This window comes from Primulina tabacum, chromosome 5 (assembly GCF_025594145.1).
Source record: "Primulina tabacum isolate GXHZ01 chromosome 5, ASM2559414v2, whole genome shotgun sequence".
NCBI classification, from domain to species: Eukaryota; Viridiplantae; Streptophyta; class Magnoliopsida; order Lamiales; family Gesneriaceae; genus Primulina; species Primulina tabacum.
In genome coordinates this window covers 1,852,275-1,922,150 of record NC_134554.1, presented here as the reverse complement: position 1 = coordinate 1,922,150, position 69,876 = coordinate 1,852,275, and the positions used below count along the sequence as shown (strand labels likewise).

General features: G+C 35.0%; 9 protein-coding genes across 11 annotated transcripts in view; 3 read left to right on the top strand and 6 right to left on the bottom strand.

The window, feature by feature from the left end:
- LOC142545351 (protein HAPLESS 2) overlaps nt 1-3,894 on the bottom strand; it is a 9,320-nt gene extending 5,426 nt beyond the window's left edge. For both annotated transcript variants that reach the window (XM_075652494.1, XM_075652495.1), the window contains exons 1-7: nt 3,610-3,894; nt 3,332-3,475; nt 2,662-2,750; nt 1,788-1,827; nt 1,411-1,468; nt 1,256-1,316; nt 856-934 (exon numbers count right to left, since the gene is read on the bottom strand). In XM_075652494.1, coding sequence (XP_075508609.1) covers nt 856-934; nt 1,256-1,316; nt 1,411-1,468; nt 1,788-1,827; nt 2,662-2,750; nt 3,332-3,475; nt 3,610-3,780 — 642 coding nt within the window. In that variant the 5' untranslated portion in view covers nt 3,781-3,894. The remainder of the gene's footprint in view (nt 1-855; nt 935-1,255; nt 1,317-1,410; nt 1,469-1,787; nt 1,828-2,661; nt 2,751-3,331; nt 3,476-3,609) is intronic.
- Nucleotides 3,895-7,626: 3,732 nt separating this feature from the next.
- Nucleotides 7,627-20,534, bottom strand: LOC142545099 (putative NOT transcription complex subunit VIP2). The gene is made up of 12 exons (XM_075652072.1): nt 20,411-20,534; nt 20,141-20,316; nt 19,976-20,024; nt 19,711-19,893; nt 19,191-19,403; nt 18,520-18,602; nt 18,278-18,427; nt 17,783-18,100; nt 17,644-17,696; nt 17,521-17,562; nt 7,827-7,971; nt 7,627-7,683 (listed from the first exon to the last, which is right to left on the bottom strand). Exons 1-12 carry the CDS (start codon nt 20,532-20,534, stop codon nt 7,627-7,629), a joined length of 1,593 nt encoding a protein of 530 aa, XP_075508187.1.
- Nucleotides 20,535-26,216: 5,682 nt separating this feature from the next.
- Nucleotides 26,217-30,380, bottom strand: LOC142544546 (putative NOT transcription complex subunit VIP2). Its single transcript, XM_075651587.1, has 11 exons — nt 30,240-30,380; nt 29,693-30,146; nt 29,443-29,604; nt 28,974-29,063; nt 28,205-28,287; nt 27,969-28,115; nt 27,487-27,804; nt 27,347-27,399; nt 27,222-27,263; nt 26,484-26,628; nt 26,217-26,340 (listed from the first exon to the last, which is right to left on the bottom strand). The coding sequence occupies exons 2-11, from the start codon at nt 29,745-29,747 to the stop codon at nt 26,284-26,286; spliced, it is 1,152 nt and encodes a 383-aa protein (XP_075507702.1). The 5' UTR covers nt 29,748-30,146; nt 30,240-30,380; the 3' UTR covers nt 26,217-26,283.
- Nucleotides 30,381-40,049: 9,669 nt separating this feature from the next.
- LOC142545350 (protein IQ-DOMAIN 22-like) lies at nt 40,050-44,139 on the top strand. Its single transcript, XM_075652493.1, has 4 exons — nt 40,050-40,557; nt 42,472-42,672; nt 43,145-43,222; nt 43,305-44,139. Exons 1-4 carry the CDS (start codon nt 40,141-40,143, stop codon nt 44,073-44,075), a joined length of 1,467 nt encoding a protein of 488 aa, XP_075508608.1. The 5' UTR covers nt 40,050-40,140; the 3' UTR covers nt 44,076-44,139.
- Nucleotides 44,140-44,535: 396 nt separating this feature from the next.
- On the bottom strand, nt 44,536-46,488 carry LOC142545349 (large ribosomal subunit protein eL24y). Its single transcript, XM_075652492.1, has 5 exons — nt 46,333-46,488; nt 45,368-45,443; nt 45,185-45,286; nt 44,937-45,085; nt 44,536-44,851 (listed from the first exon to the last, which is right to left on the bottom strand). Exons 1-5 carry the CDS (start codon nt 46,341-46,343, stop codon nt 44,698-44,700), a joined length of 492 nt encoding a protein of 163 aa, XP_075508607.1. The 5' UTR covers nt 46,344-46,488; the 3' UTR covers nt 44,536-44,697.
- A 1,468-nt stretch (nt 46,489-47,956) lies between these two features.
- Nucleotides 47,957-50,894, bottom strand: LOC142545347 (bifunctional UDP-glucose 4-epimerase and UDP-xylose 4-epimerase 1-like). The gene is made up of 9 exons (XM_075652489.1): nt 50,505-50,894; nt 50,161-50,210; nt 49,938-50,073; nt 49,722-49,826; nt 49,378-49,605; nt 49,154-49,235; nt 48,944-49,026; nt 48,608-48,699; nt 47,957-48,184 (listed from the first exon to the last, which is right to left on the bottom strand). The coding sequence occupies exons 1-9, from the start codon at nt 50,700-50,702 to the stop codon at nt 48,100-48,102; spliced, it is 1,059 nt and encodes a 352-aa protein (XP_075508604.1). The 5' UTR covers nt 50,703-50,894; the 3' UTR covers nt 47,957-48,099.
- Nucleotides 50,895-50,989: 95 nt separating this feature from the next.
- LOC142545346 (putative helicase MAGATAMA 3) lies at nt 50,990-60,929 on the top strand. 2 transcript variants are annotated; one of them, XR_012820251.1, is made up of 21 exons: nt 50,990-51,242; nt 51,508-51,667; nt 51,955-52,082; nt 52,252-52,449; nt 52,760-52,951; nt 53,430-53,465; nt 53,766-53,854; nt 53,978-54,028; nt 54,506-54,617; nt 54,700-54,805; nt 55,574-55,671; nt 55,775-55,888; nt 55,976-56,068; nt 57,471-57,524; nt 57,820-57,878; nt 58,015-58,099; nt 58,731-59,099; nt 59,204-59,326; nt 59,412-59,498; nt 60,330-60,685; nt 60,745-60,929. XR_012820251.1 is itself a non-coding variant. In XM_075652488.1 (20 exons), exons 1-20 carry the CDS (start codon nt 51,141-51,143, stop codon nt 60,546-60,548), a joined length of 2,475 nt encoding a protein of 824 aa, XP_075508603.1. In that variant the 5' UTR covers nt 50,990-51,140; the 3' UTR covers nt 60,549-60,929. The 2 variants fall into 2 exon arrangements, 1 of the variants encoding a protein (XP_075508603.1); XM_075652488.1 differs by having other exon boundaries at nt 60,330-60,929.
- Nucleotides 60,930-64,042: 3,113 nt separating this feature from the next.
- Nucleotides 64,043-64,935, top strand: LOC142545348 (protein P21-like). The gene has a single exon (XM_075652490.1). It carries the CDS (start codon nt 64,101-64,103, stop codon nt 64,767-64,769), a length of 669 nt encoding a protein of 222 aa, XP_075508605.1. The 5' UTR covers nt 64,043-64,100; the 3' UTR covers nt 64,770-64,935.
- Nucleotides 64,936-68,364: 3,429 nt separating this feature from the next.
- Nucleotides 68,365-69,243, bottom strand: LOC142544545 (thaumatin-like protein). Its single transcript, XM_075651586.1, has one exon. The coding sequence runs from the start codon at nt 69,166-69,168 to the stop codon at nt 68,509-68,511; it is 660 nt and encodes a 219-aa protein (XP_075507701.1). The 5' UTR covers nt 69,169-69,243; the 3' UTR covers nt 68,365-68,508.
- Between the last annotated feature and the right edge of the window lie 633 nt (nt 69,244-69,876).

Sequence of the window (69,876 nt, the reverse complement as noted above, 5' to 3'; positions counted from 1 at the left end):
GAAGATGGTGGGGTGCAGTTCACATTTTGCAGGTCCGAAGATCAATTAGAAGACATCGTTACAAACCATTTCCCAAGGATAAGTTTCTGAAGATAAGATAACTTCTTGGAGTAGTAGATCGGTACATTAAGGGGAGAAATTTTGCAATTAATGTACTGAAAGTTTGATGTGATTTACTATATAACAGTGGACGGACATTATTACTAATTAATAGGCTTATATACGCTACAACATTGTAACGTTCTAATGTTCCATCTTCCTCTATTATTAAATGAAAAATGTTTCATAGCACAATTCTTGTTTCCATCTTTTTTTTTGAACCTAAAAATATAACACTATTTGAGTGAATAATATGAACACCTGACTACCAAACAAGGGCGGTAGCCCGGGTGGTCCAATTTTTTTTTTATTTTTTATACATTAAATTAATACAATTTATCAATAGCCCCGTGACCCAATTTTAATGATAAAAAGATACCAACTCAATCCAAAAAAGAAAAAGAAAAATAAAAAGAGGGCTTAGAAAATTCTAGCCCGGATAGAAATAAAAAACTGGTTCGGCCTACCAGATGTCATTTTTAAGACCAAGATCCTCTAGATTATATGGCATCATCAACTAGAGGTTAAGCACACAAGAGATACTGAATATTTCCCGCATTCTCATAAGCTTAGCTTTTTATGAAATGGATTTTCATCTTTAACTATCATAACATATGAGCAATAGGGTGAGTATGCCAATGCCAAAACAAAACTAGGGAAAATAATTTTAAGGAATAATAGGAGATGCCAAAAAACAATGACAATTATGCAACACATAGACCTTAAAGTCATAGTTCTGGTAGGAAAAGGTTGTACCGATGTCTTTGATCTTGTCTTGACTTCAATTCGAACACTGAAACCGACTGAACGCTGTCCAATTCCAAACACGTGGAACCTAGCATCACTCAAAAAGTGAAACAAAAGACATAAATGAAAAGGCACGAACTCCTTACCATGCTGTTAATGAAAATCTAGTTCAGCACATGATAAGAAGGCTTCAGCTTTCGAGTTTATTTTTCAAGCACCACCATGTCCAAAATCTATAACACTTGCAACTCATAAAGACTTATGCAATGATTAAAAAAGCAAGATTGTGTAACTCTTTGTTTCTTTTAACTCAATAGTTAGAAAGGTAAACTAATTAATATATTGAGTTTTGGTATCTGACAGGAACTTAGATTAAAACAATGAAGTAAAAAAGAAATGGATACCTTACCAATCATCTGTAAATCGAAGGCAATGAGCTGTATTTGCTTTTCCATTGATCACTTTGTCAACTAAATAACAAAAATTGTAAACCTCAAACTACATTGTCAGTATCAATTAACATGCATTGCGAAAAGATTAGTTCCAACCGGCTTCCTAACTTACAAAAGTTTCCACAGGATGATGGAACCCTGCGCTGTTCTCCACAAGGGCAACAAGTTGGCTGTATGAGAATAAAAGAAAGGCTGTATGAGATTAAAAGAACGTGAGACTAAACTAAGAGGTTTAAAATATGTTCAAGCTTAAACCAGCTGCCAGCTTAAAAAACCTGATATTTATGAAATCAAAACTTTTATGTCAGCAAGGTTTATCAAGTACTTTGTTTACAAACATTCACAAAACAAAACAATTTGTGTCAAAACAGTTGAACTTTGAAGCTTCACAAAGAAAAGTCACTCGTTTTCCTTAACCAGTGAGATGGATGATGACAGCAAAAATGGATTATCATTCTGAACACAGATCAGAAACCTTCTAAATGTTACCTGAGTATTCTCAATAACATGACCATTTTCATCCCGCAACCTATACAACAAATTTTAGCAGAAGTAAACCCAACATGAGAGATGTTTCTGAAGTCAATACACTCTGTACATGATATATTCATAGAGAAGAGAATAAATAAACAAATTTGAATAACAATAATATACGTTTATAGAATCTAAGGACAGAGAGGTTAATTGCAAATTGTATATTTTATTACCAAAAGTACATCAAGTCCAAAAGCACAAGCTCAAAAGAATTTTATGAAAGTGTGGGTCAAACTTACATGAAGGAAACAAGTAAATGAAAACAAAGTCAAACGTTTTCTTACAAAGGTTACAAGATTAACCAAATAAGAGCAAATTGATATCATATCATATAGTTAAAAATCATGCAGGCAAAAAAGGTTTAGACAAAACCTAGTATAAATAGAGAAAAGTTGTCGTTTCTCTAAGGTTTCTGTAAACACAGTGCCTTCAGAGGCTTAAAAAGTTATTTTTCAACAGTAAACATATAAAGTCCATCTATGAAATATAAGAAGTAAAATAAACTGGCAAAGAATGTCCAAATATTTTGGCTACATAAAATCCTGAACCTAGAAACTTCGTCAATTACTGGTTCACATAGAATTAGGATTTCCAGAGGAATCTTTAAATGGTACGTGAATCTAATTTTTTTCCTAAAACACTTCAAAGTTATCAAAATAAATGTGATTTATGTGCCTGGTATACACTAAATGACCAAAGACGATCACACTTAATATGTACATGGATTCACAAATACCTTTATCAGTTAAAAACAAGAAAAAAAATCAGTAAGAGAAAGATTAAGAATAATGATAATTGGAGAGCAAAGCTCATCACAATGTGCACTTGCCTCTCACACATTTGGACAACATGTGATCCAGCATCAGGCTCACATTTTCGTGTTTGAACATGTAACTCTTGGGGCTTGTAAGCAACATCCTACAAGAGAAATTTATCGCGTGAGTTTCCCATAAATTTATCAATTATTGCCCAAATAAATTATCTTCAAAATCCTGGGTCCACATAAGCCCCCCAAAAACTGGAGAATCATTAAGTCAGGTTTGAGACATTTTATCATTAAATACCATACATGCTTATTTCTCAGGCAGCACTAATCATATTATCAATTACTTTCAATAAAAATAATATTTTTTTATTAATAACTTAAACTATATTAATTACAATAAGTGGATTAGTGATCCACCGGATAAAAATAACAATTTGCTGGGCAAACTTGTGAATTTCATCAATTTCAAGCATCAAACAAAGCAATTACACAGTTTGTAAATTTTCTTTTCATCAATTAGCAATATAATTATGTTATTTCTACATCATTCAATAAAAAAAGAACACTACAAACAAAAAAGAATATTCCGGGTATGTTCTTGAACCCCCAAATCTACGCGGAACATGCATCAAACTCACGGCTAATACTGTATCAACCCTTTCTCCAAAACTAAAAATTATAAAAGAACAGCAAGATATGGAAGGAAAAAACTTAGCATATGATTTTTACATACCTGTATGTACGTCAATTCATACAGCGCATAAGCTGCAGACTTGTTAATAGTTATCATTGGTGGGACTCGGAGCGTACGCATGTGGTTGGTTGAATTCTCCTCCGCTTCCACTATCTCCGCCACCAACGATGCTTCCCTTCCACTCTACGTACACCCACACATAAAACATGTTTTATTCAACTAAAAACGTGATGAATAGACACATGAGGGTTAGCACACCCTATAGGGCAAAACAGCAGGCGCAGATACTAATTTTCAGAGAGAAAGAGATAAAGCACCGATTCACTTGGAACTGATAAATCGAGAACAATCTTGGAAGTGCAGTTGAGCCCGTCCGATTCAGAGATCTTTTCGCATTTTTGGATTGTTGATTTGGAGAGGATTTGAGTAGCATGCGCATACTTGGATAGTGAAAAGATGGCAATCGCTGTAAGGACGAATAATTTCATGGCATTGTTCGTCGGATTTTCGGAAATTTGCGACGAATGATGATGATTCTGATTAGGGTTATGGAATTGGGAAGTTGGGGTAACGGCTATAAATCAAATTGGTGGGGAGGCAGAGTAACTGCCTTTTAAGGATCGCGTGGAGATTTTTTCCATAGAAGTCCCTAATTTTGTATATATTGACAAAAAATGCCATTTCTTTAAAAATTATGAATTCATATATTTTTATTCTAATAATAAACTATAAAATTTGTATTGGGATAAATAAATTTGAATAACAAACTGTAAAATTTGTATTGGGATATATAAATTTGAGTGAAATTATCTGGTTTATAATAGATTTCAACTGAAATATATTTTATATGAATTTGAAATTCATAATAATTGTTAGTAAAAATATCTAAATTAATTGAGAGTGGATTTAAAATTAGCCTAGATTTAAATTATTCAAACTAGTCAAATGAATTTGAAATCATCTAAGTTATTTTTCAACTTACGAAATTATATAATTATTTAAGGATCATAACTAAATTTTACCTGTTATGTCTATGTATTTATCTTTCAATTTATTATTTATCACTTCATCTTCGTAGTTCTACTAACATTGGGAGCTATAATATTGGTATTATATAATGTGAGGACAAAAACTTGTGTGGAACGGTCTCACGGGTTCTATTTTGTGAGACGGATCTCTTATTTGAGTCATCCATGAAAAAATATTACTTTTTATGATAAGAGTATTACTTTTTTATTGTGAATATCGGTAGGATTATTGACTCATTTCACTATAAAAATTCGCGAAACCGTCTCACAAAAGACCTACTCTAATGTGAGTTTTCATTAGTTTGTTTTGCCACCAAAAATGGCTTTTGTCCATTTATAAAACCAAGAGTGTCATAGATCAGTTCAATTTTACATAATTTATTTTGGTTTTTTTGATTTTCGACTTTAAAAATATATAATCTGATATTCGAATTATTTTCTTTTGATTCATTTCTTACCAAAATAGTTCGGTTATTTTGTTTGTTTTATTTGATTTGATAATTATTTATGTTACTAATAATATTATCTGTTGGAACAAGAATTTTTATGTTTTTGTGTTAACAAATAAATAAAGCAAAAATAATTTAAGCTAAACTGATCTAGTGGAGCAAAACTGACTATTTCTTATCACCAGATCAATTTACACCATATCGGTTTACACCAAAAGACCAAATTGATGATTGAATAGAGTTTTTCCGTACAAAACCGATCGCAACAGTGTTCGATTGTCACAAAATGTTGACATGGACAAAAGACAAACCAACGAATACTTCCTTTTTGAAACGGATCTATTTTAAACATCTATATATAAATGATTCAATTTTGTAAGGTTAAGACTTTTACTTAAAATCAATCATTTAAAATTAAATCACTTGAACATACTTTACAAAGAATTGTATTTGATCATCAATGATCAATTAAGTGCTAGGATATAACAGTATTATAAATCATTGTATTTAAATAACAGTTTGTATAATGTCTATCTTCAATTGAGGTGTACTAGAAGTTTCAGTTTGACAGTATTTAAGTCAAAACTGAACTGAGATTTTACAAACTACTTGTACTATCCAAAGTTTTCTAGTGGATCATTCCCAAAAGGAAAAATTGGGTGATGTAGGAACTTGAATTATCTGAACATCGAAAAATAAACTTGTGTTCTGCATTTTCAATGTATCTTTCAGTCTGTCTTGTCTAACATGTTTTGTTGATTTGTTCTAATCTTTCAATTTATCTTCCTTCTGCACACTTGTTAGCCAACTGACATTGACAATCAAGAATATATACAATTCAGTTGTCAAACCAACTAAATTAAATTTTAAAAAGTAGATTATGTCCAGTGTTTATTAAATCTCTCGTTCTAAATACTACAATTGTCCTATCATTATCTTTATTGTTAATTTTTTAATAAAAATTTTGAATATAAAATCTAAATAAATTTAATAAATAACAATAAATTAAAAATTAATAAAGGTGTTGTTAATGCTCTAAATTTCACCTTAAATATATAATCCAAATACAAATGAAATAAAATTATTAATATAATTAAATTTCAATTTTTCGGTCGGTTCTAAAGGTGTGTAACATTTGGTTTAATTTAGTTTTGTCAAATTTTGGTTCGGTTTTTCGAGTGCTAAATCCAAAAATTAAAACATTTAACTTCGGTTCGGTTTTCTTGTATTATGGCTCGGTTATTCGGTTTGTTAGTATCGTTTAATTAATAAAATTAAATTGAATGTTTTGAATAAACTGTTAGTAAAAATTTGAATATTCTTTTAAAATATCAAAGATTTGATAAATAATAAACCTAAGAATTTAAAATAATATAATTACATAATTAAATATAATAAAATGATTTAAAAAACACCAATTTAATATTTTGTATTAAATTCTATTGCCTTTGAATGGAGATATATTACCTTTTATCTGATTTAACATATTATATATAAAAATTTTAACTTTTTAAATATATATTATATGTAAAACAGTCGATCAATTTTTCTGGTTTTAAAATTATAAAAATCGAAAACCAGATAAAAAATCTAATTGCCAGAATTCAAAATCGAAACTGATTGAAAAGCGGTTTAAACTTAACCAAATAAACCGAAATTTATGGTCCGATTGATTTTTCGATTTTAACTGTTTAATGAATACTTGAAATCGATCGATTTGGTTTTGATATCTATAATTCGAAACCTAACCATATAAACTTTGGCTTTAAAATTTATATCCAAATAAAATAATCCGATTTTCGGTTTGGTTCGATTTGGGTTTATGATTTTTTCGGTTTAAACCGAAGTTTAATAACCCTACCAAAAAAAAAAAAAAACAAAATAGCCATCGTATAGATCTATCAGATCAGTTCTTTCTTTGGATTCGCAAAGTTCAGTTGTAGCCTTCAAATATTTAATTTGAGTAATTTGCATTTATCCAATAATTAGGTTTGATTAGTATAGTTTGTAATTACCAAAACTTAAGTTCAAAATTATATATTAACATATATTTTTTCCTTTTGAAATGACATATATTATGTTTTTAATACAACAAAAATTTAAAAGTAAAAACTATTAATTTAAAATAAATTATCTAAAAATTAGAGCATTTAGAATTTACAAAATATAAAGTATCCAATGATTCATCCAAAACAAATTTTAAGGAAAACATTTTGAAAAAATAAAAATAAAACATGCAATATTAATTTTAAAAAGTTAGAATTATATTTTATATATATATATATATATATGTATATAACCACTATCTATATGAATTTTTTTTAAAAAAAAAAACTGAAAAATCATAAAGCTTTACTAAAAAAATCATAAACCTCACTTCAAATTCAAAAAACTAATTAAAATATCATAAATAATATATTACTTCTTAAGTCATTTGTTTATTCTCGAAATCAAAATTTATAATTAGCTCTAGTGACATTAATTCTTGAAATCAAATTTGCAAAAACAAGTTAAAAACATGGGTAAAATAAGTAGGATTGAGTAAATTTTGAGGATGAGTAATTTTATAGATATATTATATAAATAAATTATTCCCACGGACGTCGCACGTGATAACGTGCTTTGTATGTGCTATTTACTTGTACTAAAATTGTGACCTAAAATCTATATAGTCATGCATGAATTATTTTCAACAATAATATTTACCCAAAAAAAGTTATATCCTTTTACAAAATTGGGCTAAGTGGCTTTCTTTAACAATTCAATGCATCAATCCGTTATAAAATCACACAAAAATTGGGTGTAGTCTCGTCCAACCCTAGGCAGAAGGGAGGAGAAATGGCATCACAAATCATCCCTACTGTGGGATTGCCGGCCTTTCCTCGATCATGTTGTAATGCAGTACGACGTTATCCTGCGTCCGGCAAGGAAAAGAACAAGTACCCCAATTATCGGGTTTGGAAAAGTGTGCTACATATAATGTCAAAGTGGTAACTCGAGATAATAAATGATTATTTTATGTTGATTTTATGAATATAATTTCTCCTATGTTGCTACCTGTCTTACAGTCTGCCATGTAGTAGGGTCGAAACATACGTAGCAACCTACTTCATACGTAGCATTCTTTACGGAAGGGGCTGAGTTCTCTACCGGAGTGAACCACATGCGGAGCTCTCTGTGGTAGTACCACCCTCTATCATGTCTGTGCAGAAATTATGTCATTTCATTACGCGCCAGAAACAAACTTTACGGAAAATAATTTTTTTAGTTTACTAATTTTAAGGCATATTATAACAAGTTAGAGTTTCGTATGAACATGAATCATATATGGGTTAGTATATATAAACTTGGAAAGGTACATTACGTATTAAATAATCCTAACTGATGCGATCTCGTTAAAATAGGTGAGCCGGGTACGGGGCTTCAACGACCAAATCAATAATTTATAATGTTTGGGAATTTGAGTGAAGATAATGGCTTGGATCAATACCTGTAAACAAGAAAGTAACTCATGAATGGGCGCCGGAGGGATGTCCGGCGTGGCCACTCCGATGCTTAAGTCAGCAGGCTTTTTTATGAACACAAGCAATATTTTAAGGAAAATATGTAAGTGCTTTTAGTTCAAAGATTTCCGAATGTTTAAATGACACTAATACCTGCTATTTATAGTAGAAAATGGGGTAGGTACCTCGATTCTTGTGCCACCTACTAAGTATGGCAAGTCGGCTGCCCATACTTGTAGCTTCTGATGACTTCTAGGACACTCCAAGCCCAAGTGGTTCTGACGGATTAGGCTGCCTGTATCGATCACACTCGAGTGTGGTGCAATTCTCGAGGTGGCCTGGGTAGTTGGTTACCTGGGTACCTGTATGAAAAACCGGGTGGAGAAGAAGTGCCCGGGCAGCTGTCTTCTGATCCGGGCTATTCAACCGATAACCCGGGTCATCATTAACCCGAAAATGGGTCACCATTATCCCGGACCCTTACAGGGGTATCACCACACATCTTAAAAATAGTCGGGCTAGAGCTTGACTCGCTGTCCCGATCAGTCATGCATGTTTACTCCAAAACATATCCCAGAGTGAATAAAAGCCTTGGGTCTCTAAATATCCTGCAGAAGTGATGAGGTGTCAGGCTTCCATATCTCTCAGGTTTTGTACATTCATCGTTTAGTATTCTCGGAAAATCCAATGAATGTCATTATGCTGCATGCGTTAACAGTGACACTGTCGAAAATTGTTCGTATTTCGAGGTAATAATGAGCATGTTTCCTCGATACCCGTACACGTCTTTTCATCTGCCTGCTCAATTTCCTAGATTCCCTCTGATCGTCCAATTGGATTCGGATCGACGATGGAGAATGATTTCTTCCTATATATATATACAGTAACCTGCTTACCTATTCTCCAACATTCCATCAATTCAGTCCTCAAGAAGTGCAATGGCGGTTTCCAGTGGTTCGAAAGCTCCCGACATGGCAGCAGAGTTTATGCAAGCGGCTTTTGAGAAAAGAAAATCTGAATTGGAAGATGAAGTCTTCCAAAAGATCCTCCATTACTGGGAGGAGCTGCAAGGACTACAGCTTCTTCACGAGTGGGAGGAGGCTATCACTCCTGAACTGGTGGCCAAGTTTGCAAAGTATCGGGAACGCTTGCAGATTTCTGATACGGAGGACCTCTTTGAGGACGACTTTATCCTCCAGCTATTGCTTCATAAAGAGAGGAGGACGCTGCAGAAGATTGCCGACTCTGCTAGCTTTATGAAGGCGTTCACTGGTAGCTCTGTAAAGAGTTTTGTGATTAAGTGGATAGCCTCTGTAGAAGAGGAATTTTTTAATGTAACGGGTAAAGAATTCCCGGAATAATAATAATAATAATAATAAATGCTTATCTAGTTACTCTTATTGTCCGTATTTCATTGACACCGCATGATATATGTACCATAAAATGAATCAGAATAAATATCCAGAACTGATAAGTGATCAACTGAAAAAAACGGGCCCTAAAATTCCCCAGGCTCAAAATGAAGTACCGGGGCCTTACTTTTCCCGGGATTAAGATAAGATGCCGGGGCCTCAGACCTCCCGGGCTTAAGATGAGATCTTGGGTAACCCAAGGGGTGCCATGATAACGCGTGCCCTTTCTATCAACGATCAGGAACGTTTCGTATTTCGATGAGCCGATAAGTCTGACATTTTTAATTATTGCGTGTGTCCCCTCGTATACCTGGTACAATTTTCTTGGCAAATCGTGGTCGTCCTCGCATGCTTTTTAAATAAACGGCTGAGATCTTCCCCCACCGCCTATATATACTAACTAACAGGTTTTCCAAAAATTACTCTCAAATTCGAAATTGCAGCGAAGCTCTTGCGAATTCTCTTCTCGAGACTCTACTTGTGCGAAATCATTTCCGGCAACCTTCCACCGCATATATCGTCGTAAGTTTTCTTCTTTTAAAATGTCTCACTCCACTTCTTCCACCTCAGGAGCGAATGCGCGAGGCTCTCCTAGCGCTGAGTCTTCCGCACTTCGTTCCGATTCTCCTCCCTCTCCCCCACGTCGCTCCATTACCCAACCTTCTAAAAAACCAGTGGCACTTCCAACCAAACTTCTCTTTTCTAAACCTTTATCTTCTGGCCACTCCCGGGCCCGAGCTCTTGCGAAGAACAAGGGTAAGGGTAAAGCCAAGGTTTCGAGTCCTCGGGCGGTCGAGATCCCGGGAACTCCCTGGTTCTCCTCTATGCGAAGCGCCTTACGCTTGGGGGCAGATGAGGAACTCCGAGCGCTGAGCAATATTCCTTCTTCCATTTCTATCTTGATACCTGGGCCCTCTGATAGGGCCGATAACCCTCCTCCTAGGTACACAACTTTCTTTCGGGACCAGGTTAGGAATGGTCTTCGGTTTCCCGTTCATCCCTTTTATATTGATGTTGCCAAATTTTTTGGTGTACCTGTCAATCAATTTCATCCCAATTCTTTCAGGATTATGGCCTCGGCCTATGTCCTTTTTAAAATGAATAATCTTCTCATCACCCCCCTCATCCTTCACTATTATTTTTCTTGCCATTTCGGGGATAATGTATTTTCCCTTAAATCCCGGTTAAACGCCCGATTCCTCGATGACATCCCTTCCTCTCAAAAGGGATGGAAAGGAAGATTTTTTTACATCCAACTCCCGGGTCCTTTACCCTGTCTAACCCGGTTTCTCCCTTCCCTTCCCCAACAACCTTCCCTTCCTCCATCCTACAAATTTGAGGAGCCTTTCCTCCTGAGTCAAACCCTCGTGGAGGGACACAAGTACTCCTCTTCCATTCTTATCTCAGAAGAGAACTTAGTGGCCTACGGGTTGAGTGCCCGGGCTGAGGACCCCATAAACCTGGTAATTGATGAGGTGGCTGGCTCGGGTTCTCAACTCGGTACATACTTTATCTTCTGTGCTTTCTTATTCCTTTATCCTGTTTATTTAATGTATCATAACCCTGTCACTCTTCTATGTGGATAACTTTGAGATGCAAGCAGCTTTTTCTAAAAGGCGTGCAGCTGAGAAGGCAGCCCGAGAGAAGGAAATGGCGGCTCGCCGGGCAGCTGCGGAAGAAAAGAAAAAATGGGATGTAGAAGCGGCAGCCTTGAGAGCTGAGGTGTCCCGGGAAGAACCTCCCCAAGATGGCGCTTCCCGGGCGATGACTGAGAACTCGGAGGAATCTGAAGATCTCATTCCCCTCACTCAGAGAAAACGAAAAGCTACTGCAGAACCCGAGCTGGTTATTCTCGAAGACCCTTCCGAGGGTGACCAAGGCGCCTTCCGATCTGCTCCACCTCCTCCTCTCCCCCCCAGTCCAATGAAGAACCTCGCCAAGAGCTCCCTCCAACCGACCAGCTTTCTCTGGCTAACATCTTCTTCGAGGGAGCTTCCGCTGTTGGTGTTAAGCGTTTCAAGAAGGTGCTCAGCCCTGCTGAGATAGCTATCCTGAAAAGCACTCCTTCTAGTGTGAGGTTTTTGGAGGGGTCAAACCGTCTTCTGTCTGTAAGTTTTATTCTTTTATTTCTTTTCCCTCTCTCTCCCTCCCCCCTTTTTCTTTTTTAAGATTCCTTCTTATCCAGGCTGTCCAGATGCTAGTTTCGGCCTTTGAAGAGGTGGCAGCGGTGGCAACCAAGAAGGGTAAGCAAGCCCGGGCGGCTCAGGATATTCATGACCATCTCCAAGGAGAGATGGCCCGGGCCCAGAAGCTTCACGAGGAGACAACTGCCAGTCTCCAAGCTTCCTTGGAAGCAGCTAATCAAGAGCTGGCCGCGGCTCAACTTTCTCGTGATGAGAGCATAGCCCGGGAGGAGGCTTCTCAGAGGCAAATTGCGTTCCTGGCATCTCGGATTAGCTATCTCGAGGATGAAGCCAGTGCCCAGCAACATCGAGCCGAAGTTGCTGAAGATAAGCTCAGACTTCTTCAGCTGACCCATGAAGAATGGAGGACTACTTTCCTTCAATCGGCGGAATTCCAAGCAGATGTTGAAGATAGGGCCTACAAATACTTTTCGATTGGCTTTGAGAAATGCCAGGAGCAATTTGAGGAGATAGGCCTGATTCCGACAGATAAGGAGGGCTTTCCTGATATTGATAAGGCCATTGCTTCCCTTCCCAAAGATGATGCTATCGAGAAAGAGGCTGAGAAGACTCCCGGGGAATCCGGAGAACCATCAGGGCAGCAGACTTTAGAATAGGCCTGTAATTTACTCTGTATTTTTTCCTTTGTATTTCTTGCCTTTGAACTTTGTAAGGAAATGTTGATTTCTTTCCGTCGCTGTGCTTTTTTCAATATGATTTTTGACAATTTTTCCGCAACCCGGGTAATGCAATAACTTATGAGTATTTCTTAGTAGGAGAAAACGGTAATTTCAATCGAATACCTGGGGTCCCGGTCCATACGTTAAATAAGTAGCTTAATTAATACTCCAGATGTAGAGATTTAAACTTGAACTCAGAAGGAGTATTTCTTGGATTCCACAAACCAGGGTGTAGTGCCCTGAGCTTTTTAAGAACCAAGGTACGGAGCCTTGGGCCGGGGATCATGTCCCGGGACTTGGGAATGGTCGAGGTGTGGTGCCCCGAGCCAGGGTGTAGTGTCCTGGGCTTTTTAAGAACCAAGGTACGGAGCCTTGGGCCGGGGATCATGTCCCGGGACTTGGGAATGGTCGAGGTGTGGTGCCCCGAGCCAGGGTGTAGTGCCCTGGGCTTTTTAAGAACCAAGGTACGGAGCCTTGGACCGGGGATCATGTCCCGGGACTTGGGAATGGTCGAGGTGTGGTGCCCCGAGCCAGGGTGTAGTGCCCTGAGCTTTTTAAGAACCAAGGTACGGAGCCTTGGGCCGGGGATCATGTCCCGCGACTTGGGAATGGTCGAGGTGTGGTGCCCCGAGCCAGGGTGTAGTGCCCTGGGCTTTTTAAGAACCAAGGTACGGAGCCTTGGACCGGGGATCATGTCCCGGGACTTGGGAATGGTCGAGGTGTGGTGCCCCGAGCCAGGGTGTAGTGCCATGGGCTTTTTAAGAACCAAGGTACGGAGCCTTGGGCCGGTGATCATGTCCCGGGACTTGGGAATGGTCGAGGTGTGGTACCCCGAGCCAGGGTGTAGTGCCCTGGGCTTTTTAAGAACCGGGTCATAGCAGCTCCCAAGATATAATAACAAACGCAATACTCTGAGAAAATATATATTTTTTATTGATTTCTTCCGTCAAACATTTACATATATTATGCATAGTACTTCTTTAAGTTAAACACATTCCAAGACCTTTTGAGGGGACGTCCCTGCGCATCTTCTAAATAAAAGGATCCCGAGTTGAATCTCTGAGTGATTTTGTAAGGTCCTTCCCATCGGGCTTCCAGCTTCCCAACTTCCCCAGCAGGGTTGACTTTTTTCATGACTAAATCCCCAACTTGGAAGTTTCGAATACGGACCTTCTTGTTATATGATTTCATCACCCGATTTCTGTATGCTTCCATTCGAATAAATGCCATGTTCCTTTTTCTTCTATTAAGTCCAACTCCATGGCCCTGCTCTGGTCGTTGTCCTCCGGGTAAGATTCTACCCGGGAAGAGGTCTGCCCGATTTCTACTGGAAGAACTGCTTCAGAACCATATACCAAACTGAAGGGAGTTTCTTGAGTAGGTGCCCGGGGAGTAGTTCTGTAAGCCCATATGACACTAGGTAACTCCTCCACCCAATCCTTTCCTTTACCCTGAAGTCTTGTCTTTAATGCTTGCACAATGACTCTGTTGACAACTTCTGTTTGACCATTGGCTTGAGGATATGCAACAGAGGTAAAAGATTGAGTGATTTTCATTTCCTGGCACCATGACGTAATTCCTTTGCCTTGAAATTGTCTTTCATTGTCCGAGATTATTCTCCTGGGCACTCCGAACCGGCACACAATGTTCTTCCATAAAAATTTCAATACTTCCTGCTCGGTGATCTTTGCTAAAAGCTCAGCTTCAACCCACTTAGAAAAGTAGTCAACAGCTACTAGTAAGAATTTTTTCTGAGCCCGGGCAACCGGAAAAGGACCCACAATATCCATGCCCCATTGATCAAAAGGGCAGGATGCCCAAATAGGCTTCATGAGAGTGGCCGGGCTGTAGCTGAAATTCGAATGATGCTGACAGCCCTCACAAATCTGGACCAAACGAGCAGAATCTTGTTTAAAGTGGGTCACCAGAATCCAGCAAGCATTGTTTTTCGAGTTAAAGACATTCCTCCGAGGTGCTCGGCACAACACCCCTCATGAATTTCTCGGAGAACATAATCCACCTCTTTTTCATTTAAACACTTCAAAAGCGGTCCTTGGAATGATCTTCTGTACAAAATTTTATTTAAGAGAACAAACCTGGGGGCTTGTCTTTTGATCTTCTGAGCTCGGGCTTTATCCTCAGGGAGCTCATGGTTCGTAATATACGCGATCAGTGGTGTCATCCATGAATCTTCAGGCATGGGTGATGCTTCTTCCTCCGTAGAGAGAACCAGCCGAGTAATATGCAACACCTCCCGGGTATTAACTTCTGATAAAGAAGCAGCCATTTTAGCCAAAGCGTCTGCCTCACTGTTTTCTTCTCGGGGTACTTGTTCAATACTCCAATCCATGAAGCTTTCTGTTTGGGCTCGAATGAGCCGTAAATATTTAAGCATCTTGTCATCCTTAGCCTCATAAATGCCCTTTATTTGTTGAGTGATGAGCTGTGAATCAGAATATAGAATAATCCGAGAAGCTCCAACTTCCCGGGCAGCTCGAATACCTGCAAGAACAGCCTCATACTCAGCTTCATTATTGGTTATCCGGGAATCAATTCTTAATGCTAATTTGACCTTTTCTCCCAATGGAGACACTAATACCACCCCTACTCCGCACCCCACTAGGCTAGATGCCCCATCCACTGATACTTTCCATACCTCCTCCTCAGTGGGCTGGATCATTTCAGATAAGAAATCTGACAAAGCCTGTGCTTTAATGGCCACTCGGGGCTTGTACTCGATGTCATATTCACCCAACTCTACTGTCCATTTTATCATTCGCCCGGATACTTCGGAATGAGTCATGATCCTACCCAGAGGACTATTGGTAAGAACAATAACCTGATGTGACAGAAAGTAAGGTCTTAGCTTCCGGGCGGTCATGACTAGGGCCAAAGCAATTTTCTCCACTTCGCTATACCGGAGCTCGGGCCCCCTCAGAGCATGGCTGACATAATAGACAGGTTTTTGATCAGTTCCTTCCTCTTTTATTAGAACAGAGCTGACAGCATACTCTGTAGCGGACAGGTAGACATATAATTTTTCTCCAGGTTCTGGTTTCACCAAAACCGGGAGCCCGGCAAGATGAATTTTCAAGTCCTGGAATGCATGTTCACATTTCTCATCCCATCCGAATTGCTGGGCCTTCCTTAAGATTTGAAAAAAAGGATAACTCCGGTGTGCTGATCGGGAAATAAATCTGGAAAGGGAAGCAATTCTCCCAGTTAGCTTTTGTACCTCCTTGACAGATCGGGGAGATGGCATGCTTAGCACAGATTCGACTTTCTCTTGATTCACCTCGATCCCTCGGTCTGTCACAATGAATCCCAAGAATTTGCCACTCTTCACGCCAAAAATACACTTGGCAGGATTAAGCTTGATTCCATAATGCATGAGAGTCGCAAAAGTTTCTTCTAGATCACTAATAAAGCTGGCACCCTCTCGGGATTTGGATAGAATATCATCCACATAGACTTCCACATTCCGTCCCAGCTGCTTCTCAAAGACTTTATCCATCAGACGCTGGTAAGTAGCCCCTGCATTTTTCAACCCGAAAGGCATTACAATATAACAAAATGTACCTCCCGAGGTGATGAAGCTGGCTTTGTCTTGATCCTTTTTAGCCAGAGGGATTTGATGGTACCCCTGGTATGCGTCCATGAAACTTAGCAATTCATAGCCCGAGGTGGAATCCACCAGCTGATCAATCCTGGGCAGAGGATAATGATCTTTGGGGCACGCCTTGTTGAGATCGCGGAAGTCTACACACATGCGCCACCTCCAGGTAGATTTGGGTACCAAGACCACATTCGAAAGCCATGTGGGGAATTGAATTTCCCTAATGTGGCCAGCTTTCAGAAGCTCCTTAATTTGCGCATCAATTACTTTGTCCTTTTCAGGGTCAAAGTGCCTCTTTTTTTGTTTTACTGGGTGAGATCCCGGGAGGATGTTCAATTGATGTTCCGAGTGGATATACTGAGATCTCGGGCCACCCGGATTTGCTGGCCTGGTCCGATTTCTACTACTTCTTGTTCTTCTTCTGCCACAAAATGCACCTCTCCTCTCCCCATCGTTCTTTCCCCGTCCACCCTTGCCTTCTTCCCTTCCTTCCTTGTTCTACTCTGATCCGCCCGAACTGCCTCCACATAGCATTTCCGAGAGGATGGTTGATCTCCTCGGACTTCTCCCACCCGAGCTCCTACTGGAAATTTTATCTTTTGGTGGTACGTGGATGCTACGGCTCTCAATTCGTTCATAGCTTCTGATGACTTCTAGGACACTCCAAGCCCAAGTGGTTCTGACGGATTAGGCTGCCTGTATCGATCACACTCGAGTGTGGTGCAATTCTCGAGGTGGTCTGGGTAGTTGGTTACCTGGGTACCTGTATGAAAAACCGGGTGGAGAAGAAGTGCCCGGGCAGCTGTCTTCTGATCCGGGCTATTCAACCGATAACTCGGGTCAACATTAACCCGAAAATGAGTCACCATTATCCCGGACCCTTACAGAGGTATCACTAACTTTCCTAATATGCATGGGCTGCAAAGAACCTCAAGATTTTTTCGATGAATTAAATTGTACACTACAAGAAAAGAGCCACTTAACAATGCCTGAACCGTAGCGAACTAATGATGGGCGACAGTTTCCAAGCAGCCTCAAAAACCGTGGTCGCCAAGTGCCGTCAATGGTTTTTCAATGTACTGTTGCTTAACATTGCAACAGAATTAAAAAACCGTCACCATAATAGAACGGTCTTGTTTAAAAAAACTCGCTAATTTGCAGTGGAAATTGAGGATGAACAAGACTGGTCATCATTAACCACATTTTCTAATGAACTCGAGGTTAATACTACAAAGTTAATGCACCAAACCTTCCAGGGTACTATTATTCTGTCTTGCAAAATTGCTATGGCTACAGTGAAATGCATACTCAAGTAAAAAGAGAGAGTAAATCAAATATCACGATGAAAAATTCTTACAGTTCATTTGCCGCTAAGAGCTGCGCCTGGTCGTTTGGCATACTGCAAGATAGGAGACAATCTACAAAGATAAGCCCCGCTGAACCTACATTTTAAATTATCGAAAGGCCTTGAAGTAATTACCTGTAAAACACGTAAAATAACATCGGTAGATGGAACTTCTTGAAGTGACTTCGCTGCACGATACAAGGCGACCCATTAATTAATAACAACGTTAATTTAATATGTTTGCACTACTTGACCAAACGGAATAGAAGAACACCTGCAATGGAGGAGGCTGTATAGAAATGTAGCAGTCAGGAATATGATACTTCGGTCCTTCTTTGACATGTTCGTCAGACCATGGAGATGTAAATTTTTGGTGTAGAGGTTCTGGAGAATTCAATTCCAGGCCGAGGGAGTGCGGATCAACTCCCATAGCAAGAGCGGTTTTAGCCGGATTGACGCCTTTTATGATTTTTAACAAACCAAGCAAGCCATAGTCATCAGGTCCAAGTCGAGAGCCTTGCCGAGGATTAACTTCTTTGCGTCTTAAGATATTATAGAAGTGAGGTTGAGATTGCTGGACATGCTGATATTGCTGCATAAGATGAACGTAGAATCACAAGTCATTAGATATCCGAATTCCAAAACATCCTTCATTTCTTATTCACTGGGGAAAAATCTGCAGTGAAGAAATTTCTTGGAAAGGAAACTATAAAAATTACTTGCTCATTTGAAGCTTAAATGATAACAGAAAGAATAGTTTGTGCAATACCCCTGAACCATGAAAATGAAGATCTTGATTGCCTGGCGGTGGAAAAGAAAACCCAGTTCCGGTTATTGAAGAAACGTGGTTTTGTTGCAAAGGATGATCATGTGAGTTTATGGCACCGGCATCAAACACAAAATCCGGAGATCTTCCCATCTAGTAGACAAAAGGTATTTAAGAATTAGATACTGAATACGTACGTATCACAAATGTTTAAGTAAACCACATTGCCAAGTACAAAAACTTACTGAATGTTGTTGAAGTTGCACTAAATGTTCTTTCTGGTGCTGTGTTGCGCCATAATCAACGAAATTCCCGATGTTCAGACCACCTATCGTAATTCCAAGAAAGAACCAAATGGATTCATGGTATCAAGCTCGAGTAATGATAAATAGTCCATTGAAATAAGACTAGTAAAAGTTAAATTTTGAGTTTGCAGATAGATGATTAGAATCTTCTCTTTGTAAATATCTGATACAAAGTTTTGGAAGCTTGATGTTCACCGTTAGGTAGGAAAGAACTCCACCTCTTATTGAAAGGTTGCAGAGTACAGATAGGCACATAATTTCATTATTAAAGTATCCAAGTTCAAAGCAATCTTAGCAATATATATAATAAAATCCTCTATTTAGTTTGAGATCTCTTGCCTTTTCTAGGTTACATAGTGTATGTTGTGGAAATATCGTCTAGATTTAAAAATTTACCATTGGAAGTTTATTAAAATTCTTTACTATGAGAATTAAAACACCTTCATATGGCAACCAAGAGGAAAACATTCATTTGGAATGCCAAAATATTGATTGTGTTGAAAAAAAACTAGAGTTATTGGTTCGCTTTGAACATGTACAGTAAGAAAAACAACTCATTATGATAAAAAAAAATAGTTTAAAAAATGAAGATGATCTTTAATTATAATTACCTGGTTGACTTTGAGGATCACCAACAGAAGAATAGTATCCGGATAGGTGGCATAAGCCATTGACATCAACGTTAGCAGCAGCATCGACATTTGAGTCATTTAGCAATCCCATATAACTAAAATAATGACCGGGCACGTCTTGAAATTGGTTTTGTGGAAGTGGCATGGGCGCCCCGATATGAGAATTTCCATGAATGGGGACCATACAAGGAGCTAAAATAAGAAATCCAATGTTACTTGAATAGTAGCAAAAGAGTAAATGAAATCGGGTGAATATATTTTGCAACATCTAGTTTTGCATGAATTGTACGTATGTCTATAAATGCAAATAAAAAATGTTTCTATTCAACGTAAGTAAAATTATGCAGTATTATTATTGCTAAGCAAGCATCCAAAACTAACATAAGGTTAAATTAGATTATTCATATAGACCATGTAATACAGAACTTCTCGGTTTCTAATTATGATGCGCCACTAGTACTACTTGGGAAATCATATGTGATAGATGCATAGTATTTACCTGACGAGTTAAAGCCAAAAGCAGGACTAGGGACAACAGCCAACCCAGTAGAACTTGAACTGCTACCGTCTCCACTAACAAAACCACCAATATTATTGGAAATTCGCGCTGTATGTCCCTTATTTGGAACCAAAGGTGGCTTACTTGGAAAAAAAGGTGGCCTAGTTGGAATCAAAGGCGGCCCTGATATCACACAATACGATAAAAGGCTAAAGATTCAATACATTGTAAACAAGTTGTATTTAAAGGTTTGAAAAACTTATACCCCCAGTATTTGTGACGCTCGAATGCCCATGTGAACCTCCAAAACATAGCTGCATCAGATGGTCAATTAAAATTTAGGATTTCTCAGCAAACTAGATAGTAGAGATGTTTAGAAGTACTTTGAAGATATTTTCTCACTGCAGTTTTAAATAATTAGTTGTCAAACCTGGGAAGGTTCATTGGTTAAAAAATATGGTGTATTTCTCACACTCGACAAACTCCCTTGAGCTTGTTGGACACCGCTTGGAAGACCGACATTATTTGTTGAACTTCTCGATGCATATGATCCAGGCAGATACCTACACTCGTGAGTACTGTTGTGGAGCCCTTCACTATTGTTTCCTGAGTTGGGAAAAGAAATTTTTTGTTGTTTCTAACATTATAACATCTATAAAAAAAATAGATTTTACTAAATCGATCAACTTCGAGTGTATACCACCAGACTCATTCGAAACAACACTGGAGGAACCAAATGAAGTAGAATAAGGAGTCATAAAAGTTGTTCCATTGGTATCTACACGATTTGAATTAGACTTGTTTGACGTCTCTGGTCTCCACATTTTCCACTTAAATAACTGCAAGATAATTTAAAAATAAGCACACATTAACAAATCCCTTTAATCAATTAGATTTTCTTGACGGTTAACGGTCGAATAAATTTGTTTTTTTTTTCTTTGGGCATGAAAATCCAATTCTACGTCTACAAACCCACAAAACATAAATTAGATCTGTCTTTTAAGTTAGATAGGAACCAAGATCTCACTTGTGATAAAGTAGTTCTCTTAGAAAACTGGTTTACCAAGTCAACCAATCTCTTCATTCAATGATTGCTCCTTGAAATCATTTACTCAACTAAATCCATTAAAGAAAACTCCAGGAAAAAGAAGAGATCTAAGGCGAAATTGAAATCTTTAAACTTCAATTCTTAACCCACGCAATAACCAAATCCGCTGATACAAAAGAAATTCAATAAAAACAAAAGGAAATCATTTTTTTTAAAAAAATAATTCAAACGCATGCATGCTCACGTACCCAGATGGTTATAAAACCCTAAAACATACTAATTCAATAAATTCTTTAATGAAAATCCGATTTAATCAACCTGTATCAGGGAAAAGAAAAGAACAAAAACAAAAATAATAAATATCTCTGTCACCTTCAGAAATTTGGAAAAAGGGAAAAGGGATTAGAATTTTGAACGTAAAGACAATTTTAGAAATGTTTAATTGGTGAAAAGAAGTTCTCACTGAATCTTCAGTCGTGAGCAGGAGCCGTTGGAAGAAGGGTGATTTGTAGTAAGTTGGATGGCTGAAATGGATACAGGACTCTCCTTTATATAGGAGGACTAGTCTACATTGTCTATGGTGGTTCTTTCTAATATTTATTTTGGGTTAATAAAATTTATTTTTGCTACATGATTTTACTTATTTTCAACGGAGGGACTATTTTTTATTCGATTTTCATTTCCAACAATTCTCTTGATGTTATTTTCTTGTAAATTATTGTAAAAAAATATGGGTATTTTTTGTGCATCGAAATTTTTTACGTATGCATGTGAACGAATATCGATGTCGAATATAGTATAATATTATCATTTTTAGCTAGATAGGGGACTTTCAATTTACTATGTTAAATATGCATAAATTTGTCTAGTTTTTTTGTCCTTAAATTTAATAATAATGTATAATTTTTCTTATGAATCACCAAAAACAGCTCATTTGTGTTACCTAAGTTTCTCCAAAAAAAATATTTAATTTTTTGAAAAAGAATTTTAAAGTAATTTGTCAACATTTTTTCGAAATTTCGATAAAACAAAAATATTTTAAAAGTAGAAATTGCAAATTGAAAAAAAAGCACAAAAAATGAACTTTTACTTTCTATGTCAAATTCAATCACATTAGGAAATTTTTCAAAAAATTCTGATTATCATATTCATTATTTTATCTCTACAATAAAAAAAAAAATCCACTCAATCTTTTTTAAAAAATCCAACCAAGTCATTGTTTCACATTTCAAATGAGCAATTCAAAACATAATTATATTACAATTGCATACTTTTTTTGGCTCAACCCTTATTCTAATAATTATTATTTAATTCTAGAGTAGGTCTCTTGTGAGATGATCTCACGAATCTTTATCTGTGAGACGGATCAATCCTACCGATATTCACAATAAAAAGTAATACTCTTAGCATAAAAAGTAATAATTTTTCATTAACGACCCAAATAAGATATATTTCTCATAAAATACGACTCGTGAGGCTGTCTCGCACAAGTTTTTGCCTTAATTTTATATTCCACACATTAGTACACGGTATCGATTTACATTTGACTTTATTTTCTATTTAAATTTAAATAAATTGATGTTGAAATCGGAATTAAACAATTTGATTCAAAATAAGAATGATCTTTTTTTTTTCAAATAAGTATTAGCACAATCGATTTATTCTATGCATCGACTAACCAAATAATTTACCACATATAAAATATAATATTTTATAAAATTTATACAAAAAATTACTGTAACATCATTTTTCACCAAATAATTTACCACATAAAAATAGATTTTGTATTTAATTGCATGCTTCATGTGTCGATGACTTAGCATAATAGAGGGAAAATTAATTATATGGCCAAGACATTTAAATTATTAATGTAATCATATATCGAAATCTTATTTTATTAAGTCTAAATAATGAATTATTATATTATTGTTATGTAATTATATGTTTTATTGTAGATCAATTATGCGCCTTCGCGTATCATGAGATTAATAAACTATTTAATAATGTAACAAAATCATCCCGCTAAAAAAATTACTTTTTTATTATATCCACTAACTTGTTCAATTTTTATTTTGGTCTACAAAATTTTTAAAATTTGATTTTGGTATACTAACTTTTAATTATTTTTTTTTGGTTCAATTGCTGACGTGACACTAGAAAGGACTATCATGACACCGAAAAATGTTGTCATGACATCAAAAATACTGACGTGACATCGAAAATTACTGACCTGTTAGATTTGACATCAACAATTAGATTAAAATAGTCGAAAATTAAAAGTTTATTTATCAAAATCAAACTTTAAAATTTAATGGACCAAAAACCGAAATTAGAAAACTTAATGGTTAAAAAAAGTCATTTTCCCCTTTAAAAAATAAATAGGGTGCCCTTTGAAGGGTTCCGTTTCAAATTAATAAACCCAGCCGGTGGAAGGGGTTAAGCAGAAAATTATAAAGTATAAATAATATTTTCCTATTTTTGTAATATCTCATTGGATTATATATTTCCCAAAATGTCAATTCTACAAATTTCATACCAATAAAATATACCCTTCTGGCCCTTTTGTTGTATTTGAATCATTGTATATCTATCTATTTTATTTTTATCATTTTATACTTAAGAGTATAAATGAAAGGGCAAAGTTTTTCCATTTTGATTTTATTACTTTTTCATAAACCCATTCGTTTGCCTAGAAAGACGACGATGGTTTTTAAAGTATAAATGAAAGGACGACAATTTTTTTTTCATTGTGAGATTTGCTAGTTTGCTCAAAAATTAGTCACTGTTTGTATTGATTGTATGTGAGTTAAATGATGTAAAATTTATGTCAATGTTGGGAAGAAATCAATTTTGAATTTTAAAAAAAAAATAAAAATAAAAAATTACAATAGTAACTAAAAAATATAGAATATAGAATTAGAAAAGATATATGTGAAATAACAATCTATTGAAAATTTAAAAGTTACTCAAAAATCATAAACCTTTACTATAAAAATCGTAAACCTCACTTAAATTTTTAAAAGAAAAAAATAATCAAAATATCATAAAATATAATATATTACTTCTTATGTCGTTTATAAATTCTTGAAATCAAAACCTTATAATGAGACAAGTAGTGACATTAATTCTTGAAAGTAAAATTGTATAACCGGCAAAAAAAAAAGTTATATTTTTTGTGTAAACTAATTAACTAGGATTGAGTAAAATTTGAGTATGAAAATTGTTTTTAATTTTCATTATAATATACAATTTTTTTTAAAAAAAAAATTATTATACTTTTTATCCCAAGTGCGTCGTATGTTTAAAAAAAAATTATTATACTTTTTATCCCAAGTGCGTCGTATGTGTGAAATGTGCTTCTTCCTTACTATTAACTAGTACTTACAAGTGTCTAAAATCTACAGTAATGAATGGAAATCTGCATCTGAAACACAATGTTGTAACTCTGAGACATCGATTATGAATGATATTATATTGGAGCGGTATAGATTTTATGAATAGAATTTCTTCTATGTTGCTGACCTATTTTATAGTCTGTCACTACAAGAATAAATGCTTATGGTGACATTCATAAATGCCATCATATTAAATATTTAGTGACATTTAATTTTAGTGACACCTCCAACAAATGTCGTATATTCCAATGTCGTCTTAAACTTCCTGACATTTTTTTATGTCATTATAAGACGTTAATGACAACTCCATACGTGTTATTAATTATTCATATAATGACAATTTTAAATGTCAAGAAAACTCATGTTTTAAAGACATTTATACATGCCTTGCTATTATAGCAATAATGACAAATTTATATGTCAGGCAACATAATTTATAATGACAACTAAAAGTGTCGTGTATATTATTTATAATGACAACTAAAGTGTCGTGTATATTATTTATAAGAACTTTTAGAGGCATTCATTAAAAACGTCATTATAACATATCTAATTTAATATTTTTTTTATTAAAAATTTTATGTGTAACCAATGTCATGATATGTATGTAATAACGACATTATTTTAAAAATGTCACTAAGAAAATGTAAGTATAGCCATTTTTTCTTGTAGTGTGCCATGGATTAGGTTCGAAACAAATGTAGCTACTATCTATTTCATAAGTAGCATTCTTCACAACAGGCACCGAGTTCTTGTCCTTGGTACTGAACCACATGCGGAACACCTCTATCATGTCTGTTCAAAAATTGGGAAACTTTTGAGCCATTTCATTTTTTTATATTTTTGGGTTTTGTTTCACTGTGTTTTCAAAGTGTGATTTCCGTGCACTAAATGTGTTTTTCTTGGGCTTTGGTGCTTTTTAATAGAGTGTTCGATAACATGTTAGCAATTAGATCAAATGGCCGAGAATTGAAAGTTGATGTGCTAAAACTAAACTTTGAAAACCTAATGGATCAAAACTCAAAATTGAACAAGTTAGTTGATAAAAAAATTTGTTTTCCCATTACATATTTTTAAGCACAAATTTTGAAAACAGAGCCTCAAAAGTTCAAGCTCTTCTGGAGACAAATTCTCAAACTCCTTATGTTCGATTACATGTCTGCACGAATACAAGACGACCCATTAATTAACTGAATATATTTGCACTACTTGACCAAAAGGAATAGAAGAACACCTTCAATAGAGGAGGCTGTTTAGAAATGTAGCAGTCAGGAATACCATACTTCGGTCCTTCTTTGACATGTTCATCAGACCATGGAGATGCAAACTTTTGGTGAAGAGGCTCCAGAGAATGCAATTCCAGGTCGAGGAAGACCGTATCAACTCCCTTAGCAAGAGCAGTTTTAGCCGGATTGACACTTTTATGATTTTTAACAAACCAAGCAAGCCATAGTCATCAGGTGCTGTGCAAGCATAGAGCCTTGCACAGGTTTAGACAACTAGTGACATTAATGCTTGAAATCAAATTTGCAAAACCGGCGAAAAAATGTTAAAATTTTTGGGTAAAATAAGTAGGATTGAGTAAAATTTGAGAATGAGAATTGTTTTTTATTTTAATCATTTATAAAATATATGATAAAGTTTTGTGGGAGGTGGAGCGGTAATCGTCATACCCAGTATAATTATAAAAAATAATTTTATAAATATATTATATAAATAAATTATCCATCAGTGCGTCACACGTGCAAAACGTGCTCCGTACGTGCTAAAATGTGCTTTGTATGTGCTATTTACTAATACTGATAAGTGCCTAAAAGCATGTCTCAGCTTCAACGGTAATATTTGCCAAAAAAAAGTTAAGATCCTTTTACAAAATAAGGCTAAGTGGATTTCTGTAACAATTCAATATACCCATCCATAATAAAATCACACATAAACTCGGTAGTTAGATGGGAGTAGAATCACACAAAAGCTGGGGTGTAACTCGGGGGGCACAAATTTAGTTTTTGTTCAGTCAATGTAACAATTTCATTAAACAAATTACATAATAAAATTGGCAATCCCAAATATGTATAATATCGTCCAACCCTAAGCAGAAGGGAGGAGAAATCATGACATTACAAATCATCCCTACAATGGGATTGCCGGGCTCTCCTCGATCATGTTGTAATACAGTACGACGTTATCCTGCGTCCGGCAAGGAAAAGAATAAGTACCCCAATTATCGTGTTTGGAAAATTGTGCTACATATAATGTCAAAGTGGTAACTAGAGATTATAAATGATTATTTTATGTTGATTTTATGAATAGAATTTCTCCTATGTTGCTACCTGTCTTACAGTCTGCCATGTAGTAGGGTCAAAACATACGTAGCAACCTACTTCATACGTAGCTTTCTTTACGGAAGGCGCTGAGTTCTCTACCGGAGTGAACCACATGCGGAGCTCTCTGTGGTAGTACCACCCTCTATCATGTCTGTGCAGAAATTGTGTCATTTCATTACGCGCGAGAAACAAACTTTACGGAAAATAACTTTTTTGGCCGGTTCACTAATTTTTCACATTTTGGTGCACTAAATTTTTAAAGATCGTCATCATACAAGGCCTATTATAACAAGTTAGAGTTTCCTATGAATGTGAAGCAATGGTTAGTATATATGAACTTGGAATGGTACATCACGCATTAAATAAATCCTAGCTTTCCTAATATGTGTAAATAACCTCGATACTTTTTGGATGAATTAAATTGTACACTACAAGAAAACAGCCACTTAGCGACTCTCTAAACCGCCGCGAACTAATGATGGCGACAGAACCGTCGCTGTAATAGGGTTGGCTTCTTTCCAAATAACCGTCGCTAATTCGCAAATGGAAATTGAGTGAGGATGAACAAGACTAGTTATCGTTAACCATATTTTCTAATGAACTCGAGGTTAATACTGCAAGTTAATGCACCAAACCCTCCAAGGGACTATTATTCTTTCTTGCAAAATTGCTATGGCTACAAAGAAATGCATACTCAACTAAAAAGAGAAATGTAAATCAAATATCACGATGAAAAATTCTTACAGTTCATTTGCCGCTAAGAGCTGCGCCTGGTCGTTTGGCATACTGCAAGATAGGAGACAAAATCTACAAAGATAAGCGCCGCTGAACCTACATTTTAAATTATCGAAAGGCCTTGAAGTAATTACCTGTAAAACACGTAAAATAACATCGGTCGATGGAACTTCTTGAAGTGACTTCGCTGCATGAATACAAGGCGACCCATTAATTAATAACAACATTAGTTTAATATGTTTGCACTACTTGACCAAACGGAATGGAAGAACACCTTCAATGGAGGAGGCTGTTTTGAAATGTAGCAGTCAGGAATATCATACTTCGGTCCTTCTTTGACAAGTTCGTCAGACCATGGAGATGCAAATTTTTGGTGCACAGGCTCTAGAGAATTCAATTCCAGGCCGAGGGAGTGCGGATCAACTCCCATAGCAAGAGCGGTTTTAGCCGGATTGACGCCTTTTATGATTTTTAACAAACCAAGCAAGCCATAGTCATCAGGTCCAAGTCGAGAGCCTTGCCGAGGATTAACTTCTTTGCCTCTTAAGGGATTATAGAAGCGATGTTGAGATTGCTGGACATGCTGATATTGCTGCATAAGATGAACGTAGAATCACAAGTCATTAGATATCCAAATTCCAAAACATCCTTTATTTTCTTTTTCACTGGGGAAAAATTTGCAGTGAAGAAATTTCTTGGAAAGGAGTGGATCAATTGAAGCTTAAATGATAACAGAAAGAATAGGATGTGCAATACCCCTGAACCATGAAAATGAAGATCTTGATTGCCTGGCTGTGGAAAAGAAAACCCGGCTCCGGTTATTGAAGAATCGTGATTTTGTTGCAAAGGATAATGTGAGTTTATGGCACCGGCACCAAACATAAAATCCGGAGATCTTTTCATCTAGTGGACAAAAGGTATTTAAGAATTAGATACTGGATACGTATTCACAAATGTTTAAGTAAACCACATTGCCAAGTACAATAACCTACTGAATATTGTTGAGATTGCACTAAATGTTCTTTCTGGTGCTGTGTTGCGCCATAATCAACGAAATTCCCGATGTTCAGACCTCCTGTCATAATTCCAAGAAAGAAAAGCAAATGGATTCATTGTATGATCAAGCTCGAGTAATGATAAATATTCCGTTGAAGTAAGTCTAGACAAACAGAATGAAATCAGCATCAGCCATTCATTTCTTGATAAAACACTTGAAAACCAAGCTAAATAATGGTTCAAACTCAAACTTCTCCATAGCATGATTTTCAAGCCAAATATTACATAGATTTAGTGCCAAAACAAGTGAAAATGATATATATACTTATCTATGACCCCTTCTTGTAAGTTTTATCGTTGACAACAATAATATGCCTGTCAGAATCACTTACTAAAATTAAAAATAATGATGCTTGTTTGAAATATTATCTGCAATCCTCTATTTAATTAGTGCTCCCTTGCCTTTTCTAGGATTACATAGTGTTTTTTGTGGAAATATCGTCTTAGTGCTGCATGGTACTTAAATTTCATAACTCAGCCCATAATAAAACCATTGGAAGTTTAATAAATTCATAATTACTATGAGAATTAAAGCACCTTCATATGGCGACCAAGAGGAACAATATTCATTTGGAAAGCCAAAATATTGATTATGTTGAAAAAAACTAAAGTTATTGGTTCGCTTTGAAATTGTACAGTAAGAAAATTCACCCATTATTATAGAAAAACAATTTAAAATTTTAGTTGCTCTTTAATCATAATTACCTGGTTCACCTTGAGAATCACCAATTGAAGAATAGTATCCGGATTGGTGGCACAAGTCATTGACACCAACACTAGCAGCATCATCTCCATCTGAGTTATTTGGCAATCCCATATAACTAAAATGATCGGTCTCATCTTGAAATTGGTTTTGTTGAAGTGCAATAGGAGCCCTAAATTGAGAATTTCCAGGAATGGGGACCATACAAGGAGCTAAAAAATCCAAATGTTACTTGAGTAGTAGTAAAAGAGAATGAAATTGGTGTAGATATTTGTAACATTTAGTTTTGCATGATTTGTATGTCTATAAATTCAAATAAAGAATGCTTCAATGCAACTTAAAAAAAAAAACAAATCTGCAGCATTATTATTGCTATGCAAGCAATGCTAAACTTTTCAGTTTCTGAGTATGATGCTACCACTATTGTTGTACTACTTGGAAAATCATATGTAATAAATGTATAGTATTTACCGGACATGTTAAAACCAAAAGCAGGACTATGGACATTAGCCAACTCAGTAGAACGCGAACTGCTACCGTCTGCACTAACAAAACCACCAATAGAATTGGCAATTTGCCCTATATGTCCCATATTTGGAACCAAAGGTGGCCTATTTGGAATCAAAGTTGGCCCTGAAAACACAAAATATGATTGAAAAACAAGGCTATTGATTCAATACATTGCAAACAAGTTGTAATTATGGGTTTGAAAAACTTATACCCCCAGTATTTGTGACGCTCGAAAGCCCATATGAGCTTCCAAAATACAGCTGCATCAGATGGTCAATTACAATTTTGGATTTCTGAACAAACAAGGTAGTAGAGATGTTTCTACTTTGAAGATATTTTTCTCATCACTGCAATTTTTTTCTTTTTAACAAGGGGGTGGGATTTCTGTATTTAGAAGCCATGACCTCTCCCAAATATGAGAGAGGTGATGCCACTTGATCAAGTGGTTCTCAAAACAATTTTAGATAATTAGTAGTGTAGTTATACCTGAGAAGGTTCATCGGTTAAAATATGTGGTGTGTTTCGCACACTCGACACACTTCCTTGAGCTTGTTGGACGCCACTTGGAAGACCGACAATATTTGTTGAATTTCTTGATGCATATGATCCAGGCAAATACCTATTAAAGCTCCCGTGAATATTGTTGTGAAGCCGTTCATTGTTTCCTGCATTGGGAAAAGAAGTTTTTTGTTAATTCAACCATTACAACATCTATGAAAAATTAGATTTTACTAAATCGAGCAACTTGGAATATATACCATCAGACTCGTTCGAAACTACACTTGATGAACCAAATGAAGTAGAATAAGGATTCATAAAAGTTCTTCTACTGGTATGATCTGCACGGCTTGAATTAGACTTGTTTGACGTCTTTGGTGTCCACATTTTCCACTTAAATAACTACAAGATATTCAAATAAGCACAAATTAATAAATCTCTTTTGTCTTTCAAAATATGTATGCATCATGACGCATATAACAACTAAAGATCGCAAAAAAATAAGAATCTAAGAACCATTTTCCTGTCCACGTGCATTTTCTTAATATGCATAGTAATTTTCAGATAAATTTGAAGTCGCTAATATCAATCAGTGCATCCACCGTGCAACCATAATTTATAATTCAATTGACTCAAACTTGATTCCATAAATCTCGTAACTTACAACGGTAAATGTACAACGACGATTTTTAAGCGACACAAATGTAAGTGCACGATCGATGGTCACAAAATTGATTTTCTTAACGGTTAACGGTCGAATAAATTTGTTTCTTTTTCTTTGTGCATGAAAATCCAATCTCTGTCTAAAAACCCACCAAACATAAGTTAGCTAGATCTGTATTTTGAATTATCTAAGCACCAAGATCTCATTTGTGATAGAGTGATTCTCTTAGAAAAAGGTTTACCAAGTAAAAAAGATCTCTTCATTCAATTATTGTTCCTTGAAATAATTTACTCAACTAAATCAATTCCAGAAAACTCCATGAAAAAGAAGAGATCTAAAGCAAAATAGAAGTCTTTAAACTTCAGTTCTTAACCCATGCAATAACCACATCCACACAAACATCATAAATTCAACAAAAACAAAAACAAAAACAAAAAACTCTTGATTTTTTTTCTGGAATTCGATTCAAACATATGCATGCTACCCAGATGGTTATAAAACCTTAAAACACATGAATTCAATAAAAAAAATCAATGAAAATCCGATCTAATCAACCTGTATCAGGGAAAAAACAAAAACAAAAATGATAAATATCTCAGCCACCTTCAAGAAAACTGGAAAAAGAAAAAATGGTTAATTAGAATTTTGAATGTAAAAACAAATTTAGACTTTTTAATTCGTGAAAAGAAGTTCTCACTAAATCTTCAGTGGTGAGCAAGAGCCGTTGCAGAGAAGTATATGCTTAAGTTGGCTGGCTGAAACTGATACATGACTCTCCTTTATATAGGAAGACTCTCCATTGTCTACGGTGCTGGCATTGTACAGTTCTCTACAATGCTCCTTTCTAATATTTATTTTGATTTAGTAAATTTTATTTTTGCATCATGATTATTACTTATTTTCGAAAAAGACTACTTTATATTCGCTTTTGTTTCCAACAATTCTCTTGATGTTATTTTTTTGTAGATTGTTATAAAGAAATAAAATATATACGAGTTTTTTTTTTGTCTTTCAAAATTTTTTACGTATGCATGGGATGGACATCATCATCGAAGATACAACAATCTTATTTTTTATTTTGAGCATTTTTTGGGGGATCCTGTTGAACTTCAAAGTTACTATGTCAAATTTTCATAAAATTTTCTTTTCCTCATGTGTGCTGAAATTTAATAAAAATGTTCAAAAAAATTATCATGACTTACTAAACAGAGTTCATTTGGAGACTTGTATTTAACTTTTAAAAATAATATCATGTTAATATTTGATTGAATTTACAATGAAACAAAATGATTTACATCCAAACAACGTTCGCAACCACATCTTTTACAATACTAAACCCTGTAAAAAGATTTCAAGATGTGTGAATTCAAACAATCAAGGTAATATTATGATGTTTACAAATCAAGGGAAAAAATCAAATATTTAATGCATGTGATCTTCATTGGCGATTCTTTATATTTAAAGCAAGTAACTTTATAATTTTTAAATAAATTGAGCTTATCTTGAAGAATTCTTTACATTTGACTTTATTTGTATCTCATTGTATTTAAAAAAATTAATATAAAAATTGAAACCATAAGTTATCAATATGCATTTATATATGTTAAATTGCATTGAGGAAAAAACGCCTTGACAAACATTGTATATTTTACTTTAAAGAAAAGCTTTACTTTATTTATTAATTATTTAAACATCTTACCTTTTTATTAAAATCAATTTTTTTATTTGACTTTAAATGTTTATTTTTACTTTTGGTCTCAAAAACACGTATTATTTCCCAAAATGCCTCCTTTTCCATGTATTATTATTCATAAACTTTGAATTCAAAAAATACTGTATCTTTTCACCAAATAATTTACCACATATAGAATTAGATTTTGTATTTAATTGCAAGCATCATGTGTCAAGTTTTCCTGATAAACATAAACGAGGAGAAAATTATTTAAAATATATATATAATTAATTTTGGCGGTTCTTTCCTCTGAAAATTATTAAAATATATGCCAAGATCATAGCCATGGCATAATAGAGGGAAAACTAATTATGGCCAAGACATTTAAATTATTGTTATAATCATATGTCTTAATGATCTTTTTTTAATTAATTCCAAATAATGAATGTCATTATATATTATCGTTATTTAATTATATGTATTATTATAGATGGATTATGCGCCTTCCGTATCTGATTTTGTTATTTTTCACACTATTATAATCTAACTTTTAAATTTTTGTGAAGAAGGAAAGCATTTATAGATTGATTAAATATACCTACTATATATTATAAGTGAGTGAAATTCATTCTAGTAAGTAAATTATTTATTTATTATTAAACTGAGATTCATTTTAATAAGTAAAAAATATTGTGGGGCGAATAATACCTGAAAGTATGACATATATTTCGAGTGTTTGCGACACTTTGTCATGTATTTCATACCATACAAATATATAGCGAGAGATATAGAATAAATGGAGGATAAGAATCCCTAAATGAGCATAATGTTTTTTAAAAAATATAGAACCTCGAATTTGTCAGTCATAAGTTAAGTATATATTTATCCACTAGTTGTAGTTTAATTAAATTTACGTTTGGATTGATATATTTTAAATTCACAGTGACTTTCAAGTACAGTCGATATTAATTTCATTTAAAATTCATACAAAAATCCATTCTTTAATTCGAACACTTCCATCCAAACGCAACATTATATTTGAGTTCTCGCCGAACACTCCGTGATTTTAAAAATGGTGAATAAAACATCTTGCAAATTGGATATATATACCTGAGTATGTAAACACATGGCATAAATGTGCTTATTTTTCGAACAAAGGGATGTAAAATCCCATTAATTATATGTAGGGGTTTCATTATTTTTTTGCAATTTTATTAATGTGTAAAATGCTATTTGGACTTTGGTAATTTTGTTCTGTTATTTTGTGGAAGCTACGAACAAGTGGATAGGGAAATGGATTAATTTAAGTTGGGCTTTCTATGACTTATATAAATATTCGGGCTTATAACCCAAAAAAAAAAAAAAAAAAAAAAAAAAAACAGAAGGGCCAAATTAAACTTGTTGGCCTCCACAATTGTTTTTTTTTTTTTAACTCGAAGTACCTTAAACTTAAAATGCCTTCCATCTACACCCAAGGACGGCAAAAATGGATACTGTGTATTAGAAATAGTGTTTCATATTGTGAAAACGTATATTTCAAGGATACTGTGTATGCATAGGTTGAACTCTGGTGTTAGCTAAGTTTAATTCATTTTTCCAGTTCAATGCAATCTTCTTCCTTCCCGCCATGTTTTAACATCTTGTTCCTGACTCCCAAGCTTATACTGGGTTTAGACCAATATAGAGTTAACTCCGACGAATTGGTAACAGAGAAGATCTTTTTTACACGTCTCTTTTACGTTCATGAAAATAGAAGTATATTTATCGTCTGTTATGCATGGAGCAATAATTTGTCGTCTCAAATATTGGGAAATAATTGAACGTGTTATGCGGTAGTACATAAGCTGTTTTATTATATTAAATATTTGAATAGCATGATTACCGTCATTTGTAATTTTTTAGTAAAATGACAAATTCCGTTTACAATTACCACTAAAGTTATTACCATGTATTTGATTCTGGTAATATAAAAGATAATAAAATTACCGGATTTGACTAATTGAAACTATTAGTAAGTTGATGGAAACATGCCGTCGATGGTGATGGTATAATTTATTTATTACATAAATTAAGATGAATATCAAATATATCTGCTGTTGAGAAGACTTCAAATTTTGCTTAATTAACATGAGACATAGTATTGCTGTAATATAAATATTTTATATGGAAAAAAAAACAAATTAAATCATTTCAGAAATTAATTTTTTTTAAAACAATATATTTTAATGAATCACTCGACACATGCATATCAAATCAATGGGATAGGATGGATATAGACGTAGCGGTAGGTCATAATATGGAGAAAAAATAGGGGTAGCAGACAAGGACGTACAAACCCATGCACGTGATGCGAATTCCCAAACTGGCAGTAAAAGTAGTGCTGCCATTTCTGTACTTTGCATGATTTTTCTATTTCATGTTTTATTATTATTTAAATATATATATACTTCTGTAATAAAGTTTGCTGTGTTGTCTTTTCAATTCTGATTCAGCCTGAAATCGGGTCCCATGATTAGAATTCATGGTCTTTTTTTTTCCTACTCCAAATAACAGTTTTAGGAATTAACTATTTCCTCGTATATAAAAAAATATTAATTATTCACCGTTGGTATTGTCCCGCGGATGACATCAAACTTTCTAATCTCTGCAATACACATAGATAGGTTTATCGTGAGATGATTACGTGAATTTTTAACTGTGAGATTAGTCAATTTTATCGATATTCACAATAAAAAGTAATATTTTTAGCATAAAAAGTAATATTTTTTCATAGATGACCCAAAGAAAATATCCGTCTCACAAATACGACTCGTAAAACCATCTCGCATCAATTTTTGCAACAATATAATATTATATATCAACACATTCGTTTGGGCTGTTAAATATTCTATATTGGTTAGGTTAAATTTTTAAAAAATTGTATATATAAATTTGAATAGTTTTTTTTATTGAACTAATTTTTTTAATTAAATTAGGTTTCATTTTTAAGTTAACATAGTATAAATACAAATTTTCATATTGGGACCAAGACCATGGCCGGCTTCGCCTGCTCCCCTGGTTGGGGCCTCTAATTTTTTTAAAAACTTTATTTTTTCATTTAAAATTTCTGTAGGCTCTCAATTATTTTGTTGAAATTACGTTGTCAACTTTTTGTATATTTGATTTTTCTTTACTTTAAGTAAAAAAACATAGAATTTCGTAATTTGTTCATTCGGTTCTTTTACTGATTTTTAAGTATAATTATTTCTCACATCTGTTAGTATTTAAATTTAAATTATAATTTATATTTATTCAGTTTTATTTTGACAAAAATCGATTATTTACCCTTCTTTAGTTTAATAATTATTATTTTGTATGTGTGTGTGTGTATATATATATGTATCTATATTCATCTATGCCTCGTAAGATTATGAATTGATAATTCATTGAGATATTTTTTACTTTATTTTTTTCTCCTTCAAGATATTTGTTTATGTCATTTTTTAAAATTGCACAGATTTGAAATTTTGATTAAAATTGAATCGATTGTGTCGATAATATCTTCTCGGGAGCTTTGACAATGAATAAATGAAGTGTTTAATCTTCTATATCAATTTAAAATACGTTTTATATGTGCTTATATCTAAATCTTTGTTAGTTTTTTTTGTTTTTCTATTGGTGGTCAGCGTGTATTTACTTATGAGCTCATATGTAATATTTTTAGAATAGGTCTCTTGTGAGACGGTCTCACGAATTTTTATCTGTGAGACGGGTCAACCATACCGATATTCACAATAAAATGTAATATTCTTAGCATAAAAAACAATAATTTTTCACTAATGACCTAAATAAGATATCCGTATTACAAAATACGATCTGCGAGAACATCTCACACAAATTTTTGTCATATTTTTATATTCAATAAAAAAAATTATATAGGATATTTACCTAAAAATTAGCCTAGAACAATGACATAACCATGATTATTAATATATTCAGACTAGGATATTAAACTTTTAAATCATTTAATTTTTTAAAATTAAATTGTTCAAACTAATATCAAATCAATCGATAATTAATATAGAAAAATCTAAAAATTAGGTCACTCGGACTAAATCCTTTGGACATATTATTTTATATATGTCACTCGGGCTAAATCCTTTGGCCATATATATCAATCTAAAATTAATATATAAAATTAATGTTACTCCATTCATCTATAATGAATTTAATTTCCCGTAGCTAGCTCCATGATTGAAGTTCCATTATTGGCTGCGCCAATTTATTCGACCACGGCCGCATTCACACGTTGCCGACTTTTTTTATTCTTGTCGGATTTTTCTTTAAATCGACAAAAATAACGTCAAATTCTCGATCGAGGTACAATAATTTTTATCAGCATTTGAATCGTTTACATACATATATATTGACTTGTTCATTGATAGCATCATTTCATCAATGAGCGTGTGCGACTTTTAGTTAATATTCAATTTTGCACGTCGTATTTATAATTATATTAAATGGCGAATTCAGAAAATTTTGATGTTAAGTGCAGTGGAAGCCGAAGGTTCTTGTCTTATAATATTACATGGACAAATCTTAGCCAACTATCCTATCACGAGAGCAATGTCTACATGGGTAAGATGAAATAAACCTATCTTCAAGATAGATAATATATATATATATTTATTGAGAAGGAGAGAAGGACCAAGAGAAGTGAAAGAAAAAGCAGCGGTTGCTTGGATTGCAAAACAGGGATGCAAATTCTACGTAGATACTTTTGTCAGGTTTTACTTGTGATTCACACATTTTTTTGTTCTTTCTTCTCCAACCCGATTTGATGAATCCAAACACCCACTGCTCAGCCGTATTTTTTGTCTCCATTTCTTTTTTCTTTTTCTTTTGGCCCAAAAATCATTTTATCCGACATAAAATATTTAGTCTCGTTAAAACTAAAACGACTTTATAGGGTGAACTTCGAGGGTAATTATTAATAATCGATAAAAAAAATTGTTTTATACTAATAAAATAAAGTTATGATTCAATAAATATATATTCAACAACCGGATTGCTTGTTATAAGAAAGTAATGATTTAAATGTGCATTAATTTACCGATATACTTAATCGACTATTTGGTTATATATTTAATTCAGTTTATTTATGACTGCACTTCTTTAATAATAATTTATTGATTTGTATTTACATTAATAAATTAGAAACATTCAATCATTAAAATTATTAACCTATAAGTGTATTATTTAAATGTTTTAAGAAAAAAATAATAATATATTATTTAAATTATATTTTATTTTGTAGGGAAAAAAATGATGCTCCTCGTATCAATGGCAACTAAGCATGTAAAAAAAGTGTCATTAGTCGAAAATAAGGAAACAAAGCAAAAAGGTTTCTGCCCGATTAGGTCGGTGGCAGACAGCCTGAGTTAGCTATTCCGAATCCCAAACATATGATGCGACGTCGCTCTGACCGTAGCAACTGGCTCTTCGTGCTCTCCTGTTTATTTTATTTTGTAAAATGATTATTAATTGATTTTAATTTTTTTGAAAAAAATATAGCAGTCTGCTTGTGTATAAATTTTTTATAAAATATTACAGAGAAAACTAAAAAATTGAGTCACGAGTAATCATCATGTTGGAAAATATATGTGCTAATGATTTAATTATATATATATATAATTAAATATTTTTTAAAAATAAAATAGAATCTTTTAAATAAATAACCAACCACTAATTGGAATTTTTATCTACTAGCTAGTGTGTCGGCACTTTCGTAATATTTAATTATTTTACGTTTTGGAATTTTCGCAGATCAAAAGGTCGATAATTGTAACAAATGTGTCATTTTTATACCTAAAAAATAATAATTTTTTTATTTGGTAAATCGGCTAACCGACAATCCACGACACGCAAACGTTGGGAAAAACAAAAACCAAAATGTATTTATAATCTATTTTGTTGATCAAGTCCACATTACGTTTGACTCCTATATATGCACATTCAGGATTTGAAAAGGGACATGCATTGATACTTGACAGTGATGTCTCAAGGTTTTATAAAAAGTTCATTTGTACAAGAAAAATTTAATAGAAAAACAAAACCAATAATAACAATAAAAGATGAGTACATTTCTTGTGATACGATCTCACGAATCTTTATCTGTGAGACGAGCCAATCCTACTGATATTCACAATAAAAAATAATACTCCTAACATGAAAAGTAATACTTTTTCATGGATGACCCAAATAAGAGATCCGTCTCACAAAATATGACACGTGAGACTGTCTCACACAAGTTTTTGTCATAAAAGATCTAGTTAATTGATAAAAAAATTCTTTTAAAAAAATATTTAAGATAGGAGGTCTTTCATATTATTTATTAATTTGGGAAGAAAAGAAGCAAAAAATTTGGCTTAAATTTTAATTGGGGATGTTATATCGGAAATATTCCAAGCACATATATGGAAGATATTGATGTCTGTCTGGAAATGATTTCATCTTGTAATTTGTTTTCACTTTAAATAATGTGATGGGACTCGTTTGGCGTCACATTATTACTTTATACAATTTTTTTTTAATTTTATTTTATGTTTTCCAGTAAAATAAATAAGTTTACTATAGAATTCTTTTTTCTTTACTTCCAAATTCAAAAGATACTAAATCTGCTTAATTTTGTACGATAACCGGTTGTTTGTTCCTGTTAGTTATGAGTCAACGGGCTGCATCATTAAACCCTGAATATTAATTATTAAATACAATATATGGAATTATTCCATATTGATTATGTTCTTTATTTCTAGGAAATGGTGGGTAAAATACTTATGCTTGGAAATGGAAAATACATGTTTCGAAAGCAATTATGATTTCATCGGAAGACGTTTCAGCATTTAGTTTGACAACTTATTTTTTTTTAAATAAAAATATATAATTCAAATTTATTTTAATTTTTATACAAGAACTCATTTTCCGATGGGTCGACTGCGACGGCGGTGTGGGTGCCGATGATTTTGGATATACCAGATGAATAAAATTGGAAAAATAGGATGGATTAAGAGTTTAATAAATAATCATAGCGAGATGATTATTTTATCCCAGTTAATATAACCTAATCATTTATAGGAGTGATTAACTTGGTTAAATAAAAATCCTATCAAACATGAGATTAGATGGGTTAAAAAACAATAAACCCACCTAATCTCTTGTACCAAATGTAGTATTGATGATTTATTGATTCTAATTTACTTATATACAGATTATCTAACCAAACTTCTCATCTTGGTGGGAAGCAAACAAAATCGACTCAATTTAGAATGTGTTCAAATATACTCCAATCGATTGTGAAAGTATGAAATATTATTATTTGCAAGCCGTTTATTATATTTAATTTATTTTTTTATGGAAACATATTTAAATGTACATTAAAAAAATGCCATGATTCTATATGCTAGTCAACAATCCACTAAACAAATTTAATGTGAACTCGAAATTTAATTCAAATTAAACTGAAATTCTCACAAGTTTATTTATCGAAATTTGAGCAGACTATCGTAGCAACTCAAAAATCTAACAACGTTATTTAATTTATTCGGTTGCAATCTTAAAATTCACAATTATTATAAAATAATTAAAGATCTTTTGTATTTATAAAATTTAAATTAATTTAAATTAATTAATAAATACTCCCATTTTCTATTTTTCTTTACTTTTTAAGTTCTTTTTTTTATTATTATTATTATTTATTTGCAGTGAGTACTGAAGAAACATCTGCACTCTCTCTTACAAAATGGCTTCTTCTTCATCACACTCTGATCACTCGTAAATCAGCGAAACCATGGGAAAGGCTTCGAAATGGTTCAGAGCTCTGCTCGGACTCAAGAAATCAGATCCAAACCCGAACACACACCAAATCCCTCAACCGCCGACGAAAAAATGGAGCTTCGCCAAGTCCCACAAAGAAAAAGGTCTCCCGAAATCACAGCACGTCGTAATCACGGACGATAATGACCCAAGCCGCCACGCAGTCGCTGTGGCCGCAGCCACAGCTGCTGTTGCGGAGGCTGCCGTCGCGGCCGCTAAGGCTGCAGCTGTGGTAGTTCAGCTAACCAGCGGCACCGGGAAGAGTACATCGACAGTCCCGGGATTCAGTCGTATGAGCACGGCGGCTTGCGTTAGCCAAACTGGCGCAGGGCGTGGGAGCCGGAAGGATCGGGCGGCCGTTACGATTCAGTCGCATTTTCGTGCTTACCTGGTAAGTTAAGCGTTATATACTTTCCATTTTCTATTATCCGTTTACCCGTACTTCCCGTTCAATTTTCGTACTACGCAATCGGAATTTCATTTCGAGTGATGGTCCCTTTTTAGATAATAATTTTTAAACCAGTTGGCAATGAACTGGTTATCATGGAATTAAATGCCGCTGTTGCTAAAAATTTCGGAATTAAATTATCTTGGCGTACTTCCTTTACATATACGGGTATCTTTGTCTTTATGCGCATCTGAGCTGTTTTCTAGCAATAACGTTTCATATTCTAAGGTGTGTTCAGATCGAATATGTGGCAATTTTAAGGGAAAGGTTGTGCCTTTCAGGATGAGACTTGAATTTTTTTCTTGAAATTTTACAGGAAATTCCTTTGTCTTGCATGAGTAAGAGGGCAGTAGTTTTGGTTCTCTGATATTTCTAGAAAATTTATTCGAGTTGTGGGCATTGGTGTATTTTTGTTTTCATCAGTTCTCAAGAAATTTGCTGTTCTGTGATATGTATGAATGACCCATTAGCAGGTGAAGAAAAAAAGGATGATGTGAGATGGGGTCCAAGTCTAGGCTTGAAGCCGTGTGGACCTGCATGCATTAATAAAAGTGGTTACTCTACAATGGAGTTATTTTAAGTATCTTCTTTGAAAATACAGTGACGTAGAGTTTAATGCATTTATTGATCTTAATATTCTTGCCTACAAATTTATCAACTCTATTTAATTCCTGATGGGTTTTATACGTATTATTAAACATGAAAGTTTCCTTTCTTTTGTTTCTATTGTGTACAAATTTCAGTAATTATATCTACACAATGTAAAACAGTGGATATCTACTGGGAATGGTGGTCTAGCTAGGCATGCTATTGTCTCAAATAGAGGTTTAAAAATTGTGCCTTTTTTCTTGAAAAACAGAAGACCATCTGTCTGTCAAATGTGCTCCCCACTCGACTAATCATTCGGGTATGCACATGGTTCGGGTCATAGTTCTTAATGAGTTAATTATGTCGGTTAGGGTTGAAATATTTTGATATCAAATTGCCCCAATAATTTGGTGTTTGAAAATGCATTATTATGCTGATAGGAAAGTATGTATCTATAATGAATTTGACATGTGAATTTTTTTGCTTCCAATTTCTTTCATTCAAATATCTGGTGAATGTAAGTTTACACTGCTGGTGATGAAATGAATCAAGAATCTTGGGGTACGGGTTAGTTTAACTCCAAAACTTGGGAACTAGTGTCCCCATTTGATTGGAGAGTTCTTTCTCGTTCTATTTCATTTTAGATTCAAAGTTTTCCAAGTTGAGTTTGCTTTATATCTATTACTTTGTATGTGTAAAAGATTTTATGTTCACTTTTTTCTTCACTTTGTGTCTGATTCCCATTTTTTTAAATGTCAGACGTTTAACTTGAAAGACTTTTGAAGTCAAATTCAATTTTCATGTGGCGCCAACACGTTTGCCAAAATCTTTCAATTTTTTTTTACATGGTTGTTGTGTATGGCCCATGGCTCCATTATTGGTGATGGTTGTTTAAGTTTGGTTAAAAGATTCATCAAATGCTAATTGATTCTGTACTTCTTTCACTTTATGTAACAATATATGTTGTTAATAAATAATTGTCACTTGTTGCGGTTTAGTCTATTGCACTTCGCTGTAATGAATTTGTTGAATGGTGGTCCGCATCTGGCTTGATTTATAATTTGACTTCAATGTTTTGATTATTTCATATTTTTATATATTCCAACTTTTATAAATGTCGAATTTTTTTCACCTTCATGTTCTCTCGATTCGAATTCATACCTTACATAAATCGTTATTTCACCACGGTTAATTTTACGAATGTTTTGTTTCCTACCCACTGGATATTCGGAACCAGCACGATTATTAATATTTTCTGAACATGTGTAGTCAAGAAGAGCTCTACGGGCCTTGAAAGCACTAGTCAAACTTCAAGCATTGGTGAGGGGTCACCTTCTGAGGAAGCAGACTGCAGATGTTTTGCGACGAATGCAAGCCCTAGTACGAGCTCAAGCAAGAGCCCGAGCTGGGGGCTTTTTGATTTCTGATTCCCAATATTCTTGCCTGAACTCTTCCCACTTCAGTTATCATGTAAGAAAATACTCGATTTTCCCTCTTCCTACTTTTTAAATTTTGAATTTGAATTGGTCTGTGTCATGGGTATGGACCATTCTTGACTGTCTTTTCTTTTTTCTTTTTATTTCCAGTCACTGAAAATACACACTACTTTATGAGACGAGCAGTTGCCATGCTTGTCAAGTGTGTAAACAGGTCATGTGAAAAGTTGCTAAAACAAATTTTGTGGTGGAACCTACTTTATCGCCCCTGCAGTTGATGATATATAATATCTGATTTTTGTTTGACTTTATGAACGTTAGAAGTGTAGTTTCGATTAGATTTTGTACCCTGTAGGTGAATACATTGAATATTCAAAATCTTCGGAAATCTCGTCAAATTTGTGTTAAAATAATTTCTTCCTTCTTTACCTTTTATTCCTCATCAAGGAAGGCCAATATTTTTGTATCGATAGGTGTTGTGGTGCTCAACTATTTTGCATTTTTAGGGTCCACCAACTCCTGAGAAAATTGAGCATGTTGTTCGGACAAGGAGTATGAAGCATGAACAATTATCGATGCTCAAGGTGATTAAACCTTCCCTCTTTTACCCTGGATTATTGCCTTTTCTTTGAGATACAACTGATCATGACTAAAATGTATATGCAGAGAAACGGTTCAAGATCTAGTGGCAATGTCTCGTTTGATGCAGAAAAACTACCAACAATCTGCAATAGAATGGATTGTAGATTGGGTGAAAGATCACGGGAACAAGGACTTCGTGCAAGCAGTGGTCCCGCAGATGATGAAAGAAGTGATAAGATTCTTGAAGTTGACACAGGAAAACCCCATTCCACTCCTAAGTGTAGAACAATCTTCCATGCTTCTCATCCTAGCCTTGGCTCCGATCTAAATTGTCAAAGCTTTTCAACATCCAAGGACTCCACAGTGCATCAAACAGTTATGAGTCCAACCTCTGGTGAAGTTCAATCTATGAGCCCTCTGAAATTTCCTCAAGACATTGATGAAACTGCTTTCTGTACTGCGGACAACAGCCCACAATTCTATTCAGCATCATCAATGGGTGGCAGCTCTAAAAGAGGAGCATTTACCCCTTCGAAAAGTGATGGCTCGAGAAGTTATCTAAATGGTTACACCGACCACCCAAACTACATGTCTTACACTGAATCTTCAAAAGCCAAGGCACGATCCCTCAGTGCTCCAAAACAAAGACTTCGATACGACAGATCAGGGTCTACAAAGAGATACTCTGTACATGGATGCCATGAGTCAAGGTTGAATGCCCATACCCAGAGAGTTTCTGCACTGCATGCCAACTTCGCAAACAAAGCTTATCCAGGGTCTGGTCGATTGGACAGGCTTGGAATGCCTATCGGAGAAGATATCACTGGTTTTAGTGGTCATTGGCACAGATATTAGTTGCTTTTGGTTTGATTTCTTTTTATTTACTCATATCATCCGTAGTTCAACTAGCTTCCTTTCCCTCAACATGTTGCAGCAGGTTAGATTTGCAGTAGTTTAATCTTTCAAAACGTTCAAGTTTCATCTTCAGCAAATTACTAAATAACGATTTACGCAAGTGAGTGAAGGAAAAACTTCCGTAATTGTTTGGCCCTGTCGCCTGTCTTTTGTATTGCATGGATGCTACACGTTAACCCTGAAAAGCTATGGGAAAATAATTCAGCAATTAATTGAATCCAATACGTTGCCGGCTGAAAAGGTTTATTATGATGGATACGCTAATTGTATTCTGTTAATTATTAAAAATATTACCTTGAAGTGTATTGTTCAAAATTATTGTCTATATCCATAATTCTATAACTTAGAAGAAGGGCTGCCGCTGCAAAACGGCGCTAAAAATATACGTGCACAAGGTACGTCATATCAAGTGTTTCTTTCATTTTTCAAACGGAAGCCAGAAAATATAATTACCACGCAATAGAAGTGTGCAAAAAAACAAAACCAACACAAAATGTAATTGTACGGAACGATGTCAACACCAACATTACAAGATAAATAATACGTAGCAATAATGCAAAAATTAACGCTTGCCACCACCGCCTCCCAGCTTAGGGCCACTTCTGGGTGCAGCACCCTTTGGCACGTTACCCTTGGAACCTTTCTGCTTAGACAAAACTTCTGCCTTTTTCGCCTTCTTCTCATCCTTAGTTTTCTTGATTCTTTCCTTTATTTCACTGAGATAAAAATATTAAAGGTCATGAGGGACTCGCTCTTTACTGAGCACATACCACCATTATGGGGTTTGAACTCTTAACATACCGTAAAGCAGCTTCACGTGCAGCATCACGAACCTCTGGCTTTTCAGCTCTTCTCTTCTGAATAACTTCCAATGTTGCGCCAACAATAGACCTTGAGTAGGGTTTCTTTGTGGCTCGGCGCCTCTTCTTCACAGCTTCAGCAGCACTGTCCTGAGGATCAGTGACGGAAATTAGATCAAGACAAGATCTCAATAAAGCGTGAGTAAAACAAACTGAGAGACAAAAGATAGTCTTGAGTAAGAAATTTACCTTCTTATGTTGTTTTCGGTAGATTGCAGTCCAGTTCAGCTTTGCTGGCCTCAGTCGGTTGTGGAAATACCTCTTGCATTTTGAGTTAGCAAAGAGGAAGACCTAACCCAACCAGACAGTAAGGTTATTACAAGAAAGAAACTTGAATCGATAACAAATGTACCATCTTCTTTCTCATCCAACCTGGGAGTCAGAGCGAATAAATCTTATGCCTTTTCCTGGATATATCTTGGCACCACTGAAACGACAAAGCTCTGTCCTGATAACCCAAGATAAACAGTAAGTATAACATTCAGTTAAATAAAATTTTAGAAATTTTATGAACTCGTATATATGTATACAATTTGAACTCAAAATGGAAAACAGCAACAGTTCCGCAAGAAGTCTTGGTTCAGAAGAACAGAACTCTCAAGACATGGGAAGCCTCGTAAAAAAAATAATTTCTGCAATCAACTTTTTCCGCAGTAAATCAAGGCATATACAGCATACGAAGATCAAGTATTATGTACCATAAGCTGGAACAAAGTCAAAACAGTGGTACGAAAACTGGGTTAAAGCACTACCGAGGCGAGGATTATAACACCATAATTCATCAAGCGAACTCTTCGAAAACAAGTAAATATACACTGTAAAAGCTCCAAAAGCACATGATTCTGCCTCCCAAACCATGTAGTAAATAAGTCGAATGCGATTCAGGTGAATAAATATAAGAAGAAGAAAAAAACACATTTTCCACGCAAACCACATTTCAAAATTCACTCAAACAATGCTAACATAAGCTAATTCTCCATTAAAACGTAATTTAAACCACGTGATCGATCAATACTAATACTTCCATGGAACATTGAAATTTTATTACACAAGATATTCTATGTTAACTCATTATTTGAACCAAAATAGTTTGCTGAAATCCTAAGAACGCGTGATTTGAGCAAGATACACGCAAATGAAACACCGATCTCATCAAAAAATTGAAACAACAGACATCCCACAAAAAAAGATCCCACAACAGCAAAAAGCTAGTTCAAACGACAGAAAAACCACAACACCAATAAAACATTAGATTAGACGAATCAATTTAACACACAAAAACCGTAAAAGGTGCACTTTTGCACGGTATAGAGGTAGAGAGAGATCAAGAATCATACTTGAGAACCATTGTTGTACACGGTTTGTAGAATCAGCGCGGCTTGTAATCCTAATCCTAAAGAAACGCTGAAACCCTAGTTTCCCAACCACATATACACGGTCTCGCTTCTCCGCGATACGGTGTCGGTATCGGACTTGGGCTTTTGAAGCCCATTTTTGTAGTGTGGGCTACATTTTCGAACAATTAAAGGGCATAATGGTTTATCCTAAACAAATTAATTAATATATCAAAAAAAGTCGATTCCCTATATATTATATTATTATTCACCGATAGCATAAAATAATATAAGGACTATATTAAAATAAGCTCTAAAGATTAATATAAGTTTGTTTTTTATTAAACAAAAAACTACTTAGGGGATTACTAGACAACGAATCAGAGACGTAACCATGATTTTATATTTAGAGGGATTGAATTTTATGTTAAAAACTCATTAATAAAAGTAATCGAGAGGTCAAGATACGAACGTCATTTCTATATTTTAGTTTTTTTAACATATGAGTAAGTCTCTTGTGAGACGGTCTCATGAATCTTTATCTGTGAGACGGGTCAATCCTACCGATATATTCACAATAAAAAGTAATAATCTTAGCATAAAGAGTACTACTTTTTCATGGATAACATAAATAAGAGACATGTCTCACAAAATCCGACCCGTGAAACGATCTTACACAAATTTTTGCCTTAACCATATTTGTCACTAATCTCTTTATTTTTTAGTTATTAGCTCATAATTTAACTAATAATTATAAAAATACTAAATTTTATTATATTGATATTCTGAATTTCATCATATCGTCGCTCATTAAATTTAAATATAGTACATTAGGTTATATTTTGATAAGTAATTTTTTTTTTTGAAAAATAATCGTGAAAAAATTCAGTGTTCTAAAAAGTTCGCTTAAGCATGAAGCTCGACAAAAACGCCCCACTTCGAAGAAAACCGGGAAAAAATGGTTAAACTGCAGTTTGACCGAATTAAACGTAATTAAGACGTTTAATTAAGTGTACTTAAACACAACTAATTGCATCTATTTATTTTTAATTTTGAAGGTATGTCTTTTTGTTTTAAAATAATAAATTAAATTTATAATTTAGATGTTTATTTTTTAATTTTAATTATGATTAACCGTGTCTAATAATGATTTGACAAATATTTAGCATTTTTTAATGTGGTCTAGTTGCAAAAACAAATAAAGATTGCAATTTTGAGATTTTTATGATTTTATAAATATGAGAATTAATACATCAGAATTGAATTTAACATATTTATATATTATTTTATCTATTTATTGGTTTGAGGTAATTACAATTACACTAAAAATTAAAACGTTTTTTCACGCTTAAAACTGTGCTAATCTCGCTTAAACTTGAAAAGCTTGGAGCTCGACATCCGCGCTTCATGCTTTTTAGAACCTTGGTAAAATTTTATTGAGTGAATAAATAACTTGATTTTCTCAGGTATCTCGGAAAGTTATCTTGTTCACAATATTTTTGTACCATATGATACAATTTTTAGAATTTAGTTTATGCCTACGTCATTATATTATTTGATCAAGGCTCATTTTGGCACACTTGAGCCATAATCAGAGCTTTGTTTAATAGTATTCAGACAAAACGAATGGAACTCTAAATCGAACAAATTTCTAATATTTAAATAATCATATGATTTTAAATCCCACCCCAAATCCATAAAAAAGATAAGTAGAAGGAAAAAAATTTGAAAGGCAGGAATATGTGTGGAATATTAACGGTGTAGAAATGCTCAAGGCTTGGATTGATAGCCCCACGGATTCTGGCTAGCCCACTTCCATTGATCCCTGCACATTTCTTCTATACCATAGTTTGCCCTGTATATAAATGAGATCACAAAACATGTATCATGCATTCAGCTATAAGCGGTTCACCAATATAAGAAAATCATGTTTCTATACTACTCTCACTCCACCTCGAGTTCGAAAAAATAGAACTATACTACTCTCACTCCACCTCCGCGTTCGAAAAAACAGAACCCATTTTGCGTACAAGGCCAGAATAGCGCCTGAAACCCGGCTCACTCGGTCTGTTTTCATTTCACCCTTACCTCTTAGGCAAGGAAGAGCCACGACTTCCTGCCCCAAGGCCCTGACGGATTAGAATTTTGAAGTAACGTGGTATGACTGGTTTTTAACTATTTCAGATTTCAGTGGAACAATGAAAAACTATGACAAACCCCGGACAGAGTTCAATCCAAGATTTGAATGCAAAGAAGAGAAGTACTTAAAAATACTTACTTCCAACCGAGCTCTTTCTCGGCTTTCTCTGTGGATGCATAAACAGCCGTGGCATCTCCTGGCCTTCTCGGACAAAGTTTGATGGGTATTTTCTGCAAGATAGGAACAAGCTTTACGAGTCGAACTAGTCATGTAGAAGCACGTAAACTGGCGACTTTATGGACAAGACTGGGAGATAGGGGTGAAACCAATTTCAATAACGATCCAAAGTTTGATTCTCGAAAAAGTTACTGATAAAAATCGTATTTTTATCACTGACGGGTGGTGTTTTACAGCATCTCTCACCCCATCGCTTGGTACGTCGTCCTGGGGGAGAGAGCAAGGGAAAGTAGTCACCTTTCCTGAAGCCCTTTCGAAGGCAGCTACCATGTCAAGAACGGATGTGCCACGACCCGTCCCCAAGTTGTAGGCAACACAACCTTGAAAGAAACCCTCGTTAGATAAGGTAAATCATACCCAATGAAGTCATGAAATTACAAACTAAAATTAAAAAGATACGAAGTTTCGAAATAGCAGAATAGTTTCACAACAATGGTATACAATCACCTATATCCTTGTTCTCGAGAACCCTTTCGAGTGAAACTACGTGACCATCGGCCAAATCCATGACATGGATGTAGTCTCGTACCTGTTTCGGATGGTATACATAATGAAACACAATTTAATCACTCGATCTTTTTGGTATGCTTTTATACACATCAGAAATGCAGAGAAAAGGCATCCAAACAAATTGAGCACCGGTGATTTTAATCTTGAATGAGCCAACTTACCGCGCTACCATCATGAGTTGGATAATCGTGACCATAAACATTTAACTCAGGCAATCGGCCAACAGCCACTTGAGTTATGTAAGGCATAAGATTGTTAGGGATTCCCTTTGGATCTTCTCCCAATATGCCACTCTCATGAGCTCCAACAGGGTTGAAGTATCTGAGCAAAATCATTCTCCATTCTGGGTCGGCCTTTTGAATGTCCCGAGCAATTTCTTCGAGAAACAACTGGTTATATAAAGATTCAAGAAAAGAAAATTGTCACGTACTATCTTCCTAAGCAAAAATACAACAAAATAAATGAAAAGACACGAGTGAAATTGTAATGCTGAGTGCATACATACCTTTGTGCGACCATAGGGATTCATCATGGCCTTCAATTCATAATCTTCGAGGCAAGGAATTTTATCCGGTTGGCCATACACAGTTGAAGACGACGAAAAAACCAGCTACATACCAGAACGAACATGTACAGAAATAGGTAAAATTCACAAAAGGTATAATTTGAAGAACAACCTCAGTTTCGAAAATCGAATAAAAGATTCATGTGAAGCACACACCTTCTTACAATTATATTTTGCCATGGTTTTGTATAAATTAATCGATCCGATCAAATTATTGTCAAAATATCTCATGGGGTATGCAACACTTTCACCAACAGCCTTCAGCCCCGCAAAGTGGATCACTGCATCAAAACTATCATAAGAACAACACAAATTAGATCCGCCAAAAGATCAATTCCAAATCTATAGAAATTAAAGATCTTTCTTAATAGATTCATACTTGGTAGAAGAGAACAACTTCTCCAAATCCTCCACATTCCGGATATCCCCCTGCAGGTTAGGCCAGAAATTAAAAAAAAAAAAACATTCAGAAAACATCGAATTTTCATAATATCTTTACAGCCTTAAATTATTACTTGAAGAACAGATATTACTCCGACTTCATTTTAAGCACGCAAAGCAACAGAAAACGACAGAACAAAAGCAAAATTTTCACCAAGAAAAGATTCAATCACAAATCAATAAAAATGCCATACACAACTCAAGATCCCCACTCAAGCACATTACCACACAGAATTTACGTCAGTTCTTGATGAATAAACCATCCAAAATTCGTATAAATACCAAATGGAAGTCAAGATTCTGGGAGAGTTGGGGCCCGGCCAACTGCCTTAGTCTATGAACCGCCTCTTCCACAGAATTGTCGAGATTATCGATGATCGAGACCTTGAAGCCTTGCTTCAACAGCTGCAACACCGTGTGAGTGCCGATGAACCCGGCACCACCCGTCACCAAGATACTCCTTCTCTTCATGCCCGTCATTAAACTCGATCTGAGCTTGCTTCTGGGATCAACAAATTCCGCGATTGTTCACAATGGAGGATGTAGATTTTATGGAGTGCTTTGCAAGGCTGTTTGCGGGTAATGGGTCTCACTATGATTGAGACGCATTAAATATGGTGAGCGAGGGAGAGAGACTTGCGTTGAAAAGAGTTTGAGCGAAGGAAGCTTTTTGACGTAAGATTAGATGAGCAAATTTATATGATTGGATTCAATAAATAAATTCAGAGATATCCAATATGAATATAATTTATTAGAAAATATTCTATTTAGCGCCAAATATATCGTGTCTCCCAAAACTTGCCAAAACCCTTTATTCCGCCGCGCCTCGTTCGTTCTCCGACCACCTCCACCTCTATCGATAGGTTCAGTTCGATTAGTTTTCTCTTATAATTCAACTGTATTTGACCGGTGGGAGAAATGGCGGTAGACAAGAACAAGCTCGAAGAGGAAGCTTGTATTCTTCGATTTTACAAGATCGTGCTTTCCTGGGATTATCTTCGCATCCTTAAAGAATCCGAGGTATCACATTCCCTACTCTCTTCCCTTTTCCTTTTTCTCCTCCGATTTTTTAGTGGGTTTTTGGGCACCCACTATTGGTGCAAGTTGCGTTCTTAACTAGCCTTACTGAATCACTATTCCGCAAATTCTAGCACGCACAAGTTTTTTTTTTTTTTTAAAAAAATAAAATTTTGATTTGACGGTGGTCATGGATTTATTATCATTTCTAGTTCTTTGTATTTGAGCATCAATTAAGGTTTTCTCACTTTTTTTATGAATTGTTTAGAAACGGAACTACGATAAGAAGATCGGAGAAGGTGGTGGTGTGGGATTGAAGAAAGTGAAGGACACATATACAGATGTTGATGACTATCTCAACACTTTTGAGCCTTTACTTTTTGAGGAGGTCAAAGCTCTGATATCTCAAGGAGAGGACGAGGAAAAAGGTGTTCTTTATTTTCCAGCATTTGGTTTATGATAATTTCAATTTTCTTTTCTTTGTTTCTTTGCATTAAATTTGAATATCTAGAGTCTTGATTGAGGTTTCTTTCCAGTTTGATTGTGCCCAGGGAAGTAAATTTATGAATGTTACTTAGTGTTTCTCTTAATAGTTAGGTAAATTTATTTGCTTCATTGTTGTGGATGGAACTTGTTTAAATATTTCCATGATTTATTTTTTGTTGGCTTCAATCAAGGAGACTCATAGTTCTAATAATATTTTTTAAGCATACAGCGACTGCGTGGCAGCAAGCAATCATAGCAGAATGCAGTGAAGTCAATGGATTTTATCTACCTACGGTTATTTGTTCTGATGCCGATGCAATATCACAAAATGATATTCTGTTGCTTTCAAACAAGAAGGTTCTTTAGATGTCTAATTTCCTTTTCTGAATTATATTGAGATCTGAGAATTTAGTCTCTCTCATTTGCGTTACATTGACACAGCACCTTAAATTTGTTAGTTTACCAGAAACTCATGCCTACCATTGATTTGGTTACCAACTTAACAATGTGTCCATTGCTTTCACAGTTTGGTGAGGGTAAAGAATTACCAACTGCATATGCTTTTGCCCTAGTTGAGCATCGTCAACAGGATAAGCTAAGATTGCGGTTATATTTAAGTGGAGAAGTTAAAAGGTTCGATACAGATGATGTCCAAACCTGCGCAAGACTTTTAAATATGCTTCCACTTGTTTGTGAAGTTCAAAAGTATTTATATGTTCTGAAGGTAAATCTACTTGTAGAAGCTTACTGTCAATTTTATCTTTATGGTCTTTTACTGCCAGCTGTTGATCATTTGTCCTATAATCAGTGCTTGGAGCAATCTAATCTTCAATTGTGAAAGTGGGATTTCAGAACCACTTGTTTACTCTGGTCTTGATGTTTTAGAGATTACTTCTGATTCTCTCCTAGTGATATTCAACATTTCTCATGGCTGTTGAATATCCTTCATTTAGTTAATGATGCTCAAATGTATTTGTATGGTATATTTGGTCGCTACTTCTGTTTTTGACCAACTTAAAAAATAAATTGTCCAGATTTGCAGCTTATCGACTATACTCCGTGAATATGTTGCCCTGAGATCCATATGCTCTCTGCCATTCAAGGATTTGATATTAACTGCAGTGGATATTGACAGCAAAACTGAAGATCGTGCTTGGAAAATTTCTAGACCCTTGACTAATTTTATCGAATCCAATCACAATAAATCTCAGCTAGAGGCCATAAACGTGAGCTTCTTAGCAAATCGGTTTTGACTTTGTTGGCCCTCCGCAGTATAAATTTCTTTCAATATATGCCAACTATAAGCATTAGTTTAATTTGGCTGTAAATCAGTTCTTGTCATCTTATTAGAACAGTTAGCTTTTTCTGTTTCTAACTTTCTGAAGCTCTTCTTTGTTGTTGAGTCTATACATACGATGCTAAGTTAGTGATTAGTTTGGGTTTTTTTTATTTTTTGACAGTAAAAATGTTGAATAATGAATCTAATGTGATTAGTAGTTTGTTAAAATACAATAAAGCCTGGATATGTCACCAAGAAAAAAAAAATACCTGCAAGGACGTGGATATCATACAAAATACCTGCAAGACGTGGATATCATACACATTTGATAATATTTTTTTTTTCAAATAAATCCAATAATGATAAAATAGATGCCTTTTCTCCTCATGCTTACTTTAGATATTGAATTTTCTCTCTGTGAACAGGCAGGTCTCTCACGGAAACCCTTTGTCTTGATACAGGTTTGACTCAGTAATTTATGCTCTTAAATGTGGAATTCAGTCCTTATTTTTCTTTCCTGCAGTACCATGCGTATTAAATGCACAATCACATCTGAATTTTTGATGCAGATGTGAATTTCAAAAACAATTTTCCAAATGCTATAGTTGACAAATGTTCCATCATCTTTATCTTATTGATCACTTGTTTTGATACTGTCACGGATATTTCATGTGTTATTACCTACTACGCTGTCTTTGACATGATATTCCAGTAATGCAAATAATGGCTTGGACCAGTTTATAAAAATGAACTTGTTTTAGGGACCCCCAGGTACAGGAAAAACGCAAACCATCCTTGGGATCCTCAGTGCCATTTTGCATGCCACCCCAGCTAGGGTACAGGCCAACAAGTAAGAATCTTGTTTGGCCATTCTTTGTCTCCTGATTGCTTTGGAGAGCAGAAGCGTGGAATGAGAAATTGGTGATTCTATGCATTTCAAGTATGAATTATTTGATCTCTTTATTACATGCAGGGGAAATTTGGCTGGAGTAAAACTAGGGCCACAATTGCCAATTCAAGAAAAGTATGTTTGATCTTGGCTTATCAGTTCACTAATGTGTTATAGTTTTTTGAGTGAATTTTGCGGGTGTGCGTGAGCAATGTTTTGTTTGTGTATAGACATATTTTTGTATTTTCATTTTTCGCTGGTATACTTTAGCATTGTGTTACTGTTCTAACCATCATAACACGAACTTCCTTTATTTTCTTGAGAACAAATCCATACCTCTTTGACACGGTTTATTTCATCAACAATGAAATAACTGATTTTTTAACCACTGGTAAAAAAAGCTTAATGAAAATAACACTTTTTGTGGCTAAGCAAATAAATTAAACAAGTTATTCAATTCATGGTGAATTGTTGCATGAAATAACCTTCTACGGCTAAGGGATGAACTTCATAAGTTGGTAAACACCATAACAGTTTACTCCATGGACTGCACGCATACTTGGAAAACAGCTCTCCACAGATGCTATAGTACAAAACCTTTTTGATTTGCAGATACAAGCATTGGGAAAAAGCATCACCGTGGTTATATGGCATCAATCCTCGAGATCAAATCATGCCCATAAATGGTGATGATGGATTTTTCCCCACATCTGGCAATGAGTTTGTGAGAGTCGCCACTCTTACCAGAGCATTGATTTTGATTATTTTGCAAATTTACATTCTCAAACTTTTAAACCGACATGCAGAAACCAGAAGTGGTCAAGTCCAGTCGCAAATATCGTGTTCGTGTTTTAGTTTGTGCTCCATCAAATTCTGCTCTGGATGAGATTGTCTTGCGTCTTCTAAATACTGGTTAGGTTTCTATTGCATCCTTCATTTGTTTCATTATATTATATGGATTCACTATCTTGATTGCGGCCATGGATTATTGCTTGAGTAACAACAGGCTTTAGGGGAGCTGATATAATCATCCTAAACTTTCTAAAACTGGTCCATACTGAGACAAAACTGGGAAATAATTAGAATGAAAATAAGCTTATACAAATATTCTGTGATGGCTTTGTGGTGGTAAGGCTGCTGCGTCAATGCTGTCTATTTCTGGTTGTGACCCTATTATTGATGGTCAAGAAGCTTAACACCGACTTTACTCTTACTTGAAAGGCTGATATAATAAAAGAAGATCAAACATTCCTACATCACCCCGTTTGGTCATACACCATTGCCTATTTTTTCTTCCAAGCTATTGATTATGCACAAAACAAGTGGGTTTGATGTTCAAATTTCAATTCTGAGTTCTTAAAAGTATTTGGTTCTCTCAACTTCTTTAGAATGCTGCATAATGACTGTAGTGGAATTAGCAAGTTAGTCATTAGTAGCTTAGCATAGGATTTGTATGGGTACTTTTGTTGTGGAATGAGTGTCGTTTTCATATTTATAAGCGCTGTTGTAACTGACTCTGGTCTGTTGAGACTTCTCATTTCCCCATTTGATCATACAAATTTCTTTGCCGTAGCTATCCGTCCTTTAAAATTTAATGTAGCCACTTGAATGGAATTATGTGACCTCCAAGCAAGAAATTTCAGTTACGCTTTTTATGTTACTTTTTTGTTTGCATGACAGGAATTCATGATGAAAGTGACCGTGCATACAGCCCTAAAATTGTGCGCATAGGTCTTAAACCCCACCATTCAGTCCAGGCCGTCTCTATGGATTACTTAGTATGCAATCAGTCACTATTGATTTCTAAGATTTCCTAATTAGTTAATACATTAATTTATGTAAAACATGCATGCTTGAGGCATATAAATGGTTGTATTGTAGGTAGAACAAAAACTTGCTGGCATGGACTTTCAAGCTAGCGACAAGCATAAGCAAGGAGGCATGTTGAAGGATAAAGACAGTATCCGTGCTTTTATACTAGATGAAGCAGTCATTGTATATTTCTTTTATCCTTCAAGTTCATCTATAAATTTTCTTTGCTCTGTTGAGATACAATATGCAAATAAAGTTGGTTGTTGCCAGGTATTCTCCACTTTGAGCTTCAGCGGTTCAGCTCTTTTCAGTAAATTGAATCGTGGTTTTGATGTTGTGATAATTGATGAAGCCGCTCAAGCCGTAAGCTAATTGTCTCGTGAACTGAAAATGTTTCTCATTTTATTACTCATTGACACACTCAAACAGTAGTTGCTAAATGTACCTTTGCAGCCGGATAAGTCAAATTTCTTTGTGCATGGGTATAATGAGATGTTTTAGCGATTTGGGTCAATTGTTTTTGCCGAGCAAAGGCTAACGTCAGTTTGCTGGCAATGAAACTTCTTACATGATATTTACTTTTTTGCAGCATGCACATTGTTTTTCTGAAATTGTTTATTGTTTGTTTCTTTTAATTAGTTGTTTGTCTATTTGAAAATTGTACTAGTATGAAATGTTTCCCAGTTAGTGTTAGTTCATGTAGAATCAGACGAAAGGGGGCGGGCAGTGGGGTATGCACCTCTTTCTAATTTTATGAGGCCTGTTGTGCTCGGGAAATTGCTTAGATCCGATTATTGTTAAAAATGACAAGCTTTAATAACTTGTTTTGTTGACCACTTTTACTTAAAGCAAAGTACTCATTGATGCAGCCAAGCAGATAAATTTACGATTCTTAGCAGTTCTGGGCTGTTAAAGATTTGTTTTTCATTTGTGCTAGTATACAAAAGCAACTTATAAAAAATGCGCAAAATAAATGAGAAGGTATTTTAGAGGTACAAAGGTGGTGTGACTCTTCAAGTCTTGTCCTCTTCCCCAAGAATTGGATCTATTACAAGACTTTGGAATCCAAATATCCCAACAACCACTACACATAATTTGAGCTGGACCACCAGGAACTCAGGCTCCACATTGATTAGCCCAAGTCTCAATTGCATGCACGTAGTTCCACACACTAGTCATTGTACATGGCTAGGGCTAGGAATACAAATATTTTATATACGTCAGTTTTCTTATGAATCTTTTCATTTAATCATGTCCGAGGAAGATCAGTTTAGAATGTATGGCTGAAGGACTTACTCCTGACATGTTTGTTAGAGCTTGAAGAGTCACTTGGCTTTGGATAACGAGGGGCTAATTGACAAGTGTTTTCTCTTTTCTTCTTAAATCTTAGCAGTCTGTTGTTTTGCTATTTCATCTGCTTTGTTGCATATTCTGCTTAGAGTCTCCTCTGCTCTTCAACTTGTGTCCTCTATTGTTTTTTCTCACACTTCTTCATAAACTCATCCAGTCATTATATATATGTTGTTTTCTTTGTTGCTGGATGTTGTTCTTAATAAAGTTAACATTGTAAAATAAGATCAGTAAGCTTGTTATCGTCCATCATGTTTACATATCTGCATCTAACAGCTAGTTTCTTTCTTTTCAAAATACTGATTAAGTTAAGGATATTTTTAATATGTTGAACTTTCAAATAATTATATTTAATGTGGCATAAATTTGTATTAGAATGTCTTAGCAATATCATTTGGTTTATGTTTCATGACAGGTGGAGCCAGCAACACTCATCCCACTGGCTAATGGATGCAAACAAGTATTCTTAGTATGCGCTCTCCTATGTTTCTCTGAATTAGGAAATTAAACAAAGGAAGTTTTGTAGATTCCCAAACTTTTTACTAAAAGTTGAATGCAAGAAAAAAAACTCGAAAGTTCTTTGCGGCTGTGGTCCTATGGGATAAACTTTCTATCTGGTTGATTGTGATCATCCACGCTAATTACCATCTTTGGCTCACCTCCTAATCAATATACTGATTCATGTAGTTTGTTTGTGCTAGATGGTATGCGACATGAGAAAGATTATGTGAATGTGACTATTAATTTTTGTCTTTTGATTCTAGGTGGGAGATCCAGTTCAGTTGCCAGCAACTGTAATTTCCCCAGTGGCAGAAAAATTTGGGTAAGAGCAGCATTTTGTGTTTACTTGTTTTATCTTAAATCAACGTGATTTAGTCAGACGACCATTTCTTTTCTGGGAACTCTAGTTGAGAAAGGTTGCTAAAGAATGAATAAAAGACTTTCCTGAACTTTTACAGATATGGAATGAGCTTATTTAAAAGATTCCAGAGGGCTGGTTATCCAGTACAGATGCTGAAGACTCAATATCGCATGCATCCTGAGGTCTCTGCTATTCTTTAGTTCTCTTTTTTCTCTTTGGTGACAGTTACAATTTGTTATTTATAGTCCTTGTGGAAATTCAGAAGCTGTGTGCATGACATTTAACATTGTAGAAAAGGTGTAGTTTTTTGAATTTTCCATCATCAAAATTTTTCAGCAGCTGTGAAATTGCAACACTAAGTAACTAACCTCTTGAGTTCATTTTGACCAATCTTATTCAAAATATCTTTAAAATGTGCAGAGATACTCAGTTGCAGATAGGAGCTTACGGTTGGTTCCAATTTTTTTTGACTCGTAATTGTTCTTTTCATTAGTTAATTTTTCACGGTTGATGAATCATTCATATTCTGCAATTATTAATATCGCTTGAGACTAGTCATATGGTTTACATTTGTTTAGTTTTACATGTGTGCAAGATTTTCCTTTATCTTTCGCTATTATCATTATTATTTCCAAGAATTTAAATTCATCACGATCACCAGTTGAAATAACTGGACTGTTCGAACCAATAAACCACAGCCTATAGCTTTGTCGGATATGTTTAATAAACATTCCTTGAATTTGTTTACTGATTTGTGACTAGGTTTAGCTGATAAAATGCACTGTCTCAGCTGTAATTGAACTGTTCGTACAGATTAGGAGCTTCCCTTCCAGGGAGTTTTATCATGATGGATTGGAGGATGGCCCTGATGTCAAATACCTGACAAAGCGCCCGTGGCATGGATTTAGTTGCTTTGGGCCTTTTTGCTTCTTTGACATACATGAGGGGAAAGAGTCTCAACCATCAGGAAATGGTTCGTGGGTAAATGTTGACGAGGTTGAATTCGTCCTCGTCATGTACAGCAAATTGGTGAGTAGATATCCTGAGCTGAAGACAAGTTCTCGACTTGCAATAATATCACCATATAGACATCAAGTCAAGCTTTTCAGAGAATCTTTTCAAAACACTTTCGGTGTGGAGTCGGACAAAGTTGTAGACATTAACACTGTTGATGGATTTCAGGTAATTTATATATTATGTGACAATCATGCATGAGGCAGTCTTTTCTCTAGCAATTTTTGTGTACTTTAGTTATAAGTGTAATGAATTGATAAGAAACTCTTCAGGGTCGTGAAAAAGATGTTGCTATATTTTCTTGTGTTCGGGCAAGTAAAGAGGGAGGCATTGGGTTTGTTGCTGATTTTAGACGAATGAATGTTGGTATTACTCGTGCAAGGTCTTCTGTTCTGGTATGGCTTGTTTTTTTGAAAAAAAGATCAATCGATTGAATTTTTATTATTACACCATAAAGGTGGTTTCTTTTAATGATACTAGGTCGTGGGTTCTGCATCAACACTGAAAAGAGATGGTCACTGGAAGAACCTGGTCACAAGTGCGGAGGAAAGAAATGTATTATTCAAGGTAGCTATCTCTCTTAAATTACTATCTTTACAATGTTTGTTTCCTCTCGAATTCCATTTTTTAAGGCCATCATTTGCATCAGTTTGGTTCGTGATTGATTTGGTTAAATGTTTAGGTTGAAGAAGTTCAAATTCTCTAGAGATTTGGTTGGGAATAGTTTATGTTTAGGCAAAAGTCTTAACCATTTTTCAACTTCGATAAATTTTTCAAAGAAACAAGATATATTAGAGATATGGGGAGGATAGGACTAAACTTTCAAGATTATTTAGTTGGGAGGTAAGAACTGAACTTTTAAGATAGTTTGGCCATGTTCAACATCAACCGTTAGGCTCAGTGAGACAAAGAGAGTGACCAGGAAGCTGGCATGATATGAACATATTAAACATTTAGTGATTCTGGTATCAACTATGAACATCGACTGTAGGGCTCAATTTAAAAGAAGAGAGTGACAAATAATTTGTCACGGCATGAAATTATTAAACGTGAGTTAAGTGATTTTGGTATTGCTTATCCTTCAATTTTCAGAAAGAATAATTAAGAAGTGAGGTTTAGGTAACCGAATCAAATTTGTTTGGGATTTAGGGTTGAATAATGAAATAGAAGAATTTGAGTCCCATCTATAAATGGAGGCATTTGTAATCACCACCACCATGGTTTCAAGTCATAAAAACTTAAATTGTTTGGATTTTAGATCCTTGAAAGCTTAAAGCTTTTTTATATTCCAAAATCTAATACATGCAATTGAATTTAGCAAATGCCGAGGCTCCCCTTTCTTTCTGACATTCCAGTTTTAGAAAAAAAGGACTGTTGCTAACCACCCTGCAATCTCAGGTTTCCAAGCCTTACACAGAGTTTTTCAGCGACTCTTCGCTTGAGCAAATGAAAGTAAAGGAATCCAAGTCAGAAAACCTCGAGGACCCTCCTGAAGATATGGACGTTGAAATTCCATTTTTTGGAAACACTGGCAGAGCTTATCAAGAACCTGAAGTTGACGACATGGTAGATGCCGGAGAGGGATATGCATATGAAGAGGACTTTGGTGAAGACTGAGTGTCGGAAATCCTTTTGCTGACATTTTCTTTCTGGTGCTTTGCCAATAACTGCGCATTGTTGTTTTAATTATTTGAGATAAAATGGATTAGCATACACATTTAATTATTTTGATGAGGTCAGAATCGATAGCTTGCGTATACGGGGCACGACGAGAATTACTGAGACGGGGCTGTTGTTCTAACTTTCGGGCTAGGTGTCGGATCGGGTTTGAATAATTAACTTAAGGTGTATTTAATTCGTTAGCAAGGAAATCTTAGATTTCAACAAAGCTTTCAAACCTTTGTGGCATTCTAGTTCTTGCCTCTCATATTCAATGTAAAGACTCGCAAGTTTTGTCTTTCCTCTCTTGGCTATAATATATGGTGGCTTCAATCAAAATTTTCGAAATGATGTTAGGTAATCGGGTCGGTTCGGGTCAAGTGAAGAGTCTCAAAATATATTTCTTTCGTCAATTACTTGTTCACCTCTAAGGGCACCCACATTGGGTGTTGATACCAAATGTTAGAGATTTTTCTCAAAATCATGTTTTTTACGTATACATGAACATGAAAAAATATATGCGGAAGCTTAAATCGAGTGTTATCTCCGGCCATTGAAAATTTTGATTTCTCTGATTTTCCTCTCGGTTGAAGCCTTCTAAGCACTACACGCTCTCTTTAGATGGTGTATTGTTCTTATGAGGTGTGTGTGCTTAGGGACCTCAATCGTTGCTATTTATAGGCATCTCATACCATCAACGAGAAAATTTGGGAGCATGAATTTCAAAAGAAGATTCGTGTACGTAACTTAATTTTTTTGGCCGTCGCCAATATGTTATAACACCCATTTAACACCCACTCTCCAATGTGAGTGGGCGTTATAACACTCACTCACATGAGAGAGAGTGTGGGGCGTTCATACATATGATTTAAAATAAATTGCATACTTAGCGACGGGCATGCGAGGCTCTTCAACGATTATTTCTCCACAAACCCGGTGTATCCAGATCAAATATTTCGAAGACGATTTCGCATGCGAAGAGAGTTATTCTTTCGAATAGTGAATGCACTTGAGGATCGTTCACCGTATTTTCAGCAAAGGGACGATGCTGCGAGAAGAAAAGGCTTGTCACCACTACAAAAATGCACGGCTGCAATTCGTCAATTGGCGTATGGAGTCCCGGCCGACCATCTTGACGAGTACCTACGCATGGGTGAATCAACTGCCATCAAGTGTCTTTTCAAGTTCTGCGGATATGTGGTTGAACTATTTAGTGATCGATATTTGAGAAGGCCAAATGCTGATGATGTTCAACGTCTTCTTCAAATGCATGATGAAAGGCACGGGTTCCCTGGAATGTTGGGCAGTCTTGATTGCATGCACTGGGAATGAAAAAATTGCCCAGTTGCTTGGAAATGCCAGTTTACAAGAGGCCATGGGTCACCGACAATCGTGCTTGAAGCGGTCGCGTCTCAAGACTTGTGGATATGGCATGCATTCTTTGGTGTCGCCGGTTCACGTAATGATCTTAACGTGTTGTACGAATCTCCCATATTCAATAACGTCTTGCAAGGAAATGCACCAGAGATTAATTTCATGGTAAACGAGACTCAATATACGAAGGGGTATTATTTAACAGATGGAATATATCCGGAATGGGCCACTTTCGTTAAGGCTTTTCCTTGCCCGGAGGATCCAAAGAGGAGGCTTTTTAAGGAAAGACAAGAGTCTGCAAGAAAAGATGTTGAACGAGCATTTGGGGTGCTCCAAGCTCGATGGGCAATTGTCAGAGGTCCAGCTCGTTATTGGTACAGAAAAAAGTTAAAATATATTATGTTAGCATGCATTATTTTACATAACATGATTGTCGAAGATGAGGGGGTTCACGTGACAAATTGGTACAACGATGAAGGTGACGAACCCGCACAACCCGTCTAGGGCTCAAACCGAGGATTTCATGAATATCTCCGAACAAATTCCGAAATACGTGACACTCATGTGCATCACCAACTTCGTGCCGACTTAGTTAAACATATTTGGTCACAATACAACAACAATCCTTGAATTAGTATTTTGCATCTTCTGTTAAATTTAATTTATTTTCTTTTATTTTTATGCAAGTGTTATTTATTATTATATGTTGTACCGTTTTATTTTAGGTTTATAATAAATTTTTAATTTTAAGTAAATGACACTCATAAAATTAAATTATATTACGTATTGAATATATAAAAACAAATTATTATTAATATAACATAATAATAATTTAAATTTCTTAAAAAATTTGAAATTGAATTTATTTAATGTAAAATAAGAGTAAGATGAATGAGTGAACAGCGGGACCCACAAATAATGAGTGTGAATGTTAAAATGAATGTGGGAGAATAGATGTGTTAATGTAATGTGTATGTGACATGTGGACTCCACGATTTTTGATGAGGTGACACCCACCGATGCGGATGCTCTAAGATATCGTTTGATTGGTACGATAAGATAATTAATAGATATAACGACGTATTTAATTATAAAGTAGTAGTTGATACGTGTGAAATTCGATAATATATGTTTTGTTCGGCGTAAGTCATTAACGGGAACAAGTCGATGATTTTTTGATTTGGCAAAAAGTGGTAGGTCAGATTCCAATTGCTCCGTACCAATAAGGTAGTCCTTCTTTGCGGAGGAGGAATTAACGTGACACCCACGCGTACATTCATATCAAAATAAGGAGCATTAGTAGACAAAAGGAAACTACTTTGGATTTTTCAAAAACAAAGGATGAAAAGTAAAACAACCTAGCTGTTTTTTTTTTCTTTTCCGGAAAAAAAATATAATAATACTACTTTCTAATATGGACTAGCAAAAAAGCAACATATAATCTTTTTATTTTTGAAAAATCAATTTATTCGGCTGGACCCGGCGGCTAATTAGAGTTCCCAAGGACTAAAAGAGAGGCTGCTGGATTAGAAACATTCAATATATGAAATTGCTTTTCTTTTTGTTCTAAACTAAGTACTTACGAATTAACTCACTTTTTGGATATGCGGTATAATTTAATTTGCCTAAACTAAAGAAGCTGTGTTCGAGGAAAATGGAAAAAAAAAATAAGTAGGTAAGAAATTAGAATGATTATTTCAATGGGTGTGAAAGTGATCATTCTATTTAATCGATAGTATTATTACATATAGGGTTATATGTACAGAAGAAGCTAGAAAAAAATAATAGTCTTATTGAGTGTGCGTGAGCTGCTGCCAAATATGGACCTAAGCACCGACGTTTTTTTATTAATAATTAAAAAAAAAAGCTTGTTCTCATAACAAATTTTTCGAAAATATTGGATAATTGAATAAACTGATGCGATAATTTTTATAACACAAATTAAATTTAATTATATTCAAAATTTTCGTTAAATAATTAAAAAAATATATATATCATAATATAAAATTCAAACGTGTCAATCTAGTACAACTTTAATATAAACCACGTTAGCTTTCCCAATGATCCTCTCCTCCCTGTATAAATAATTAAAAGGCCTCCATGATTTTTCTTGAAGGTGTGATTAATTAATTCAAAATGAATCACCAGAAGATAGCTCTCCTGATCTTCCTGCCGCTTCTCTTCCTCCAAACCCGTGCAATATTCTTCAACATCCGCAACAACTGCCCCTACACAGTCTGGGCCGCCTCCCTCCCCGGTGGGGGCCGCCGCCTCGACAGTGGTCAGAGGTGGACGCTCGGCTTCCCCAAAGGGCCGGGACGCGCCAAAATCTGGGCCCGAACGAACTGCACCTTCGACGCATCGGGCCGCGGCAGATGCCTCACCGGAGACTGTAACGGCCTGCTCCAATGCAAGACATACGGGACCCCACCCACGACCCTTGCGGAATACGGGCTCAACGGCTTCGCGTACAAAGACTACTACGACATCTCCCTTTTACAAGGATTCAACGTGCCGATGGAGTTCCAGCCCACCTCGAACGGGTGCACCCGCCCCTTGAGATGCACGGCGGACATCACGGGGCAGTGCCCGAATGCACTCAAGGCTCCCGGGGGATGCAATAACCCGTGCACGGTGTACAAGACGACGGAGTATTGCTGCCACTCGGGGGCGTGCCGGCCGACGAATCTGTCCAGATTTTTCAAGTTGAGGTGCCGCGATGCTTTCACGTATCCGGAGGATGACCCCACCAGCACTTTTACATGCCCCGCCGGAACGAGTTATCGGGTTGTATTCTGCCCTTAGAGAGCTTATCATCGAGTCGTGATTATTATTAATTTTTGTCGCAATAATAATGCTTTAATAATTTACATAGTATATTACAATAATAAATAAGGTTTCATATTGTATTCATGTAACATACGACCACTGCTTATCATTTTATTAAACATATAATTGATCGTTGTGTTCATGATAATGTACCTCGTAGCAGTCAGTAATCGTTATTTCTTTACAGAATTTGGTAAGATTACCGACAAAAATGGTTGAACCAAATTTAATTCCGGTCTTTGAGACGATCTCACGAATTTTTATCTGTGAGACGATCAATCCTACTGATATTCACAATAAAAAGTAATATTTTTAGAATTAAAATTAATATTTTTTCATGGATGACCCAAATAAGATATCTGTCTCACAAAATACGACTCGTTAACCGTTTCACACAGATTTTTGTCTTAATTCTGATTGTTTTGTGTTGTATTGTACTTGTTTTATAATGTTTCTTTAATATTTTTATGATGTTTGATGTCGGTTGATAAAATTTTTGATAATTATAATTTGTATATATGAAATTGGTTGTCTTGGTTAAATTTAAATCTCAATTTTAACAACTTAAAATTGAATTCAAGACCCTCGAGAGATCGGGAAAGAAAATTCTTTTTAAATGACTACGTTAATGAATAAAGTAGATATGATTTGTCATAATATAATAAATTAGTTTTGAATTAAACTCTCAAATTCAGCAACCCGAAAGTCTGTTATCTTGAATAGATTCCATGGCAGAATTATTCGCCAATCAAAATAATTCAAGATGGATTTTACGGAATATTGTAAAAGATATCATCTAAATAAAAGTCGCTGCGCTGCTACGCGTACAAGTTTGATTAAAATCCACGTGGCTTGGTCGGGCTAGCTCGAGAATTTTCAATGTTCAACCACTGATTGAGATATTAAATTCACGGTCTGAATGCTTCGAATATTCTTCCCGCATTAAGATCTTAAACTCATAGTTTACCTACTAATTTTGGCATTTACCTCTAAAATATATAATTATATATTTTTGGATTTGGCTCTTTCAAACAAAGAAAATTGATTTTATTTTATTTTAATCAATTATTATTTATTTGTATTTTTATTATTGGGTTTAAAATTTTCATATTAACTATTATACAAAAGTTATTTTACTAAATCTCATTTGTAAATGAAATATGATCTTGTTGAGGAATGTGCCAATGCATCAGAATCTTTTTCACAATGGTTCTCTCAATGCTTGGAACGGTGCCCATCTCAAGAAAAGTCCAACTTAGCCCTGATTTTGTGGAGCATACGTGGATATCGGAATAATAAACTATGGAACGACGTGGATAGACCAGCTAGAGTTAATATTTCACTAGCATGGAAATATGCTCGAACACTGGACCAAGTTCCACTTACACAGATGATGCCCTCGCCTGAAGAAATGCAGACCGCCTTCGGGCTTTATGAAATGCAACATTGATGCAACCACTTTTAAGGAAGCGCGAAAGACTAGGGTAGCAGCAATAATTCGGGACTCCAATGGAGAATTCATAATCTCTAGGATGCAAAACTATTATGGGATACTTGAAGTACGAGAAGCTGAAGCGAAAGCATTGTTTCATGCCTCAAAGCTGGCGGATCGTAGTGAATTTGGATCGATTGTTGCTACATGTTGCTCCCTTCTCTATCAAGAACCTTCGTACGAAGTTCGTTTTGTCAGAAGACAAGCGAATATGCCTGCTCACATTCTGGCTAGGACGGCCAATTCTTATGCTAGTCTTTTTATTTCTCATGACAGTTCTGAGCTTATTACAAATATTCTACTTCATGATTGTAATAACTCTGATTTGAATTAATGAAGAATGAATATTTTGTTTCAAAAAAAATGAAATATAGATATAAGATACAACAAGTTGTTATTGTAAAAATTTATCAAATTATAGTTAATATATTTGTGTATAAATATTTCTAAAAAATAAAGATTTTAATATTTAATGTCTATCTACGTAAAATAAATACAATTCAAAATTATCTTTATGTTCTAAAAATATTATATATTTTGCTAAAAAATTAATAGAAAGTAACTGAAAAATCTTACTTTCAGTATCAAATTTTATTATATTTTGTATTTTGTACCAAGATTTAACAAAAAAATGGTAAATCAAAATTTTTTCCACGCCATTGCTTTTTACACCCCGACAAAGCTTGAGATAATTTTGTGTACATGAATAGTAATTATAGGCTCGTAAATTTTTATAGTGTGTAAATGTTAGAAAATGAGAGGACTTATTTTTAAAAATATATATATATATGAAGAATTTGTACAGGAGAGATAAAAATGGTGTCGTGATCTAGTATTTTGTCTTTTATATTTAAATGTATTCATATCAAACTTTGTATAACCTGTAATTATTTTTTATCACTATAAATTTCTTTTATTTAAATATAAATTAAGTTAATTATAAAAAATTATACATATATAATTAATGCAACATCTTCTGTTAGACAGAGCGCTTGCCGCTTTACCAAAAACTATAGCTAGTGGTAATGGTGCAACTCAAATCTTTTAAACCGCACAGCAGCATAAGTACCACAGTTCGATCGCTCTACCAAGCAGGGACAATTATTGCACCCAAAAATATTCTTCCCAATTATTGTACTCCTTGCAATCAATGAGAATCGAACCCGTGACATTAACTATGATACCAATTGTTGGACCGAGCGCTTGTCACTTTACCAAAAGCTATAGCTAGTGGTAATGGTGCATATCAAATCTTTTAAACCGCACAGCAGCTCATGTATCAAACATGGACAATTATTGCACCCAACATCTTCCAATATGATTGAGGGATACTACATTAATTAGTTTGCAATGTCTTATGTGAGTGGCGGTGTACACCATTGGAAACAAAGTTTTGCGTCGAAAATCACTTTATTTTGCAATTAATTTTAATTTTCTGAATTATTATTATTTAAAAAAATCAACTTTGTAGATTTTTCCTGGTCAGACCTCTACTGGGAAAATCTAGAAAAATAGACGGTCAAAGCTCGGGAAATTAAGGAAAACAAGGACTGCTTTCTTTGAAAACTATGTTTTTTTCTTCTTTGTAAAAAAAAAAAGAAGAAGAAAACTATGAATATCATTTGTCTACGTATATATACATATAATATGTTGTTCAGTGCCGGCTCCGGGAAGCACCTAGGCGGTCTAGAGTCTTTTTTGGTTGGGGTCTTTAAATATATTTTTTATTATTATTAGTTTTTTTGTTTTTAAAATTTAAAACCATAGTGACTTCTCAATTTTTTTGTTGCAAATTTAAAACATTGTCATTTTTTATTTTTTACTTCTGCTCCTCATTTCTTTGCGTAAAAAATAATCTAAATTCATAAAAAAAAGTTTACTTTTTTCGTTAAATTTGTTAGAATCGATTAGGGGTAAATCGTTGAGCTATAATATTTAGCTCCGTTCTTGAAATAGTGAATATCAATGAATTAAATCGAGTTTGGTTTTCAAATCAAGCGGAAGACAGTCAAAATAATCTTTCGTAAAAACTGATTAAACATTTTGTAAAATATTTAAAATATATATATGGTTGAAGTATTTTATCAAACATTTGGAACGGAAAATATATTATGTATCAAAAATATATCTTTGTAAGGCACAACACACTCAATTAATTAAACCATAGCTCCGCCAAGCTTTATTCACAAAAAATAGCAAAACACAATGTTGAGAAAACAATAATCAAGGGCAAAATACGACTGTGTAGTTGGTTCCTGCAGCGCAACTAGAGATCTCTGGCTGATCATCTTTAGGGTAAGTATAAGCTCTCGGGCACTTGCTCTGAAAAAACCTCGAATACTTGGTCGGCCCGCACTTCTCAGAGCCACAACAGTATTTGTCCTTCCTAAACACGTTGCACGGATCGCTGCACCCTCCCGGCACCCGCAGCTGCTTCGGGCAAAACTCATTGATGTCTACGCTGCATTGAATAGGCCTCCCGCAGTGCCCGGTGTCGGGAGTTGCCTTGACTGGTACATTGAATCCATTTATAAGAGATACGTCGAGGAAATCCAAATCGTTGAATATGTTGAGTCTGTATCTCACAGCAGTGACGGGAGATTCACCAAAGTTTTCGCACTTTAGGAGCTCGTTGCAGTCACCGGTTTGGCATCTGCCTCTACCGGTCTCATTGAAGGAGCATCCGGTTCGAGCCCAAATCCGGCCTAGCGTTTGGTCGGGAACGTTTAGTTCCCATGTTTGGTTGTTTTCAAGCCGCTGGCCTCCACCGGGTACTGCGGCAGCCCATACGGTGAAGGGACAGTTGTTCTTTACGCTAAATCTGATTGCATCGGTGTGGTTGAAGAAAAGAGCGATGAGGAAAAATCCGAGGGATTTGATCATGTTTGAACAGAGAGGATAGACAACTGAATGTGTATTCGGAATTTGGTTATTAGATTATACACAAAGTTCCTATCCACTATCGTGTGTGTGTGTGTGTGTGTGTATATATATATATATATATATTATATAGTCAAAGTTTCCTTTACATGCATGTGACTCAATTCTGGTTGGCTCTGATTGGACGTTTTGTCAAAGTGTTGAACATCTTGGGAGGTGTGTCCGTATACATGGAGGAATAATTGAAGCACATTAAATGAGAACTCATCTAGATTATTTCTAATTATAAATATATTTAAAACACAATTTATGTATGTCAGTATATTGGAAATTAGTATTAGGTACGTAGGCATACCAAATTTTTAGAGGACATCATTAATTGAAAATATATTATAAAACAACAATTTGTTAGATGTTAAAATGGATAATATATTGCGACAAATAATAAATTTATTAAGAAATTAAAATGTATGGTATGACTTGAAAAGGCAACTGGGTTTGTCTTCGGTGCCTGAAGCGAATTTCATATTTTGACTTGAGGCCCGTACATGTAATATGTGATTTATCAGCCATCCAAGTTCGGGAAAGACTCGGTTTAGTCCTAAATACGTGGGTCATTTAATTTCCCCGACCGATCCCAAATGTTCCGGCATTCCAGATTAAATCCTAAACGTAAACTTTTCAAAAATTTGACCAAAAGTTTTCAAACGC

Coding starts and splice junctions, on each gene's coding strand:
- LOC142545350 (XM_075652493.1), top strand. CDS start 40,141: ATGGGAAAGGCTTCGAAATGGTTCAGAGCTCTGCTCGGACTCAAGAAA. Junction 42,673..43,144: donor CTTCCCACTTCAGTTATCAT/GTAAGAAAATAC, acceptor TTGCATTTTTAG/GGTCCACCAACTCCTGAGAA. Junction 43,223..43,304: donor AACAATTATCGATGCTCAAG/GTGATTAAACCT, acceptor ATGTATATGCAG/AGAAACGGTTCAAGATCTAG.
- LOC142545346 (XM_075652488.1), top strand. CDS start 51,141: ATGGCGGTAGACAAGAACAAGCTCGAAGAGGAAGCTTGTATTCTTCGA. Junction 54,806..55,573: donor CTTGCGTCTTCTAAATACTG/GTTAGGTTTCTA, acceptor TTTGCATGACAG/GAATTCATGATGAAAGTGAC. Junction 55,889..55,975: donor TACTAGATGAAGCAGTCATT/GTATATTTCTTT, acceptor GGTTGTTGCCAG/GTATTCTCCACTTTGAGCTT.
- LOC142545099 (XM_075652072.1), bottom strand. CDS start 20,534: ATGTGGAGACCAGAGACGTCAAACAAGTCTAATTCAAATCGTGTAGAT. Junction 20,025..20,140: donor TAACCAATGAACCTTCCCAG/GTTTGACAACTA, acceptor CATCTGATGCAG/CTATGTTTTGGAGGTTCACA. Junction 7,972..17,520: donor CTCTTAGCGGCAAATGAACT/GTAAGAATTTTT, acceptor ATTTCTGCACAG/ACATGATAGAGGGTGGTACT.
- LOC142545349 (XM_075652492.1), bottom strand. Junction 45,287..45,367: donor TTATTCGCTCTGACTCCCAG/GTTGGATGAGAA, acceptor TGGTTGGGTTAG/GTCTTCCTCTTTGCTAACTC. Junction 44,852..44,936: donor GCACGTGAAGCTGCTTTACG/GTATGTTAAGAG, acceptor TTTTTATCTCAG/TGAAATAAAGGAAAGAATCA.
- LOC142544546 (XM_075651587.1), bottom strand. CDS start 29,747: ATGCAGCTGTATTTTGGAAGCTCATATGGGCTTTCGAGCGTCACAAAT. Junction 27,264..27,346: donor TTATTTTACGTGTTTTACAG/GTAATTACTTCA, acceptor CCTATCTTGCAG/TATGCCAAACGACCAGGCGC. Junction 26,629..27,221: donor CTCTTAGCGGCAAATGAACT/GTAAGAATTTTT, acceptor ATTTCTGCACAG/ACATGATAGAGGGTGGTACT.
- LOC142545347 (XM_075652489.1), bottom strand. CDS start 50,702: ATGACGGGCATGAAGAGAAGGAGTATCTTGGTGACGGGTGGTGCCGGG. Junction 50,074..50,160: donor AAGTTGTTCTCTTCTACCAA/GTATGAATCTAT, acceptor TTCTTATGATAG/TTTTGATGCAGTGATCCACT. Junction 48,185..48,607: donor GAGAAAGAGCTCGGTTGGAA/GTAAGTATTTTT, acceptor ATTTATATACAG/GGCAAACTATGGTATAGAAG.
- LOC142544545 (XM_075651586.1), bottom strand. CDS start 69,168: ATGATCAAATCCCTCGGATTTTTCCTCATCGCTCTTTTCTTCAACCAC.
- LOC142545348 (XM_075652490.1), top strand. CDS start 64,101: ATGAATCACCAGAAGATAGCTCTCCTGATCTTCCTGCCGCTTCTCTTC.